Consider the following 55446-nt stretch of genomic DNA (forward strand, 5'->3'; position numbering starts at 1 on the left):
AGGTACGCTTTAATTGACCCTCTCTAACGCTCTAAGTAAAACAGAAGAAAACTAACTTGACCGTCGGAGAGCCTTTGGCCGGCACCACACCGGTGCTCTCTGAAGGATTCTTTCGATTGCTTCGTCGTGCAGGTTCGATTCGAGTCGCGAGTACGGTGTGACCCATTGGTGACAATTTTGAACGTCATCAGAGCTTGTAAACTCCTTGGGGCGAGGGTTTCCACCCGACCTGTATGACGTTGGTTTTATGGGTGAGGGCCGTGGGGGGAAGTGTGTAGAAGATCTCCTGGGAGAGAGCCTTGATCTTTTCCACAATTTTTTGGGCTATAAAGGGTTGCACTTCCATGGCAAATTTGTTGCGAGTTGTCCAAATAGTCCAGGTTGTCAGGGGAAAAGTAACCCTCCAAGGGATGTTTTGCATGCATGGGGTGTCGACAAAGGAAGTGGCCATGCATTTGAGCCGGTCAAAAGAGGTTTGGGGAAAGGAAATCATGAGAGGGCGTGGTGTTATATAGACTGCACCAAACGGGAAGTACCATTGGGCAATCTCTAAGAATGTGCAAGGTGGTTTCTTTGTCTGTAAGGCAGAGTGGGCAAGTGTCATCAGTAAGAATGTGCCGTTTGCGGAGTTGGTTTTTGGTGAGGAGCCAGTCATGGCATGAGAGCCAGAGGAAGGTTGAAACTCTAGGGATGGTGCATGGGAGCATCAATTTTTAAGGGGAGGTTAGCGGTGAGAAGATAGGCTGATCGAGGTTCAAACTAGCCGTTAGGAGAGTAGTTCCATGTGGGCAGGTTGTCTTGTAAGGAGGAGAGGGGCTTAGGGGTAGCATGGATGATATCACGGACATGTTGGGGTAGAACAAAGGATAAAGTGTGGAGGTCCCAGTTGCCGTGGGAGTCTCAGACGTCCATAACCTTAAGGGAGAGGTCGCCGGAATGGAAGGGCCCATGAATAAGATTACGGAGTGGACCATGCCCGGTCCAGTTGTCTTGCCAGAAAAGGGTAGACACATCATTTCTAATGAGTCATCTAGTGCCCTTGTCGCATATGTCCTTAGCTTTTGTAAGGCTGCTCCAGACCGAGGATTTGCTTTTTGCAATGCTAGCAGTTGATGGGTATTTTTTCCTGAGCGTGTCAGCCCAAACCTCGGTGGAGTTGTTACACATGTCCCAAACTCTTTTCGCGAGAAAGGCCTTGTTACGACAACAACTCTTTTTTATTCCTAAGCCTCCCAGATGTTTGGGTTTGGTGATAATGTTCCAGTTCAAGGAGTGGATTTTTTTGCTAGTGATCGTATCTCCACGACACTTTCACAATAAATTATAAGTGCTAAATTATTATTGGTTCTAATTTAAACCTATTACTGAAATTACTTTTTTGTCTACCAATAACAAACTATAACAATGTGCTACTTTTAATTTACTGTGAAAATGTAGTGAACATAATATTTATTTTTATATAAGTTTTAATTCTCTCACATCCACAATGAGAACTAAACCCATTTACAATGAACGAAATTTCTTTTCAAATTAGTTTGGAAAGAAATCTTTCAAACTCTTCCCATATTTTTTTTTTATCAAATTTGAAATTTTAAAATCTATCCGTTGGATTGCATGTTCTTTATGTTTTTAACACACATGTCAAATTTTATTCAAATTGAATGTTATTAACTATTAGATCAATAAACTTATTTTTTATGCATTATTTTAGGCTAAAAAAACTTGAAATTTAAATGTTTGATTGATAATATAGCTATTAATCTTTGATCTTTTTGAAAATTTACAATCATAGAGGATATGATAAGAATAGACAATTCAGTAATTAAATTTTCAAAATTCACATCTAATAAAAAATATATATAAGAGGAGTTTAAAGAATTTTTCTCCAAAATCTTGTTCATCGTTAGTTCTGTTTGTTTTAACAAAAAACATCATTCTGAAAATGACTCATTTTCCAAAAAAATGTTTTATGAAAAACTGACTCATTTGCAATATTTGACTATTTGTTGACTCTAAAAAAAGCTAGACAACATTTTCCAAATTTTGGTTTGCATAAAAATTTAAAAATTAGTAATATTTCTTGATTTTTTTTTTTTTTTTTTTTTTTTTTGGAGAATGAAATGATTCACTCATTCATTTATATGTAGACAATCATGATACAGAGTATCTATAGAAGGTGGTGGCTCGTCTTCCAACCAATACATATCATTCACAACCTTCTTAACAAATCTAGCTAAAGAATGAGCCACCATATTTCCTCCTCTTTTCACAAAGAATTTTCATTCATAAAATATAGACCAAGGACAAAATCAACCAAACCTTTATTAATGTGGTTGATTAAAGAGCAAATGGGAGTAGTGAAGCTTAAGATACAATTGGATGTGATATAGGTGCCTTCGTTCACTATATTGAGGTCAGATTGGATCGCTGCTTCGGAAGGATGCTTCCATAGGGTGGTGGCAGTCTGAAAGTGGCAGGTGGCATACGGATACGGTGGCAAGAGACTGCAGGTCTCTCTCTGGATTCATTAGTTAAACTTTTTCTTCTTTTTTCTTTCTATTTTTGTGATTAACAACAAATAAACAGCAAATAAACAGTGTTACAATAATGTGATTTTAAGATTTAATTTGTTACCTTTGAAAATATAAAATTTATTTTGGACTATCCGCAAACTATAGAATTTAAAATCAAAACTTCACAAAAAAAAAAAATTAATGAGAGGGGACTCTATCCTTTCTCTTTCAGTAAAGATGATGAAATACCCAAAGAGCCACTAAGAAAAAGGAAAGAACATTTTTTTTTAACAAAAAAATGCACTAATTTAGCCATTCAATATTTCTTTGCTTAGGAAAAAAAAAAGTTACTATTAGGTTCATTCCTCTCACATAGAGGTGGGTCTCATCCACTATAAGGTCATTCATATGTAAGAGGAAGAAAATATACTCCGAACTATTTAATAAATTTCTCGAAAAAAAGAACAGAAGAAGAGAGACAGAGAGAGGCTGTTCAGGGACCAAGGTCCCATGGTCCATGGATATGAAAATATCCAATTATTACTACCAGCTCAAGCTAAAAAAAAAAAAAAGGTGAAAAATGTCATCTAATTAATATCAATTCATTCGTACTCGTACCAACTAACATCTTCCCGCAAACAAAATCCAGCTGCCACACAATTATACAAGTGAAGTGAACTACAAAGAATAATATTCAACCATTCATTATCAACTTCTCAGTTGTAAAAGATATTTGGAGCTCTTAAGTTAAACGCAGAGATCATTCGATAAAATATTACAATTTGTTAAATAAATAAATAACTCCATTATTTGAAATTAGCTATATCAAATTATCAATTTCTTTGTTTTAGATACATTTCTCAAACAAGTATCTAACCAATAGTCAATTGCTGAAAATGGATCTAATATGACAAGTATACGTTTTTTTTTATAAATTCATGGTTACAATATGGGATGGGGAATTTCTCTTGGGTGTATGCAGTCCCAAGATAGTAGCAAGAGGTTTCGAGCCTAGAATTTCATGAATATCATAAGGTCTTAAAAACCACTAACTCAACATCTTAGAGTTACTCTTGGCTACCTTTCAAAGATGAAATAAAATTAATAGATAATTGGAATTAATAAAAAGAAGAGGAAGAAGAAGTACCAAAAGATGTATTGGAGTTGAAACCCATGATTTATTGTTGTCTTTTATTGCTTTTGCTGGACAAAACCGTTGGTAATTGGCTCATTGCCAGTAAACGAACTCAACCAACTTTTACTTTGCAAGGTTGGCCAAAGCGTGAATCTCTTTAATTAAGGCAATGAGGATATTTTGTGGCTATCATTTCTGGTTTCTTCAATAAGTAAAGTTACGAAAAGGACAAAGAGATATGAGCATGAGGCTGTCAGCATTATGTTACTTGCCTTTTGGTTTTCATTCCCCTAAACAAGACAAAGTCTTAGAATTTGTAATGTGAGATAGTGATATTTGTAATTATTTTTAAAATTTTTATTCCCACATATCACTGTTCTCCCATAACATATTCTTGACTTTTTGTCTATTTAGAATAATTAAACCAAAAGCTAATTAACATATGGGAGTTGTGAGGTGTATACAAATTTTATTAATTGAAATTTATTCGGATATTCCAGGGACCTTCCACATAGGTCATTGAAAAAATATTATAAAAATAAATAAATTTAATTAAAAATAATTTAAAAAAAAAAAAAGATAAAGTTTACTAAGAATTAAGCAACTTTTGGATAGGATGAAGTTTACTAAGGATTAAGAAAAATCTTTTAATCCTTTTGTTTATTTAAAAGTTGGAAGAACTCAACAGACCTTGGCCTCTCTTAAAGGGTAAAGACAAAATAGATGTGACAATCTGATTGCTTCAACATACATTGAAAAATATTGAATTAAATTATAATGCACACCGTATTTATTTATAAATAAATGAGTTTTTTTTTAGAGATATAAATAAATGGGTTGAGTGCATTTTACTCCTTTTTTTAAGAAACAATTTTAGCTAAAAATCTTCTATATTAATTTTTTTTTCATATAAATTTTCCATTTCATGCGCCTATTAAACAAACTTAAATAGTTTATGTCTTCCAAGAGTCATTGTGAGAAACCTAAAAAATTAACTTTAGACATTTGTTGAAAATCACCCTAACCTTATCATTAGATTCATTACTAACACAATAAAATATCAAATATAAAATTTTTAATTTTGTTGGTGTTAATTAATTTGGGAAGATTTTCAAAAGAACAAAGAATGATACCTTCAATTATACAAGAATTTTACAAGTTAGAGTACTACCTTTCTAACTAATAGTCTAATACAAGTAAACCATTATGTATTATAGTTAGCAATTGATAAAAATAGCTTATTTTTATTGATGAGAGGACCTAATGGTCATCCTTGTATTATAGTATTGAATAATTTCTCAAATCATACAAGATTAGCTTAATAAATTTCCAATATTTTGATTTAAAACCAAAAAACAAAAGCTTCTAATAATAGATTTTTAAGTAAATTACTTTTTAAATACTATCATATTTTAGAGATGGTTTCGAATTAAATCACACATTTACAAAATTTTCAAATCAAACATTACATTTGCAAAAAATATTTTAATTGAAACCATAAACCCATTATACACAAAGCTATTAATTCTATTAATGAAATATAGGGTGAAAAAATAATCATGTATCATATGCACATGATTTTATTTGAAATAAATCAATAATCACATAAAGTTCTTTCGTATAAACATTTTTTCATTAACGATACAACATAAATGTATTAATGATTTGATTTATAATTTTTTTTTAAAAGGTTTAAACTGCGTTTGTTTTGGCTGAAAAGGATTTCAAAAAATCATTTTACACCATCCTATGCGTTTGGTAAGCATAGAAAATTGGGTCAAACAGAAATCAATTTCCGCGTTGATTGTAAAATAACCCTCCCAAGCCAAAAATGAATTTCAGTTTCTATTTTACCTTCAAATGATTTCCACCCCAGGAAAATAGAAGAGAGAGAGAAACAGCAAGAAGAGATCGCACCAAAAGCAACCCTAGATCGCACCACTGCCCCCAACCCTAGATCACACTGGTCTCGTCGCACCCCAACACCGACAAGATCGCACCGCCGAGATCGCGCCACCTGTAACACCACCGAGATCACACCCTCGCACTGGCGAGATTGCACCCATAGTCGTCGCTGGAAGCTCATTGGCGCTGCCATCTAAATCGTCACCACCCAAGACTGTTCCATCCAAAACCGAACTCGTTCTCGACCCACCCAAGACCAAGCTCGTTCTTGACACACCGATCTTGTTCTCCCTCTTGCTCAACGTCGTCGATCTAGCCGCCATCGACCACCAGCCCACTCCACTCCACCCCCAAACCCACTCGATCTGGCCGCCGCTGTCCTCCATCCACTCTAATCTCTCTCTTTCCCGATCTATCTCTCTTTCCCTCAATTTGTCACTCTTTCTCCCTCCGATCTCACTCTTTCTTCCTCTTACTCAATGTTTTTATTTTGATTTTTGATTGTGTTAAGTGTATATTTTGAAATTTTCTATAATAAAATTTGTTTGGATGTTAAGAAAATGTGAAAAATTTATAGAAAAATAGCATTTTTAGAATGTTACCAAATACCGAAAATCGTTTCCCAAGCTATTTTCCATTGCACAACCAAACACTCGGATTTCATTTTTTTACGAGAATTCATTTTCCCCTGTATTCATTTTATACTGAGAATTCGATTTATATTGAACCAAACACAGCCTTAATTTCAAATTTATGAGACTTGGGGTTCCACTTGTAAAGTCTTCTATCATTGGTTAAGAAATCTTAAATTTGAATTTGTCTTACACTAAAAACTAATTGATGTTCTAATTTGATGGTAAAAAGTAATCATCATAAAACAAGCATTATAGAATAAAAATATTATTGTCTCTATTAATAAAATTATGAGATTTAATTTGAAAATTTTCTCATAATATGTAAATTAAAATATATTTCAATCTAATTTTTTGGAAGAAAAAAAAAAGTGGAAAAGTGAAAATAATTATGTGGCAGAAAAAGTCAAAAAGTGAATAGTGGAGGGACATTTCTGTCAAGCAATCAAAAAAGCAAACGCCCTTAAATCTCGGGACCGTTGGGGCTTTTGGCATTATCTGGTTTTTAATCCCTTACCCCTAAACAACTGTATATGTTTTTTTTATTGTTTTGCATATTCTTATTGAACAGAGGCTAAAGTCACAGCTCCTTATCCAAACTTCCAATCACAGCCCCAAAAATTAATTGATCAGCCACCGTAACCGTACAATCAAATAACTCAGTGGACCCTTTGCTCAGATCAGTCCTTCACTGCATTGATTGCTTGAAAGCGACTGTTCAAATTGAGGGCTGTCACCAATGTTATTACACATAGCTGTCACTTTAGCATGTATGTTTTTTTTTTTTTTAAAGAAACTTTTATAAAGGAGATATTGGGTTTTAACGGAAAGTTTCTCATACGAATGTTTGGAAGTGAGGAAAAAAAAAAAAAAAAAAGCCAGGGGGATATTTCAAGCCTCTGCCCCCATTGGCAATATTGTGAGGTAAAATTCATTTAATCTGAATTGAGTTTTCATATTAATATTTGATAATTTGTTTATTTATTTCTTATTAATACATAATTCTTTGGGTTTTTGGCATTTTCAGGCTTGCCCAGATCTTGATCTTAGCAGCTTGGTCTTGCCCAAAAGTTTAATTCCTGTAATTTGAATTGGTGGGTATGTCTTTAAATTTGAAAATTTTTTATTGATTCTGGTGAATTTAATTGTTTTGTCTCATTTTTTTTTTAGAGTCTATGGACCTTAAAATCTGCTAATTCAATCTGGGTTGTAGGAATTTTTATTGTTTATGATGCTTGGAAACATTGGCAACACAGTTATGCTGTTGGGAAAACCTAAGAATTTGCTAAAATTCAACTGGGGTTTTTGAACTTGTACTGTACCCTTTTAATGAAAGCATTATAAGAACACAATTCTAGGATAGTTTTGTGAGTTTAAGTTGTTTTGGTCAAGTGGGTCAGTCAGTTTATGCCGAATTGTTAATCTGAGGTTATGATGTTGACTTTCAGAGCCTGGGGTTTTGTGTTGCCTTAGGAAATGGGGGTTATGTCAAGGCGGGTTGTGCCCGTCTGCGGTAGCCTCTGTTTCTTCTGTCCCTCGTTGCGTGCGAGGTCCAGACAGCCCGTGAAACGGTACAAGAAGTTGGTCTCAGAGATATTAAAGGTGAATTTTCAGCTAATTTAATGCCATTTTACTTCAATTCATATCCTTTCAAGGCTTGTTGTTGATATTTGCTCATGTGGAAAACTTTTGAGTTAGCTTAGCAATTCAAGGACTGTTATGTATATGACTATTCTCATCAAATATGATTTTATTTGTTCTTCTGGAAGCAGAGTTGACTATGCAAATCTATGATTTTATTCAGTTTAGGTGCTATCAACGTCAAGTATGTGGTACTTTAGTAGTGGTACCTTAGTTATAATAAGTTCGATCTAGGCCAAGAGACTTGTGGCTCAATTGGCACTTCCTAATGTTTCCAATAGAGATGTTTAGGGCTTCAATACAGTAGGGAAGTAGAGGATGCTTCTCCCAAAAGGTCTCAGATGCTTATGATTCCCAGTGCCGCAACACCCCCCCCCCCCCCCCCCCCAAAAAAAACACCCAAATTAAATGAATGAAAGAAAGAAATGAGCCATCTGATATGCTTATACCTTTTCCAATTATATATGGCAGGATGCTGAACCAAATGATAGGAAAATTGGGAAACTTTGTGAATATGCTTCGAAGAATCCATTGCGTATCCCCAAGGTACATTCTCTTAGAAGCTATTATATTGCAGATGATTCAGTCATGTATATGTATATATTTTTATAATTGGTAAGTTATGGATCCAATGGTCTTGAATCCAATACCTCACCCTCTGCTTTTCTCTTACAAGGCGAGGAAGGGTCATTTTTTCATTTATATTCTCTTTTCAATTCATTAGTTTTGATGGAAAGGAAAAAAAATTTAGCCAACGCATGTTTATTAATATTTGTACTCATCTTCATCAACCCATCCATATTTACAAAGACTTAGGTTTGCTTCCCATATGCTGGTTATATGGTGGTGCTATCATTACTTACACTTCCATATTGTTTTTCAATTATTGGGTTAGTTTTGAACCAAGAATTTAAAATTATTGCTCTCTTTTTTCATTTCTGGCCCTACTTGCTATTAAGATGAATTATGATATTATGTCAAAAAAAGCTACAAAATCTTTCCAAAAACCATTGAAAGTAGTTAATAAGCTAAATTGGTGAAAACAAATGTCTAACTCAAAAAATTGGAAAAAAAAATTTCTAGAGCTTTCGACTTTTGAAATTTCCATGATAATGCCATGTTTTAGATTTTTGGTTTAAATGCCTACCTACAAGGAAAAGAAGAATGTCTATGCTCTTATCACAAAAAAATAAATAAATAAAAAGATTGTCTATTTGCTTCACTCTCACGACACTCAATGTTTTGCCTCCACAGATTACCGATCAATTAGAGCAGAGATGTTACAAGGATTTGCGGAATGAGAACTTTAGATCCGTAAAAGTTGTGTTGTGCATTTATAGGAAGTTGCTATCATCATGCAAGGAGCAGATGTAAGTTTGATGGATTTTAATTGAGATATCAATGGATTGTCATTGTGTTTTCATCTTTTTTTTTTTTTTTTTCACCACTGAGAGAGAAAGGCGGCGAGAGGGGGGTTGGAAGAGTTTGGAAATTTGAAATGCAATGAAGAAAAGTCTGCATTAGGCAGATCATTGTCTAGCTGACTATTGGGCAGCAGTGCTGGAAGATGTTTATGCCAGGGATCCAACCCTCCCTGTGGTCCCTCACCTGGATTTACATAAGAGAAAACTGAATCAAATAGCAGATAATTTTTGCATGTTGATTATAATTTTGTTTTTCTTAGTGATGATGTTACATAATTTATAAATTATAACAGACATGTGAGTTGTGACAGACACCTTATAAGTTGGTAGTGATTAATACAGATCACACTGAAGAAGTCATCAATGGAATAGATAATAACATGTTCATCTTTAACCTATCAAAAAAAAAAAAATGTTGCTCTTTCAACGTTTAACTTCTCATTTTTAAGTATTTCATTATTATGAAGTCAATAAATATATCTCTGCATCAAGTTTTATTTATGACTAGATAAAAAAGAAAAGAGAAAATATGTACTTCTCTGCTGGTAAAAAAAAAAGACTGGAAAAAGAGAATGTGCCAAATCTTGACAGTGTCTATATGTCTACTTATGCTGCTTTATAACACTCATTGATTTTAGCTGATTATCCCATTAGGGGTGAATGCCCCTGGATTACTTGACAATTGGTTCTAGCAGGAGGGGTCAATTACCAATAGGTTTTACTGGCTAGACATAAGTCCAAAGGGCTCTTCTTTAGAGGGTTCTGCATTATCCAAAAAAAAAAAACATTGATTTTTAGAGAACCTATTTTTATGTAATTTTTAGAAAGTATTATTAGATGCTGTAGAAAGAATACATATTTTCCCTGGTTAAATGGGGTTCTTTAGCTGATACTTGAAATGTTGTTTGGCTGGCAGATTTCTGTTTTCAGAACTTAAAAACTGAGACTTGAAATGTACTCTGGAAAAAAGAATTCCGGAAACTAAAGAATACTATTTCAGCCAGTTTTTTTTTTTCAGAACTTTTTTTATTAATGGCAAAACCATAATAAACTGAAGCAATCTAAAGTTATCAAAAAAAAAAAAAAAGATTGAGTTTGAGGGGGAAAAAAAAGATAGAGAAGGGGAAAGTCTTGAGAATGTAGGACTGTCCCTGCTACTTCACAGGAAACTACTCTTAGTAAATGTATGCATAAGCCTTGTAGCAAGAAAATTTATTTATTGAATCTTTTGTTTGATTATTTATTTATTATTGGTAAGTTACACACATGTAGACCTCACCCTCCATCTCATTCTCATGGAGTAGAGCTCATTGACAATATTTTGTTTGCTTGATTGCTTCTGTTTGGTTGCTTATTTGCTTCTTTCTGAAATTTCACTTTTCCATTTAAAAATGAAAGTATTTAAAATTTGTGATATTCACTGGAAGCTTTCAATTCTTGCAGGCCACTATTTGCTAGTAGTTTATTAGGGGTTGTTCGAACTCTTTTAGAACAAACTCGGCAGGATGAAATGCAGATTTCAGGATGCAATATTCTTGTTGAATTTGTAAATAGCCAGGTATGTAATGGATAGAAAGATGAAGTTTTGATCTGTTTAGTCAATATTTAATGAAAAATCTGTTTGTAATATGGCCATGCACATGGTAGAAGTGCATATGGAGGAATTCATTCAGTGAACCCCTAACAAAATTCACTACCCCATCAATAAACCTTTTAGTAAATTTAAAGCAGACAGTCCATTTAATCTTCTGGACATCAACAGGAAAGAAATGGGAATGGTTGAAGTGAATGCCTAAACCTCGGATAATGTGATTTTGAATTTACAGATGCTGTAGAGGGACCTGTTGAATCCTCCCCATATTGCTTGAGACCATACATATATCAAGTTAATTCTGTATATAAGTTAGGCCATTGATCATAAATGCTTTAATTACCTATTTTGTCATTAATTAATACTGACATCCTGAAATAAAAGTAGATTGATGGTACATACATGTTCAACTTAGAGGGTCTCATTCCGAAACTTTGTCAATTGGCTCAAGAATTTGGAGACAATGAAAGAGCATTATGTTTACGTTCAGCAGGACTCCAAGCTTTGGCTTTTATGGTACAATTTTTTTCCTAGATCAAATCTCACTTCTTGCTCAAACATATCTATCTTACATTTATTCATACATGTATATACTGCTCTTTCTTTTTCTTATGCTTGACTTCTTTACCCGAAATACCCCCAATGTAATTATATTTGTATGTGTGGATTATTCTATTTCATGACCTAGTTTTGTAGTATGTGTGACATGTCTTTTTCTCTTATGTATGGACTATTCTATTGCTATATTTTCAATTTGTTCTTGCTTTGACATTCATGTTAGGAGAATTTAACATAGCAATGATAATCAAGTTTTTTTTGGCTTGATATGCGTGAGGTCCACTGCATTAGTTAGCTGCAATTGATCCAAATTTGGTAGGTATGGAAATAATATGATTAGATTATATCAGCCTTATATTAGACCAGATTGGATACTCTTTGTAGTTATGTTTCACCTTTACTCTTTGTAGTTATGTTTCACCTTTGTATTCAATTCAAGGTTTTGTCAAATTGTGTTTACAGAATTTGATCTCTCTAATCGCATGGTGTGTGCAACTTGTATATAGTTTTTGTCTTACTTCAATAACTGCTTCTTTTTAAATTTTTAATTTATTAAATTGTTTCATCAATGCTACTCTTTGTGCTTGAAATAGTATTTTTGCCTTTTCATATCACCTCATTTTTTTTACATAATTTTCTCTACCCATGCCATTTGGCTAGTGCTTCGTAATGTATGCTTTTTCCACACTGTTTGATGTCCTTTGTTTTTTTGTCTCCACTATATTGTGCCTAGGTACGGTTCATGGGTGAGCACTCCCATATCTCAATGGACTTTGATAATGTGAGTGGTCCTTTCCTTTTGTCACATTTATTATTAATGCTTTTCAGATTTTGACATAAGCAATGACCTTAAAAGCTAAAAATTGTTTATCTTTTGGGTTAAAATTTTAGGTTTTATTTTGAAGTACACTAGCAAGAGTGGATCTCCATGGATCAATTTGAAATCTTTTTGTTTTTTTTACCTGTTCTGTAATAGATCATATCAGTGACCTTGGAGAACTACAAGGATCTCCAAATTAGCTCCAAGAATGGAAAGGAAGATGACTTACACTCTCAATCCCAGGACCAGTGGGTTCAAGGAGTGGTTAAAGCAGAGGAACATGACTCATCTTTCCCTGATATCAGCAAGAAGGTTCCTTCGTTGCCAAGTGCCCTGACTAACCCTCATTTGGACCCCACCATGTAAAGCTTTTCAATTTTTTTTTCCAAATCATCACCTTTTTTATCAAAAACTATACATTTTATATACAAAAAGTATATAAACTTATAGCATCCTTGCATTTATTTGCCAATTTCACAGGGATGCTTCCCAAAGTCCTGCTTACTGGTCAAGGGTTTGCTTGCGTAATATGGCCAGATTGGCAAAGGAAGCCACAACAGTGCGGCGTGTGCTTGAACCCCTTTTTCATAATTTTGATGCTGAAAACCACTGGTCTCCAGAAAAAGGAATTGCCTCTTCTGTTTTGATGTATTTGCAGTCACTTTTGGAGGAATCAGGTTACAATTGATCTTTAATGCTCTATCATTGCCTAAAATAATTATTTTTTAATAAATCATTGGTGCATAATTGATATTTGTTATATTTATTGTACAACACCAGGAGATAACTCCCATCTCTTATTGTCTATCCTGGTCAAGCACTTGGATCATAAGAATGTCATCAAAAAACCTCTCGTACAGATAAATATTGTTAATGTCACCACAAAACTTGCAAAAAATGCAAAGCCGCAGGCCTCAGTTGCAATCATTGCTGCAATAACTGACCTGATCAAAAATTTACGGAAGTGCCTGCAAAATTTAGCCGAAGTACCCAGCCCTAGAGATCTTACAGATAAGTGGAATACTCTTCACTCGGCTCTTGAAAAATGCATTTCACAGATGTCAATTAAGGTTTGTAATTTTTCTATTTTTGTGTTTTAAATGAATTTTGAGCAATTTGTGAAATATCCAGAATACTGAAGTGAAAACATCAAGAAAGGCATGACATTTTTTTTTTTTTTCAAATCCAGGTTGTTTTCTAATTTTACTTAATTTGTGGAAGTTTGTGTAGATTTTGGACCTTGTTCTATTTAAATAACCTTTAATTAATTGTGCCTGTCAATTGCATGACATGCCTTTCTGGAGTATCTGTTTTTGTCTTTAATCAGTTAGCCAATTTGTTATTGGAAAGAAATCCATATTAAAAGTGGTCCTCATTGCACATGATAAACATTTTTTCCTATTACGGATGCTCTTGTTAGGGAGGAAAAGTGAGAGGATGGAAGAGGGTGGAGAGAAAATGGAAGATGGGTTGATTTTTTCTTTTGTTTGGTAGGGTAGAAATGTGGAAAGCAAAAGGAGCTGCATTTATTTTCTATTCAGGCCCACCATTTTGAAGCCTCACAAAATGGGAGGAAAAGAGGAGAAAAATGTATTATATAGGTGATTTGACAATTTTATCCCTCAAATTTATTAAAAATAATTTAATATAAAATCATATTTCCACCTCTCTATCCCTCCTACCATACACTTATAAATAGAATATATTCATCTCTCTTTCCTTCTTTAAAAAAAAAAAAAACATTCTTCTTATATTTTCTTTCCTCATACTTTTTTATCATTCCTACCAAACAAAGCCTTAAACTTGTGTCCCAATATTCTCATTTTCACTCCACCTTTTCTAAGGTAGTGTTTTTTGTGCTATGAAGCATTGTTGGCCTTATAGTTGTAAACTCCTGAGAATGATAAGTATGTGGTGATTCTGGAACATATAGTAGTTTCTCACACATTTTACTCCTCTTCAACCAAATGAGCAACATCCCAGTATCAACAAATTATATGTGCTTATCAAGCTTTACTATTCAGTTCTGCTTCAGATTTGATTTACTTTTCAAGATTTTCAATGTTTTTTTCCCACACAAGCAAGTCCAAGTAAATTAAATAGATTTTATGGGATACAGTTCAGAAACTAGCTTCTCCTTGTTATTTATTATTATTATTTTTCGTGTGGTTTTTTTTTTAGAAGGGAGGGAGGGGGCGGAGTTCTCAGCTGTGAAAATCATTCTAGTTGCATCATAGTTACTTCACAAAGCCTATTTTTTATTAACAGGTGGGAGATGTGGGACCTATTCTTGATTTGATGGCAGTGGTGCTCGAGAATATCCCAACAACTGCTGTTGTGGCTAGAACAACACTCTTTGCTGTATTCCAAACTGCAAAGATTATCTCTCCCATCCCTAATATATCTTACCACAAGAAGGCAAGTGCATTTACGTAGATTGTACCATGCTGGTACATTTTGAGATATTGTAAAACCATCCAAGTTTCTGAGATAATATTTATGGCCTCTTTCAGGCTTTTCCTGATGCTCTGTTTCACCAACTGCTCGTAGCAATGGCCCATCCAGACCCTGAAACACGAGTTAGGGCACACAGTGTTTTCTCCATGGTGCTTATGCCATCCCTTTTTTGTTCTTGGTTAGACCAGAACTTCAAACCTTCATCAGAAGTCTCTAGGTTTTCATCAGTTGGTACATTGCAAACAGTAAGGAATGGAAGCTTCTCCATTCAGGACGAAGATAAAGACACCACAGAACCCATGAATGTTGATCAGAGAAGTCAAAACTCAGTTGTGGATTTGGAACAATCTGGAATTAATCCATCACCTGATCACAATTACAGTTTCAAGCGTGCTTTGGCTGGTGGAAAACTGGTATGAAACTGCAACTCATATATTTTGAAGTTCTTTGGTTAACAATTCAGAATTTAGAATTCTAGTTAACTTATCATGGGAATCACTTATTTTAAATATTAATTGAAATTTCTCATCTATTTGAAAATGTCCAGGAGCTAACTTCACTTCGGTTGAGCAGTCACCAAGTCAGTCTCTTGCTTTCATCTATTTGGGTTCAGGCAACATCTGCAGAAAACACTCCTGCAAATTTCGCAGCAATGGCCCACACTTACAACATTGCTTTACTTTTTACCAGATCTAAGGTGGGGTGTTGCACATTGTTCATGCTATCACTGGTTCTGTCCAATCTTATTTTTCTTGCACTTTGCTTTCATTTTAAGTGTTATACCTCTAGATTTTTCATATCCCCTTCCCACCCCTACATACTTTAATCAACGTGGTGGTTAGACAGCATATAATCAACCATGAAATATCCTGCATCAGAAATTAATCTGACAAGAATCTCTACCTGTCAATGTCATTGACTTTTTTTCTGTCTAGACCTCATGATAAAGGCCATCAAAACTTCAGTGAATGGGGATTCCATGTTCAGTTGGTAGGGAGCAATGGTCTGACATGGTAGATTGGTTCTTTACTTGGATGAAGGAGAGGAATTTCCATAGATACAGAAAATGACAAGTGTTTTCCACCTTTTAACACTAATTTTGATTTTATGTTAAAATTGACGATGAAATTTTTGAAGTTTCATACTCAAAAAGCTTTCACTCAACTTAATGAGAAAAGCTCTCTCAACTCTGATGATTTATTTTGTCTTGACAGACCTCCAGTCATGTGGCACTTGTAAGATGTTTCCAGCTGGCATTCTCCCTTCGAAGCGTCTCTCTAGATCAAGAAGGTAAGCTGAATGTATGATTGAATTATGCTTTTCTCTACTTCTTTTAAAAAGGGATAGTCAAATATGTATTGACTATAGAGTAGAATGTGGTCCCCAGCAGGCCAGCACAAAGGTAGACCACGTAGAAACAGCAGGCTTGTCAAGAAACTCTAAAATCCTTGAATGATCTTTTATATTCATTCTCTCTCTCTCTCTTTTCATCAATCTAAGAAGAAAATGATATGTTTCTTGCGCACTTATTGCAGGAGGTTTACAACTATCTCGCAGAAGGTCTCTCTTTACCTTGGCATCATCAATGCTAATATTTTCAGCCAGGGCAGGCAGTCTCCCAGAGCTAATTCCTGTTGTCAAAGCATCCTTGACAGATAAAATGGTTAATACCAGCACCTACCCTACAGATTAAGGCTCATTATACCTACCCCATTGAGAAGGAATTTATTTCGTCTAGCTTCTTTTTATTGTCCTAGATCCTTTTATTGAAATTGCATGTTACAGGTTGATCCTTATCTTGAATTGGTCGACGATATCCGGCTACAGGCAGTCTCTATAGAGTCTAATAAAAAGAAGATATTATATGGAACACAGGAAGATGAAGTTGCTGCATCAAAATCTCTCTCAGCAATAGAGTCTGATGACCAACAGTTGAAACAAACTGTGATATCACACTTCATGTCTAAATTTGCAACATTGTCAGAGGTGATATACCAGTTCATTATAATTCAGTCTCTTAAGAATATGTCTTTTAAGTGGACATTTTTTTAATCAAAATATGAAAATATGTTCATTAAGTATATAACAGCTATCAAAGACTAAGCCTTTGATCGGTTTAGCAACTGTCAATAGTTGTCTTTGGGGATTTAGGAAGTTGTAAATATAACTAAAAGGATCACTATGTAGAAAGTGTTGTTCCCTACTAGTCAACTAGAGAGGAAAAAAAGTTATTTCAAAAACTGAGTCGCATAAGAAGATTATGATGAAGAAAGGAGTGGCCGATAAACATTGATGATTATGTCATTGAGTTCGTATGATAGAGCACTTAACATTGAATTCATAGTTCGTTCAAATAAAAAAATAAAAAAAAACATTTAATTCATAGTCTTTGGCAAGCCAGCTTCTGGCTGCTTCTTGGTTTCACTTACTTTGTGAGGTGGTTTTCTGAAATGTATCAATGGATTGCCTGATTGAATGGTCTACAATTGAATTCCCGGTGTACAATTGTTGTGTTTTTAATCAAAGTTCCATCAAATGTGCTATTGCTTTCTAGCTCTCTGAGCTGTTTATGTTTGTCTGTATGAATATTTCATCTGGTATTAATTGTGTATTAAAATTTTTCTCTTCCCCAGGATGAGTTGTCAAGCATAAAGAACCAACTCTCACAGGGATTTTCTCCTGATGATGCATATACCATAGGACCTCCGTTGTTTATGGAGACGCCACACCCTTGTTCCCCTCTTGCCCGCATGGAGATTCCAGATTTTGATGAGGTAAAACATGCAGTGGTTGTATCTCCATCTTCACCACTCTAGCAACCATCTTATATGACACAGTTCTTCTGACATGATGGCCTTTCTTTCAGGCATCAGGAGCATTGACGGATGAAGAAGCCTTCCCTGAACCAAGTGGAAGTCAGTCGGGTCGCAGAACATCACTTTCCATTAATACCACCCTTGACATTATAAGTGTTAATCAGCTTTTGGAATCAGTAAGAAAAACTAGTTTTTGGAATCAGCCGATCCCTTTACTACAATCAAATTGAAGTTTCCTGTGCTTCTGGATTTAAAAATAAAATTTTTAAAAATATATATATGTATTAGCTTTTACCTGATTGGCCTTGGTGGTTTGTGCAATCACAGCCATTCATCTTTTCATACTTCTGTAGCCACCACTCTCTCCTTCCTAAGGGGAAGGTCTTAATTTCAACACATGGGAAGGAGAGGACTAACCCCTACCGTGAATATTTTATCAAATATTATATGAGGAGTATAAATTCCTTATTGCCTTGTGTCTAACTTGTGTCTAAATTATTGTCAGGTTTTGGAGACAGCTAGACAAGTTGCTAGCTTCCCAGTTTCTTCTATGCCAATACCTTATGACCAAATGAAGAGCCAGTGTGAAGCCCTTGTGACAGGGAAACAGCAGAAGATGTCAGTGCTTCAAAGTTTCAAGCATAAACAAGAGTCAAAGGCAATAATTCTCTCTGATCAAAATGAAAAGAAATTATGCCTTTTTCCATCCAAGGTGAGTAAATTCATCTAGATTTTCCCTCATTATGGTAATTAAGTCTGGCCTGTGTAGGAATTAGATGAAGAGAGAAATAAGGTTTAAAAAAAGAGTTGGGGGAGGGGGGTGTTCATGGTGGCCTCTATCACCCCATGTAGATTTGAAACATTATCTAATGTCCTTGAAGGATATGAAAGCATGAGAGAACACTCTTACATGAAAAGCTTGATCACTTTTGGTACACCAACTTGAATGTTTTGCCCCAATCACATCTGAATGTCAATTGAACTCTGCAGCGAAAACAAAAGGGGGGGGGGGGGGGGGGGGGTTCTCATACAAAGGTTTGGAATGGAAAAGAGGGGGGCAGTTCATAATATCAGTCAAAGCAATGTGTTTATCCCACTTTGGAAGTTCCCTATCCATCATATGATCTGGAGAGACAGTCAGACCTATGTTATGCGCTATATTTAAGAAAACGTTATGGCTCAGTAACATTAATCTAATATTTTGGCTATGAAAGTCAATGTATTAATAATATGGTAGTTGGTAGACATAGTTTAGGATTGCAGACATTTTAACATCTTGAATGCTGGGTGATTGTGTTATTAATATACATTTTGAAGAAAACACCACTGAATTGTTCTTTCTTGGCTATTGTTTCAGGCAACAGAGTTTTCAGAAGGAGATCTAAAGCTGATAAATGTGGAGCCAATTCGGGGGCATGATCAGCTTCAGCTCTGTTCACTTGAGTATGGACAGAATTCTTTCAGATTACCTCCTTCAAGCCCTTTTGACAAATTCTTGAAAGCAGCTGGATGCTAATAGAATTGGTTGTCATGCATTAATGTAACTATCTATTGTTCATTTTCTTTGTTCTCTTTTTTCTTCTCCAACGAGTCGGGTATTTTTTCATTCTTTAGCTTTAGTACAGATCAGTTTCTAGTTTTAAATGTATGAAATGAGCAGGGACGAGAGTGCGTGTTGGAGAAAATTGGTTGTCTTTTGCAAGAACATATTTGAATATTTGGCAATAGTTGTTAATATTTAAATAGATGCATACCTCCTTCATACAGGACATTATACTTTGTAATTATAAGTAAGACCCTTCTTTAAACATTTTTTTAAAATAAATTATTTATGTTATATACAAGCTATTCGATTTCTTTTTTCATTTTTTTGCCTTCTGGGACTCTTTTTTTTATTATTATTATTGTTGTGATCACTGTCATTGTCATCATCATCATCTTTGATCTTTCACCACAAGTGTGTACAAACAGAAACACGAGGGAGCATGGAATTGATATATGGATAAATGGATCTAACGAATCTTATGAGACATTCCTTTCACAATGTGTGTAAATTTCACATGTTGTGGGAGGATAGGAAAAAAAAAGCATCTTATAAGACAATCTTGCGAGAACTCTCTCACAACAACTGAGAGTCTTGTAAGACTATCTCATGATATAACCTCTCAATAGAATGGTATTATGCGATTATCTGATGTCATCTTCATAAGAGTAAAGGGATGAGACAACTAGTAAAAAAGACTTCAATCAACTATGGAAAATATGATTAATATTCTCCCTTCCACTTTACGCAATAAACAGTGATCAACAGGTTAGTCAAGGAAAAAGCTCCCAAGAACCAACGCAGAAGGCCCTTATATCAAACTCATGATTATTGGATAAAGACCAGCACCGTTCTCCACTCTGACACGAACGTATCAAAGAAGTTTTGAATTGCTTCATGCTCCTAGTCATCCATGCAATGCCCAATAAAAAGATACACCCGCATGATTGGCATCATTATGTCTATGCGGAAAATCAAAGTACGTTTGTTGACTGCAATTTCATACAAGTCTTGGGGGAAAAAAAATCTTTTTAGGATAAAACTTGAACCTATAACATTTGCTCTATAACAATTGCTATTTATCATTAAGTTAAGACACTGTAATTGATTTTTGATGTAAGCGAGGTTTAAATTCCAAATTTCTTATTTGACTATAAAAGGCTATCGGTTGAGCTAATTAGAGAAAAAAAAATTGAATATTGTGAAAATTGCTCAATATTTTGTTTTTAAGCAACTACATAAGCAATTTGCATATTTCAGAGAGAGAATGAGAAAAATGTCAATAATCAATAATATTATAAAAAGGTTCCGGTTAATGTGAACTCTTAGAAAAGTTTTTATGAGGAATTAAAAAAACTGTTAAAACAGTTAATCGTTTTTTTCATTTTTCCATAAAAAAAATTTCTTAGAATGGTTTAATAATGTATGTCCTAAGGGCATACGTTAGTAAAACCCTTATTAAAAAAAGGGTTTGGGGGTGGGGAAAAGAGATGGCCTCCTTTTGTGTTATCTTTTGAATGTCTATAATAATGAATACAAAAACCATATAAAAATTATGCATTTAAGATTTAAAAAAAAAAAAAAAATCTTCAAATAAGGCTAAGTGGTTAAAAAAAATTAATTTTATACATGATTTTAAATAAAATTTCAACTCATTCTAATTGTCCTTCCCACTTCCTTTGTTAGTTACTCTCTCTCTCTCTCTGAACGTATTATTGTAAAATTTGAAACTTTTCTTATTTTCTTAAGAGTTTTTGAGTACATGTGAAGTGGCTAATATAATTTAAAGACTCAACTCAACCTCTCAAGGCTTCAAATCTTTTAATGCATGTCAATTATGAGTAGTTCGCATACAAGGTACATGTACATCACATTGAGACAAGAGTCGTATAATGTTATCATGACACAAACTCTATGCCTCTACCACAGGGGCGTCATATATTATTGTCGAAACTTAAAACTCAAAACTTGCTTGTAGTGTAAAATTGACTCTCTCTCTCTCTCTCTTGGCTAATGGTGTTAAATTGACTGATTATAAAATAAAAAAATATATAGTGTAAAATTGACTCTCTCTCTCTCTCTCTCTCTCTTTTGGCTAATAGTGTTAAGTTGACTGATTATAAAATAAAAAAATATATAGTGTAAAATTGACTCTCTCTCGGCTAATAGTGTAAAATTGACTGATTATAAAAATAAATTAATGATAAAAAGTGTAAAATTGGCATTATGTCTTGCAATATCAAACTAACTTTAATATATATCACTGTTTGAATAATTGTCTTAACCTATATCCTACATATTACAATTCCAATAATTACTGAAACTTCAAAAAAAAAATTGAGAGAATACTGAAACTTCAGTTTTTTTAATATTTAACATAGGGAAACTTTCTAAAGAAAAGCCATTTGGCCTCGCCTCAATTCGTTTTTTATTCTTAAGCTCACGCCACAGCCTTTGATTTGTTTTAGTTGTCAACGTTATGTTTTGTTTATTGTTACGTCTTTACCATTTTATAGTCATGAGACTTACATGTTACTTTTAACATGGTTGGATGGTCATGATTTTACTTTTACATAAATAACATAATAGATGAAGGATCAGGATTCCAAAGGTTACTAAATGCTATTAAAAATAACCTCTTTTGGGGGTAATTGTAGGCAACCTAAACAAAGAAATTGATCTACTAATATTTTAACATTAACCCAAATTATATCTAGCCAAAAAATTTAAATTAAACAAATAAAAAGCACTACTTCAACATCAAAGGCTTATTTACAAACAAAAGATGATTTAACGATGCTTTAGAACAACAAAAGAAGAGCCATGGTTCTTAATTCCATCCACAGAATGAGGGCAAGGTTTGTAACTTTGAATTAATTTGAGAATACGTTTGATAATACGTTTGTATTGGTTTTGTAAAAAGATAAACTTAAAATATTAGTATAAGTTCTCCAATAAAATTTAAAATGCTAGCAACCCCAGAAATTGTATATAAATTTTGTATTTCATGACATAGTTCTAGACTTCTAGCTAGGCAGCTGCAAATAAAAGACTCTTTTTAATAGCATAGATTAAAAAAGGGTTTTATTAACGGATAATAGATATTTAGTTTTGAAATATAATACAACATTCTTCATTATAAATAAATAAAAATTATATTTACCAATAATTCATCAGTTTACACACATAAATTCATTAAGATTGTGTACACTTTAAAAAAAAAAAATTTATGTGGAGTGTGATTTTATTTTTTTTCAAGATAACAAATGCTACGATGATATAAATTAAGGAATAAGAAATGTTTAATTATAAGTTGTACCACATATTCTTTCAAAATGAATATTAAAGTTTCAGAATTTGAGAGTATTTAGATTTTACACCTTAAAGTTTCAGAATTTGAATTTTACCTTCTGAAATTTGGGAGTATTTGGATTTTACACCCTAACATTTTAGAATTTAGATTTTACCCCATAAATTTTAAAAGTGTTTGGATTTTACTTCCTAAAGTTTGGGAGTGTTTGAATTTTACACCCTAAAATTTTAGAATTTATGGGTGTAAAATCCAAACACTTACAAAAATCTTGTGGTAAAATTCAAATTCTAAAACGTCAGAATGTAAAATCTAAACACCCCAAATTTTAAAAGGTAAAATCTAAAATTTGAAATTTAGAGTGTAAAATCCACATACTCTTAAATTTTAAGGGTGTAATTTGTAATTTATCCTAGATATTGTGTACAATTTGACTTTATCTTTTCAAAAAAAAAGTATAAAAATATTATTAGGGAGTAGGTACCTTACAACAATATCAACAAAAATAAAAAGTTTGGTTTAACTTTAGTACTTTTTTAATTTGAGGTGTTCTTTTATTTTAAATACACAATTGTAAGGACTCGATTTGTAACGACCCAAAATGATATTGGGTTCGCACGTAAAAAGGCTCAAACAATATAATTTGTAGAGCGTGGGTGTTAAGAACTAGATTAACCTCCATAGAATAAAAAGATTCAACCTCACGTTTATTGATGGATCAGAGCTGCTACAACAATCGGTTTTTCTTTGAAATAGATACAGTTCTTTTGTTTTTCACCTTTTCTTCTTGAGTCTTCTATTTTTTCCTCTATATCTTCCGATCCCTTTCCTGCATGCCCTCTTTTCATGTTATATACCGCCCTCTTTATTCCATCTTCACCACACACGTGTAGGTTGGGTTCAGGGGATCTCTTTTTGTCTCATCTAACACCTTCTAGAACCTCCTTCTAGTAGCTGTAAGGCTGCTTCATCACTGTTCAAGCATCACTTCCACATTAATGCGGCCAGAGAGTTGGTTGAGAGGCAATTAATGCGGGGGCAGCTGTTACCGTAGATATTTGTTTGCCCTCTCTCTCTCCCACCTTTGGCCCCTTATCCCACCTTGAGTGGTAATGTAGCTCTGAGATGTGTTTGTTACCTGATGGCGTCCTGGTCGTCCTCGGACTCGTATTGCCGAGAAGGGTTTTGTCCTCGGACGAATACTGAACTCCCCTTTCATGATATTCCCTCTTCCCTTCATTTGGTTACCCCTTTAATCTGATATGGGTCTCCTCGGGCAGGTTTGCCTCTTCGAATGGGCCACAGGCCCAATCAACTTGACTTTAATAGTTTTAGTGACTGATCGGCCCCCACAACAATAGTAAGTGATAGTGGGTTTTAATTTCCACAAAATTATAGTAGATTTAGTACAAAATTAGCTTATTTTTAACCAACACTATACTCCCATCTACTCTCCCTCCTTCCCTATCTATCCAAACAAGTCATTTGTTAGTGGTGATGCAGCAGTTTCTCATTAAAATAAAATGAGATTTCAGTTAAAAATAAAGTATTGGAAGTAAGCCAAACCCAACAAATAAAACCCCAAAATATTTATATTAATAATAAAAAAAAAAAACTATGTATTGGACGGAGCAAAATAAGCCCAATGATAATCTGCCACATCAGCATAAATAAAACTCATCCAACTAACACAACCATCTTCATCCTACGTGGCAAGCATTCATTCGCTGGCTTCCGTAACGTAATGTCACTGCCAAACACACAAACACGGTAAAAAAATATTATCACACACACGTGGCGCTCAAAACAAGGCAGCAAAGGCAGAAGAGAGACTTCAAGCAAGCATAGCAATTAGCAAAGCAAAAAACAACAAAGGCCTGCCTGGGTCCCATTTTTCCTTAGCCTCGATCTTCGAACTCGGAACTCGTGACTCACCCCCGAGTCACAACTGAGTCACCCAACCCAAAACCCAATCACCCAAACCCAAACCTTCGACTTTCTCTCTCTCTTTAGGTTTTTTATATACCTCCACTCCACACCTCTCTCTCTCTCTCACTCCCAAAGGGTTTTAGCTCTCTCTCTCTCTCTTTCTTTCTCTCTCTGCAAATTTCAACCGTTAGATCTCTCTGTGTGTCTCTGATCAGGTAAATCTCCACCCTCCATCGCCTTCCTCTCACGATCATCAAATTTTTTTCTGCAAATGATTTTTCAAAAAAGCAAAAAATTTCATCAACTCAGCTAGCTTGAAATTCATTCGCGTTTTCACCCAAAAAAAAAATCACATTTCCATTTATACCCCTCCCCCTTCACGAGTTTTACACTGCATGCACTTTTTTCCTGTTAATTTCTGCAATTGACCGTTAATTTTACAGTTATATACAGTTGCTCTGTGTGTGTGTGGAGTGCAGAGTGGAGATAGAATTTTTTTGGTTTTTTTTTTGGTGGTTTTTGGGTTTGGGGGTTGGAAAATTGGAATTGGTATGCACTCAAAGAAATCAGGAGGAGGAGGAAGGGATGGAGAGGGTGGCGGTGCGGCGGGGGAGGGGATGGCGATGCCGGTGCGAACGAGCGATAGGCTGCGGAGAAGGCCGAAGATGTACGGGAGAGCGTATTTGTACTATACAGGGAACATCAGGAAGCAGAAGACCAAGAGCAAGACCAGGACTGCCGCTTCTCAGATTGCCAAAATGCTCTGTGTTCGCACTCCCAGTAAAGATGTCAGTGCTTCCTTCCTTCCTTCCTTCCTTCTATTTTCCAAGCCTTTTGTATTTGTTTGTTTTTAATTTAAGTGTGTATTGAAGAACAGCCTTATATGTAGCTCAATGATTCTTTATTATAAGCCTTTGTATTTGTTTGTTTTTAATTTAAGTGTGTATTGAAGAACAGCCTTATGTAGCTCAAATTGGCACCACTCCTAGTGTTTCCAACAAACACGTCTAGAGTTCAAATTTCAAACTCCCCATGACCCAACTATAGAATTATTTAAAATGCATGCACATAATGAGTCTTGAAGCCCTCTGTCCTGTTGTTTCGACATTAGCATCTCATTTTCTCGTGTTTGGTAGCAACCTTAAAAATTAGTTGGAAAACTAACTTTTGACTTCCCTTATTTAGGATGGGGTGAGATTAAGTTGTTTTCCAGATATAAGGGAAGTCAAGAGATGGTTTTCCTTTGACCCTTTTTTTTTTTTTTTTTTTTTTTTTTTTTTTTTTTTTGATACCACGAAACCCATGAAAACGTAGAAAAGTATCTTCACATAAAGTTTTACATCAAAACAAACAAAGCGTTATAGCTTGAGTTCATTTGCGAAATGCTAGTGTGTCTTGAACTCATGACGACATTCTCCATTTCTTATTGTGGAAGGAGGAAGTTCGTTAGAGCATTTTGGTAAAATATGGGAATTATTGTGTACAAAGTATATTGTGAAGCTTTTTTTTTAGGGTACGTTTGGTCCATGAAGTTGGGGCAAAAATTCAACTTTGGTCATTGAAATTTCAAAAGGCAACAATTTTGTCCCTCTATGGGGTTGGTTTGATTTTGGTACCTTATTAAGTCCTAAAAAATAGAGTGCCTTAGCAGCCTGTTAATCACATAAACCAACAAAAAAAAATAGATGGAGGGACAAAATCCTAACTTTTTAGGTACCAAATGCTAACTTTTTAAATTTGACGGACTAAAAACACCAATTTTCAGGGATGAAAAGTATAATTTATCTTCTTCTGCTTTAGTGTTCTTTAGTTTTTGGTTATGCATCATTCATTTTTAAGAGACAACTTGATGAATTGTAATGTGATAGTCTTAGCCAGTAGTGTCATTAGAAACTGTTAATATCTTAATATTAAAAATAAATAAATAAAAGAAAATAAGAAGAAGAAGAAAAAGAAGAAGAGAAAACTGCACTGGAAATTCTGTGAATTCTTGTGTGGTGTAAATTTGCGATTTTTTGTGTTGGAGTTTCATGTTCGTACTTTCAAATTATGTGCTGTAATTCCTGTTGATAACACATGAAGTTGGAAAACACAGGCATTGTTAATGCACCAAAAGTCAAAAGTTATATTATTAATTTTCTTGCTTCTATTATAGCTAAAATCCTTTCACGGAGGTTCAACACATCGATAGCATGAGTTTATGTGATATTCAGAATTTTCCTTGTATGGTGGTGAAGATAGAATTGCTTTTGCTTATATAACTATTTGATAGCAGATTGTAATTTGTAGTGAAAGAGACATAAATTTAATGGTTAGCAGTCATTGGTTTTGTGATGTATCATCTTTTACGCTTTTGCCAGAAATATGTCCTCTTTTGTTGAAGCAAATAAGATCAAGACAGTGGTCCCTTTCCATAGATTTTTCAAGCATTTTCATATTCTCATATATGTTTTTGGTGCTTATATTTGCAGTCAGTTGCAACCAACCTTAGGCGTTCCACAAGAAAGAGAAGGGTTTCTGTAAATCTCGAGGATTACACAGATAGTTCTGGAACAGAGGATGAAGACTTAATGGTGAGATCTATTACTCTACCAGCATGCAATTTTTGTGGAAGTTAGTTATTAGCTTGGCTATGCTAGGGTTTTTATCTTCAACAATACCATACAAAATTTTCTTTTTGGGACTAAAGTTGCACTGTTTTGTTTCAGAGACCCACATTTCGACGTTTGAGGAACCGGGTTGACAATAGTATGAGTCATGATGACTTATCATCTCCCAAGCGTAGGAAGATTGTGGATACTAAACCAGCACCTAGGCGTGAAGGACTGCGCCCTCGTCGTTCTAAATCAATGGCAAGAGAACGGTTGGAGTTAGAGTCTGATGATGAGCAAGGTACTTCATTAGAGAAGGCAGGTCAAGATGACATGGAAAATGGGAATGATGTTGACGATAATGATGCAGATGATGGTCAAAATGAAGGTGAGGGTGAAGATGAGGATGACGGTGAGGATGAAGGAGATGACGATGGTGATGGTGATGATGAAGAGGGTGAAGAAGAACAAGAGGGAAGGAGGAGATATGATCTCCGAAATCGTGCAGAAGTAAGACGGCTGTCTATGGAAGAAGGTAAGCCAAGACCTAGATCTCCTCGAAGAGTATTACACCAGGGAATGGGGACTAAGGTTGGTAGGGATGTAAGGAAGGGTGGATCAAGAGTTCATAAGCGTCATCGTATGACAAGAGCTGAAGATTCTGATGATTCTCTTCTTGTGGATGAGCTGGACCAAGGCCCTGCAATTCCCTGGGGGAGAGGTGGGAGCAGATCTGGGCCTCCTTGGCTTCTTGGGGGACTAGAGATGCATGGGACAACAGCATGGGGATTGAATATTGCTGCATCAGGTTGGGGTCATCAGGGTGATGCTTTTACTACGTTGACTTCTGGGATTCAAACTGCTGGGCCAAGCTCAAAGGGAGGGGCTGACATTCAACCTTTACAGGTTGATGAGAGTGTTAGTTTTAATGATATTGGTGGGCTTTCTGAATATATTGATGCTTTGAAGGAAATGGTTTTCTTTCCATTATTATATCCAGATTTCTTTGATAGTTATCACATCACCCCACCAAGAGGAGTATTGTTATGTGGTCCTCCTGGCACTGGGAAAACGTTAATTGCCAGAGCATTAGCCTGTGCTGCGTCAAAGGCTGGCCAGAAAGTGAGTTTTTACATGCGTAAGGGAGCCGATGTTCTAAGCAAATGGGTTGGTGAGGCTGAAAGACAATTGAAACTACTTTTTGAGGAAGCACAAAGGAATCAGCCTTCCATCATCTTTTTTGATGAAATAGATGGACTCGCTCCTGTGAGATCTAGCAAACAAGAGCAAATTCATAATTCTATTGTATCTACATTGCTTGCTTTAATGGATGGTCTTGATTCTCGTGGACAAGTTGTTTTAATCGGAGCTACCAACAGGATTGATGCCATTGATGGAGCCTTGCGACGCCCTGGTCGATTTGATCGTGAATTTAATTTTCCTTTGCCTGGATGTGAGGCACGTGCTGAAATTTTGGACATTCACACTCGCAAATGGAAACATCCTCCTTCAAAGGAACTAAAATTGGAACTTGCAGCTAGTTGTGTAGGCTACTGTGGTGCTGATTTAAAAGCTCTGTGCACTGAAGCTGCCATTCGTGCTTTTCGTGAAAAATATCCTCAGGTTTACACAAGTGATGACAAATTTGTGATTGATGTTGATTCAGTAAAGGTTGAGAAGTATCACTTTGTTGAAGCCATGTCAACAATTACCCCAGCTGCTCACCGAGGAGCTGTTGTGCACTCTAGGCCACTGTCTTCAGTAGTTGCACCATGTCTACAAAGACATCTTCAGAAAGCCATGAATACTATATCAGACATATTCCCTCCAATTGCAGTTTCATCAGAGTTGACCAAGCTTTCTATGCTCTCTTATGGTTCTGCTATTCCTCTTGTCTACAGGCCTCGACTTCTACTTTATGGTGGTGAAGGTACTGGGCTGGTAAATATCATGGAACTTATTGAATATGATAAATTACCACTATGCGAACTGCAAACTAAATATACTTACTGCTTTAGTTTAACAGGATCATATTGGGCCAGCAATTTTACATGAAATGGAGAAATTTCCCGTTCATTCTCTAGGACTTCCAGCTCTTCTTTCAGATCCTAGTGCAAAGACCCCAGAGGAGGCACTGGTACATATATTTGGTGAAGCAAGGAGAACAACACCATCAATACTCTATTTACCTCAGTTCAACCTTTGGTGGGAGAATGTGAGTGATCTTTTTGCACATCTGATGTGAATTATGTGCTAAATAAGCAATTTTGCATGCTCAAAATTCATTTTTACTCTTATAATGTGCTTCACAAATCCTTGATATACCCTGTGTTGCTCTTCTGCTGTCTAATTTTAATAGACTTGATATTGCAGGCACATGAGCAGCTCAGGGCTGTCCTGCAGACTTTGCTGGAAGAATTGCCTTCTGACTTACCTATATTATTTCTTGGAACATCCTCTGTTCCACTTGCTGAAATTGAAGATGTGCCTTCTTCAATATTTTCTCTCCGTTATGTGTATGCATTCCTTTGTTTTTTGAAAGCTCTTTGCAAATACTGATATTTGTAACTCTTCTGGTACTTATTTTAAATGTTGGTGATTGTCATGGTAAAAAATCATGGATTTCAATTCTTTTAATAGTCCTCTTATATTGCAGATTCTGACTCTGTCATTTCTGATTCTTATGATGCATATTTTTAAATGCTTACTAGACATGCACGACGGTTTTTACTCAATTTAGTGTTTTTGGCTAATGTTAATATTCGCTAAACCTGATGCATTGAACTTAAAATTTGTGAAGTCAATTTTATCATATCAGAAGTGCTTTTCATGCCTGAAGTTAATTTTATACTCTTATGTTTATTATTATTATTTTTTTTTGGGGTCAGCTACCAGGTCAGTGAACCATCTGCTGAAGACAGATCTTTGTTCTTTGACCGCTTAATTGAAGCTGCTCTGTCAGTCTTGTCGGAGGGCACAGCAAAAAAATCACCCAAGTCGGCCTCCCTCACTGAACTTCCTAAGGCACCAAAAGTGGCAAGTGGTCCAAAGGTCTCTGAGTTAAAAGCCAAGGTAGAAGCTGAGCAGCATGCCCTTCGCCGATTGCGAATGTGCCTAAGAGATGTTTGCAACCGGTAAGATAGTCCTTTCCTTTCTACCCCTAGTCCACTCCATAAAGATTGGTATATTTCGTTAATTGATATCACTGCATTTCTTGGTTTTGTCATTAATTGCATTTTGTGTCAGATTATGAGGCAAGACATTTGTTTTAACACTGTCCTTATCCAATAAATATAATGATGAACAGTGCACAATTATGTTGGGTTTTAACTTTGTGTTCTTATCCAATTAATAGTATTGGATATTTCAGCCCACTTCAACACATATGAGCTCCTGTCCTATTTAAATTTGTCATAATATTTTATCAGAAATCTTCTATATAATCTTTCCCTCTCTCTTATATATTTTTTGTTCGTGTGTCTGCAGGGTTTTGTATGATAAACGGTTTAGCGCCTTCCATTTTCCAGTCTTGGACGAGGATGCTCCAAACTACCGTTCAATTATCCAGAACCCTCTGGACGTGTCTACTCTGCTTCAACGTGTTGATTCAGGGCAGTATATTACATGTTCAACATTCGCGCAAGAAGTAGATCTCATTGTTTCCAATGCGAAGGTGCGTGTTCTTTGCTATGGTTTTTGCATGTAACTAAATATTTGTTGAAATGTCTCATAGTGACCAGGACAATGTTTGGAAGTTTAGATGCTGTATATTGTTGTAATAGGAAATTGGACAGGCCAGTTGAAGCACCAAAATCTTTTAGCACTAGCTTACAGCCTGCACATAAATGATATTAGGATTCGCAGTAACATTGCTCCATATAGGAGTGTATAAGTAATTGCCATTTATGTTCCAAAAGTTACCATTTTAATTCCTTTTCTCCCTGTCATAACTCATACGCTTCCTTGATTGAGTTATAACCTAACACAGGGAAGTTCTTATGTTAGACCTCAAAACACCTTTGTGTTTATTCATATTATCATATATGGCTAAATCAAAAACAAAATTGAAAATATATATATTGCTGAGTTACACAAGCACGGATCTCAAATGACATGTTCTCTTCATAAAAATACCTACCAAAAGAACATTGATTTAGAAAGCCTAAATACATCATTAATTAAGGGATATATAAAAAAATATTATTACAAGCAATTGTGCCAAGGAATGTTATAAAAATCAAACCATTTAAAGAACCGAGAAAGGAAAGTTTAAAGGTTGAGTTGGGGTTCAACCGGAACTTGAAATGTGATGACATCATGATTAATTGTAATACAAATAAATGGATTCAATTTGAAAAAAATAATAATAATAAAGCAAAATTGATTGAAAATAATATATAAAAAAATTTAACTAATTTTCAAATGATTTTCACAAATTTTGTAAGACAAATAAAAAAATAATAAAGCATAAACTAGCATAAATAAATATTGGATTTATTAATCCTTCAAGCACAAAGCAGCTTAATCTAAAACTATCATTTTCAAAATAAATATATTAGTTGTTCATTAATTAACTAATATATATTTGTTGTCATTGGGATGGTCAAGTGTGTTAGGATAAGAAAGAATAGGGGCAATGCTGTGGCACTCATTTAGCAAGGTCTATGAAAGGGGTTGAATTGAAATAAAATTATAATTATCGTACGTGTTCATCTAGGATGCATGGGTACAGGTATGGGTACAATACAGCAACAAGCAATTTTTGAAAAATTATAACATGATATGGCAGATAGGAAATTGTTATGACATGGATACAACACTCCAAATAAAGTGTCCGTGCATCCTAGGTGTTCATTAATTTGGTTGTATAGCCTGATGTTTAGCATGTAATATCCTTAAAGAACAAGTCACAGATTCGAAACCCCATCCTGCCATTGCAATTTTTCCAACATTTAAGACCTAGTCCAAGTGTCTGGCCATGAATGGTTTAATAGTTTGCCAGTCAGACTGCCAGCTTGGACGGTTCACTAGCATAAAGTGAATGATCCCATTATCAAAGCTATAGAACTGGCTTCATTGACGGGTTGCAGTTGACCTGGTCAGACCGTCCAGTCCGGTCTAGGTTTAAAAACCATGGTACAAGTTAATTCTATGGAAAAAATTAGATATTACTTTAAGAGATTTTTGCTGGTAATAATTTGTACTAAAATATGTATGTTCTCTTGTACCACACAAAACAGTGCAAAGTAAGATATTGATTTTTAGAACTTTTTTTTATTGCTTGTGATTGACTGAACTATCATGCTGTTTGTTGCTTTAAAAGAAAAACATTCTTCCTATGAAAATTTTTTGTATTTCCAAATATCCAAATTCAGTAATAATTGTTCTCTTAATGGTTTTTTTTAAATAAATATTTTGTAGGATGCCAATAAGTGATAATGTTCTGTTTCAATTAATCCTGCTTATGAACTGATTGTGCTGACATCCCTATTACGTCACCAAGTTTTCTGTGTATTGCATGCAATGTAGAAAGTCAAAACCATATAATATTCAATAGGCTAGCTATGTTGTGAATTTATCTGTAAGAACAAAACCATTAACAGAAACCTGGTTATAACCAGTCAGGGTCTCTGCCCTTTTAAGCGGTGAGTTCAGAGAGTTTGACGAAGCTTCTGGCCCGCAGTTGGTTAAAAAAATAATAATAACAACCAGAAGTTAGGCTAAAGTGAAGTAACAACTTATGCTGATGCATGTAATTTATCAATAATATTAATTTATAATAAGTGTTACTTCACACACCGACCTTCACTTTTATAAGGGTGGAGTGTGACCTTTTTAGAGGAGATTGTGAAAGCATTTGCTGATCAACTCCCACTCATTACCCAGTGACCTGGCAGGACCCAGGAATTTAGCTTCACTGTTTGTTTGGGATGCTGGTTCTTTCATGAAGTAGGGTGTTCTATGGTGTTGCTTTTGCATTGAATCTCACTGTTGTTTCTGTTGCCAAAAAGTTTGCATTAAGCTTACTTGAGAATTGCAATTTTTTTTTATTTTTAATGTTTTATACAAATGAGTTCATGTTTAGTCATTACATGTAACTGCTTTGAATATCTGAAGTTCAACCAAATAAACAGGGTGCTATAAACTTTATTTTGTGACTTGATTACTGCATTTTTGTACTTCTGAGTTCCTTAAGAACATGTTGCACAAAGATTAACTCAAACAGTTATTGTAATTACATTTTGATGTTTGTCTTACAATTTTGATCATATGGCAATTTGATGTATTCTGCTGTCCCTGGTTCAGGCTTACAATGGAGATGATTATAACGGTGCTAGGATTGTTAGTAGAGCTTATGAACTTCGAGATGCAGTAAGTTTATTTGTTCATTGCTTTTGAGTTGTGGGTGCTCAGTCACATGTCATAAAGTTGCTCCTTTGTTTTGTTTCCCTCTCAGGTGCATGGAATGCTATCACAAATGGACCCTGCATTGGTTGCATACTGTGACAAGATTGCTGCCCAAGGTGGTCCTATGCATTTGCCAGATGATTTGGCAGGTTCTACTTTCCCATCTAACCCTGTTGTGCAGCTGGGAACTGTTACCAGAGTGAGTGCACGACTTCGTAATGTCCAACCAGAGGTTAATCTAGATCAAAGTTATGAGGCACTGAAACGGCAAAAGAAGAATGCTGATGCTGCACATGCAGGTATTAAAACCTTTGTAGTTGTTATGCTTTTAGTACTAAGCCTCAATGAAATCACTGCCAAAACAGCAGAGACCTTGCCCGGTTGTAACAAGTACCAAAGTTTCTGTTAATGGTTCTAACTTATCTGTAAGAACAAAAAACCATTAACGCAATATCTTCCTTTACTAGGTATCATTTTGTAACTGTCTTCTAAAAAGGCTCATATATATGTACTGGGGAATAGGCAAGAGAAGAAATTGGGCAGTTTAAAATTTTCAAAAATCATCCACAACTGGAACACACTTTCAAATAAAATGGGCAGTAAGCAATAAATCCCTTGTAAAAACTTGTATAAATCTTACTTATCAAAAAAAAAAAAATCGTATAAATCTTTGACCTAGATTTTGAATTAGTTTTGATTTTCAAGTAATAGAACTTTCAACTAAAACTGCATGTGACCTGATCGAGATTTTTCTTCTTATTATTGGTAAGTTTATACATGCATTTGGTGGATTTTCAACCTATGACCTTACTTTCCACTTATGTTTATAAGGGGAGGAGGTACCACTTGGCTAGAGTTCATTGGTCCATTAGAGATTTTATATTTATTAAGTTGTGATTCTCATTTCATATTTATTTTTTATACATTGGTACATTAGAGATTATTATATTTATTAGCATCACTTTTTAACATCAATTTTGTTAGTATCATGAAAGAGATGCATAGATGGAACAAGTCTAAATTGTATTTAATTCCTACCTCACCCAATTTCCCTGGAGTTAGCACAGATGCATACGGACTTCAACTCCCTCTAAATTGTTTGTGTTATAAAATCCATCTTATGTATCAATCTCTGGCACATCACTGACCTGAGAGGGGATGCATAAAAAATTAAAGGCCAACTGTAGTACTTACCATCACAGCATCACTATAGTTTCTTTTTTCTTTTTTCTTCTTTTTTTTTTTCTTTATTTATTTATTCATTTTTTCTCTCACACACACCCACCGCACACAACATGCCCATTGCCAGAGTGATCTTTTTCTAGTTTCTTATCTGAACTTCTGAATTTCTCATGTTTAAATTTCTATTAGAATCAGATAGAAAACTTAATATCTTGATATTGAACTTGGTGACAATCAGCTTCAACAGTAGAAGATAAGTCACGGCAGCAAGATTCACAACTGCCAAAGTCATCCCAGGAACCTGAGACAAATGATGAAAATCCTGAAAGACCAGAAACCTCATCTGCTGATGGTAATCAGCATGAAACTTCTGGAGAAGCTTCTGGTCATGCTGATGGGAGCGGATCTGAAGATGTCGTAATGTCTGATGGTGATATTTCAAACCAAGTGGAGTCTGTCAAGCTGCTTCTCGTGAAGCATACCGCTAGCTACAGCATTCCACAGCTTGAAAGGCTTTACACACGAATAATGAAGGGTATTTTTGAAACCAAAGCCGAAGTAAAAGATGATCTTAAGCCTTCAATTTTGAGGTATTTATTGAAATTTGCTGAGGATGAGGCAAATTTCTAATGCGTTTACATTTTTTTATAACTTTAAACCAAAAAAAAAAAAAAAAAAATCCAAAAATCAAAAAGATACCAGCAATGTAAAGTCGGGATTTTCTTTTCAATGCAAAAATCATTGAGTGAAATCAATCTCTCTCCCTCTCTTTCAATTATTTCAACGTGGGAAATGTTTCCCCACCAATCAGTTTTGTAGCAAATGGATCTGCATGGTGTTTTAGATCATTTCTTTAAGGGATTTATGTCACAATTAGGGCGGCTGTTCGGAAAGGTTAATAAGAAATTGGCGTTGTAAATGCACTGAGATTCCTCCAAGGTATGGGAATTCTCTTTGCTTTAATTGTATCCAAGCATGGGAAGCCGTGAAAACTATCATTGTGAATGCATTCATTCCTCAAAGACGTAGCCATCTTCTGTGCTTTTATTGTATCCAAGCACGAGAAGCCATTAAATAAGACCCAAGATCATCAAAAGAATGGTGTATTGTCAGCCCAAGCGTGTATCCTTTAGTGCATTAAAACAAATATGCAATTCATATATGCTAAGTTTACGGGCCACTCGGCGCATTGCCCTAGTACTTAGTGTATTACACCAGAGGCATGAATGGAATAAAAGGTAGAAGCAATCAATTGCCAGAGCCATGAGTTGATCGTAGTCATAGGCATGTGTACAAACACCCAAACAGAGACGCAATACTCAAATAATAAAAATTGGGGGCACACGTGCATAATTGCACAAGCACGCAATACGCTACTGAGAGACGAAGGCAGAAATTTCTTTTGCAGTCAATTGATCTGAGGTGGACTTCCATCTCATCCAAATCTTCCATGGCATCTATATTCACACTACAAAGATTTCCTACATATGGAACAGTTGGTATGAAGAACCACAGAGGACCCAGCATAGATGTAAGGTCCACATTACCTTCACCAATAATAACATGAAGCTAACATGAAGCATTGGTACCTCTTAACCAGTTAAATTGATAGACTATTGTAGCTTGACACAAGTTATAGACTGGGATGAAAAATTATGAACCCATCTACATTCCACAGTTAAGTAACCAACCCAGGACGTATATATCCGAACAAAACCCAAAATGCTGACTTGTGTTCAATTATATTCCTTTAATTTGTAGGTTAAAGTACCTGTACTTTGGACGGAATACACAGAATTAAGGCCACTTTCTCAGAAATTGTGTACCACATCTTACAAGGACCGATCAATGAAATCAACCTATTGGTATTGTATAAGTTGTTAGTACTTTAAGTATCTTGTTTGCACAGACATCAAAGATTTGAGCTTTTGACGTCTATAACATGGTAACATAAGAACCCTGTGCATAGGTGCTCTTTCCTCATCCCAGTGCTCAAAACGAACCTTATATATGGTATGAATCTCAAGCTAACATGCCTTACTATTACTTGTAATTGAAAAGACCTAAAAGCTATGGGGTTGAACTTGCCATTGCTCGTAACTTGGCCAGCATCTGTGCAGCAGCTGATTCTCTTGCTTCCCGAGGATTGGAACGCGTGTCACCACCTGTTGTACATTCAAAATCCACCCCATTTACAGTGACGTTGGCTCTGTATCCACCTACAAACGGCAAACAGAGTAACAATTACTTTTTTAATGCATGATATGTAGATGCATTATAAATTTCAAATGGCCATCTTCTAGATTTAAGGTACATCACTGGATGCGTTTCTCAAAATGACAGCAAAAGTAGGAGTGAAGATACTGCTACAAGAAAAGCTTTCTATCAAGAATATATTTAAAGTTCACATCCATGGCCAATTTCACATTGATACAGAAACCATCAAGAATTTCAAATCATCTCTCAAGATTAGCCTCTTCCCTCTAGGATTATGGCATACAGCATAATGAGGCAGCAAATTTCAATGCATTAGGATTTTGCAAATACCATAATAAGGCGACATAATTTAGGTTTTATTGGAATTTTGAAAATAAATACAAGACATGAGAAATCCTTGTGAGGACCATTTTTGTAAACAGCAAATGGTATAATCTGATTGGTAAACATCCCTAAATTTAGAATAGCCAGTTTTAAACTTGAAGAAAATTAACAAAAAGGAAAAGGCTGGAAACTTAGAAAACTAATGAGGAACTTGATGGATGATCAGGGACCAATCCAATGCTCTAGTAATTGGAATATAAATTACATATTTTCAATCATCAGTTTCATATGAAATACAAAAACAACTACACCAACAGTACTTCATTGACAGCATATCACAAGTATTTTAGGTCCCCGTTATTTAGAATATAAAATTAACTTAGATGATCTTACCATCTGATGTGAATACACAGTAAGTTGGCAACACCCAATTGCTCTCATTACACACCCTATCCAATTCCTGCCAAAGTAAACAAGTTGTTATAAGAGAATATCTAATACAAAAAAAAAATAATAATAATAAATATGATGCTTAGAATCTCCATCTTTATTCCAAAATTTGTATAGAAAATGAGTGATAGTTTCATAAATGAGTAAAGATCATAAGACACTCTAGCACACGGTCCCAGGGCACAAATTAGTAAGTACATTGCATCAGTCACAATATTAAATTTATGTGATGACTAAACAAATATATATAGCATAACCACCATCTTTAAATCCACATTTTCTCAATTCGGTACTGTTGGAAGTTGCAGCATGATATGACAATTTGTTAAGACTATATGTATCCACAATACTTGGGCATTTAACTACACAAGATATAAAAGTTGTGTTTGGTATTGTTGCTCTTAGTATTTAACACACATTACTGGCCAACTTTTCTGACACTTAAAGCTTTGGGATGATTGGCTTGAGACAAAGTAGAAAATTGTTTGTTGGGGTTTTTTTTGGGCGTAGGAGGTATTATGTTTGAATCTTAGGAGCCCCAAAAGTTTTTGTTTTGGCTCTACCTTTATTATTATTTCCATTTCCATTTAGTGGTTCAGAGTCTCAGACCTACATGTGGAAGGGGGCGGCTGGGAGGGTAGGGTGTTTAGTGTGTGGAACATTTTGCACATTTCCCAACAGCTTAAGCTTTTGGGACTGATGGGTTTCAACAGTTGCAACAAATTACATGTCCAGCATCTGGTAAAAAAAATACATGTCCAGCAAACACTTTGAGGTTTGCAATAGATTGCATCTGAAGTCCTAACTGGCCAATAATGGCTTGATGTTGATGGAAGGCAAGTGGGACAACACAATCACAAACCATAAAATATTTTATAGCCAAATTTATTTCTCAAATGAAACAATTGTGGCTAGTAACAAAGCATTTTCATCTTTCCGAGACAAATTAATTTGCAACCAAGAAAACATCTGTATATCATTAAAGACAAACCTCCATCAAATTTGCTTGGGTTTTCTACAAATATCACCCATGGACTCTGATTTGGTCCTTGGACTTTTGATTGACAATTAACCCCTGGACAAGAGGTCTGTGAGATATCAAACTTTCTGTTAATGTCTTCCATTAAAGCCTAAAAGATTTATTGACATGATATGCACATGATTTCTACCACATTATCAATAATTTCAAAAATGTCATTATTACAATGTGCACATCGCATAACTAAATCTGTTAGGCTTTGATGGAAAATACTAACAAAAGATTTGATTTGTTACAAATCCAATGTCCAAATTAATTGTTCAAATCAAAAGTCCAAAGACCAAATTGACACTCATGTCAAAGTCTGAGAATGATATTCGTTTGCATGATAAAAAAGATAATTGACCCTTATAAGGTGTTACAACATATATACATCAGTGCTCAGTGATAAATTTAGAAGAACCCCCAAGAGTTTAAAGCTATATAAGAATTTGATGATAAAACTTGCCTGGCATGGATATTGCATACTGAGAACAGCCTCTGACAATCGTTTCCTCTTGAAGGTTTGAGGCGAAAGCTGGTCTTCGAGTTGCTGCTTAGTCCTTTCTTGGGTAATACTTCTTAGGCATACATCATTACAACCTTCTATGACGGATTCTATCTTCAAGGCCAAATCATCTTCACCACCTATTATAATAAGAAACACGGTACATAAGAATAGGTTATGTCTCTCTATTGATTGCTATGTTGGCCCAGTCACTTATAGATGTAAGGATAGGCTCTAGAAAATACAAGCACCAGGAATCCTAAGCTCGCAGGAGTGAAATCTTATTACAAGAATTTTCCTTCTCTTTTGATGTAAAATTCAATTGTTTTGAGATCTTAACTTCATACAAGTTTATCATATGAAGGCAAGATAAGTCATATTTTTTATGATTTGACTTTGGATGCCAAAGAGATGCTCCCAAACCTGGGGACCAATCAAAAAGGGTACGAGCAGACATTGTTTTCAATTGATCCAAGGAGCTCTCCATGTCTTCAAAACTGCGTTGATTCTGCTCATTCCATACCAGCAGCCAGCCACATCAAACAAGCCTCCACCATATTCCAAATATCCATACCATGTTCCCAAACCAATTTCTCCAGCTAAATAACAAAGAAGCAACATTCCCCACCAAAACATTTGGGAGGCACTTTTTAACTTGATGCAAAATCCCAGGTCATGATTTTCTATAGTGACTCCAACTTACAACCATGAGTCCATATGGCTTACAAATTTCATCCCATAACCAGTGAACTACACCAGAACTGTCAACTTTTAGTGCTTGTTATAGTTAGGGTCTCTCTTATATTTTAAGCATTTAATTGAGAAATGTTAGATAAAATATGAAGCCCCAAATGCAAAAAACAAAACATAAATGGGAGGAAAAAAGAAGCTTAAAGGAAATCACACCATTTAAAATCTTCTGGATTTTTTTATCACACAGTGCAATCTCATCTTCTATATTCCGCTGCTGAAGTGACTGCAAACACAAGCAAAAAATCAAAACAGTGTGAATCTTCCCAGGGTTTTGAAGTAGAATGAAGCTATTGTCAAAACCAAGCAACCCCTAGAAGGCAAATATGACATGTCAGTATGGGTGACAAAAGCAAAATACCATCCAATGAGTCATTTTGGAAAACTCTACAGACGGAAAGCCAATCAATATTAATTGATAACATCCAATCTACAAAGCTTCAAATCATGTAAATTACAAAATACCATTGTAGACTCAGTAGATGTCACTGATTTTTGTCACCTAATTGGTACTAAACCACTGCATGCATACGGGCATCACACCACCAACCTTATCACATACAGAAGATATGCAATAATTCACAAAGTACTGGTCCCTCCCTCTCCTCTCTGTAAGTGTGATAGTTGAAAATGAATAATCTTAATCACTACTTTTTTTTTAGCAAGTAATAATCTTAATCGCTATTATAACAAGTTAAAGGATCAAAATAATACCAGTTGATCCCTTTTTCTAAGAAGAACTCTCAAAGCAGCACATGACAGTTCATCTTGCTTTGACACTACAGCAGTTGGCAATAAAGCAGCATGTGACAATTCATATTGCTTTGGCACTATAAAATTTTGCAACAAAGCAGCACGTGACAATTCATCTTGCCTTGGCACTGTAGAATTTTGCAATAAAGCAGCACCTGACCATTCATCTTGCTTTGATACACTAGTATTTTTCGATCTGTCAATATCTAATTCGGTGGATTGATAAGCAACCAGAGCATGATCGCCTCTCCCACCTTGAACTGACAAGATATTGTTGCAGATTTTATTTCCAGCAGCAATCTGTTTACCTCTGCATTCACTAACGCAAGGACTCGTCATCAAACCCATCATCTCATCATCCTGCCAACATGAAGGCTACAATATTACATAGATTATAAAGGAAAGCCAAAGAAAGCACAAAGAAGCTTGTTATAGTTATACAAGGTACATAAACATGATCTTGAACCTACATTTGTGCTTCTTGACACTAAAAGGAATAACATATGCATTTATCAATCTACAAAATCTATACATCGTCACCCTTGTCACGAGCTAAATCTCTTAATACTTGTACCTATTGTTATGAACACAGTTGCTTGGAAAGGCAATTTAGCATGGTTGCAGGGAAATTATACAGTATTGTTAGGCTGGTTGAACGGTAGGGAGGCCATTTCTCCTCCTAGAATGGAGAGGAAAACTTGAGAAGTGGAATTATCTGCTTAATTCCATTCACAATTTTCAACATACATAAATATTCAAGATGAAATAGCCCCATCACAATCCAATCCTGAGATTTAGGAACCAACTACTATCTGAATTTTAAAAACAAAATAAAGCTGATTGCAGTTGAAAATAATGCAGAGCTAATCATCCTAATCCACAATTACTGCCGGTTGGTTATCCAATCCGCAACTACTGCTGCTGCTTGGCTTGCTGTACTGGCTTTGTTGCATGGCTTGCTGCATCTACTGTCTCTATGGATTTTTTCAATGGTCATAACACCATCATATGACACCCTTTTATGGATGACACAAACAACTTAGTAGGAGATATATGCTTTCTGGACATCCTCTGGACATGTACCAATTACAAAAAAATTTGAAGGAAAAAAGGCAGGGATGTGTACTTCCTACTAAATATCGAACAATTATAAGGAGGTTGTGAACAAGATATAAGCAAGATTTTTTTTTTTTTTTTTTTTTTAATTTTTTGAGTTAGTAGTTGGGAGTGGAGAGATTTGAACCCTAGATATCTCCGTTGAAAACACCAGGAAGTGCCAATTGAGCTACAAGGCTCTTGGCATAAGCATGATTTATTGTGCACAAGAGCCAAGTAACAATTAGCATATGTTGAGTCTCTTCAAATTACCAGAAAGCTATGTCGTTTTTTGCAGAAGACATGACAAGAGCTGATAATTTCAAGGCTTCCAGCATCACACCACATCAATCAGCATTACACCTCCCTCTCCCACATGTTACTTAACCTCAATTCAACCAACAATATCACTAAAAGATTCATGGAAAATTTTTGGATTCCCTTTAGAAATTACAACCAATAAAACACGCTTTCTCAACCTTATTTAAACCCAAGTCCCCCACCTCCCTCTTTTCTCTCATAAGATATGCTCAACTAAGTTTGTGGCTTTGTGAGTCCTCATCAAGTAATCAAAGTACACAGATTTATTTCCTAGACTCATATTTATAAAGGATCCCTTAATATAAAGACATTGTTTCTTTCGGCATAAGACATTTTTGCTAGGGGAACACTTTTCAAGAAAATGAATTGTTTTCTATTGTTGGTTAAGATCTTAGAAATGAATTTCTATTGGTTGGTTGTGGTAATGTGGGAGAGTATCGCATCATGGGGAGGTGATGAGGACAAGGAAGAGCTCAAGGAAAAAAAAGATTAAATATTCAAAGATTCAAGAATTATGGTCTAGTTTTGATATCGGACCTTCTTTGCACCTTTGATAGGCCATTTTAGTTATTAGTATTGAGTCTTTTAGGTTGAGAAGCTGCTGGATCAGTTTTAATTAAGGTCTATTAGAATAAGGGCAATTTGGTAATTTCTAGAAATCTGGAATGGGCTGTCCTTGGCCGTACCGAAGGCCCATGAGTCTTATTTTATGTTTACATACTATTAAGTCTTTTATTTAATGACAAGGAAGCTTGCATTTCTGACGTATTATGCTTCTAAGAGGATGGAAACGATAGAATTTCGAATTTGAGATTTGAGATTTCCTTGAGTTCATTCAATCTCGGATCCCTAGGGGTGGTGGGAGTGAAACTTCTCATTGGTGTCTCAACAGGAATGGCAAGTTTGATACCTGGTCCTATTACCATAACATGAGGGGTGTAGCTGCCTCCAATTTTCCATGGAAGGGTGTTTGGAAAGCTAAGATCCCTAAGAGGGTGGCATTTTTTGTATGGACAGCAGTTCATGGACAGATCCTTACATAGGATAATCTTATGCTTAGGGGGCGCATTTTGGTGAATCGGTGTTGTATGTGCCATCGGAATGAGGAAACTGTGGATCATCTCCTCCTCCATTGTCCTGTAGCTCACTCTCTGTGGGTTTATATGTTTCAAATCTTTGGGACCCAATGGGTCATGCCAGGCTCTGTGGAAAGCTTGGTGTATTGTTGGAGCTATTGGCTGGGTAAATTTAATTCAGACATTTGGAATATGGTTCTTGGCTGTTTGATGTGGATTGTTTGGATGGAAAGAAATCGGCACTCTTTTGAGGATACTGAGAAATCCTTGGCTCAATTACAAGCTCTATGCCAGAAGACTTTATTTGATTGGTCTAGGTGTTGGGGCTTCTCGGATTGTTCTACTATCTTGGAGTTTATTTCTTCTTTTAGTATTGCACTTTAAGTTTTTACTTATTTGTTGCTGTTTGTTTGTTTGTTGCATTTCTTTGTGTTCACCATCATGAACACCTTGTATTTGCTTTCTTTTGTTTTACAATTTTGTTTAATAATACTCATATTACCTATCAAAAAAAAAAAAAAATTCCTATTCATTCTAGGAATAGGTTATTTAGAGTCCAAGTCCTACTAGGAAAAGGATAACTATAACTTCTATATAAAGGCTCTTTTGTGGTCATGTGATAGCAGAATATTTTGATTAATAAAATTCAGCAGCTTATTTTAAGCTTTTGTTTGTGTGATGCAAACTTTTCCGAGGTGTGATGCTTAGGAAGACCTAGGGGTGATTGCCTAGTGTTTTATTTATGTTATTTTCTGTTTATCCTCTGTTTCAGCCCCAAACAGCCGTCAACATTCATTCTCTTCTAACCTAAACTCTTAAACATCACTCCTTATTCAAGAATTCATCAAGAAACCTGGTATAGTGCTGAACTTCTTAATGGTCCTGCATCAAGAGGGTGGATGAGGGGGAAGGGAGGGAGTTGGTAATAGACTAAAAATTGGTTACAGTTCCTTGGGTTAGGCCTTGGATAGATTACATTAGAGTTGCTAGTTTTTGCTCCATGATAGACTATAAATTGCTAGCATTGATCAGCATGATCTCTTCTTTTCTTTTTCTTTTTTTGTAATCAGGTTGGATCAAGTTGAAGATTTTTTTTTTTTTAAATAAAAAAATAAAAAAATAATAATAATAATAAGGCTGGACTCATTTGATAGTTTAAGGCTTTTTGGTTAGTGGGTCAGGTTGAGTTTAGGATATTTAGGCTGGCTTTTAGGGTCAGATAAAAAAATAATAATAATTAATAGGTTAAGTCAAAGAAAGGCTTGGGTTTTTAAAAACTAGCTGGGTCAAGGGCGCAATTTGGCTTAAATGGGATTTTGAAAGGCCAAAAAGTGCTAGGGATCCAAAAGTTGAGGGAGGCCTCTACTATGGCTACATAACATGACAACAGCTAATTCATGAGTGATGCAATCTCCTGACAGGGCTTCAGCAACCGCACATTGCAACAAGGAGTGAGCAACTGTGAATTTTTAAGTTGCAGCACGCGAGGACCGGTCGTGAACCAGAGAGGTGCTTTGGATACTGCTAGGAGACAATCTTGCGACAATCGGTCACAATGTGAACTTCAAAGTGATGGTAATAGCTGACTTTGGGTTTTGTTTGGGTCTATTTGGCCTTAGTGATGACACATCACCTTCTTTGACACCGGCCTTGAGGCCCTTGACAAAATTCTTACATTGTCATTTTTCTGCATATTAAGGTCCATGATCTAACATGAGTTCTAGTCAACCCAACTAGTAAAATCTCTTGTCGACGAATAAGAGATATAAGGTTTAATCTCCACTTACACTAAAAATCAATTGGTGTTTTGATTTGATAATTAAAAGCAATCATCAAGAATGAACATCATAGGTTAAAAACAATCTCTCAAAAACAAAAAAGGTCCATGGTCTAACAGTTCTAGGGTTTTTTTTTTTTTTGGTGGTTGGTAGCGTAGTTGGTACGGTGGATTTTGATTTATGACCCACAAAGATGATTCAAATAGGATCGAATTTAGCTTGGATAACAAGTTTGATACAAGAAAAGACAAAAATGATGCAACAATAAAACTAAAGAAATAGATAACCTAGGCTCTAGGAGTCAACTTCTAAGGTTGGCTAAAGTCAAAACCAAACCATTAGAAAATCCGAAGGGAGATTTTATTAGTAAATCAAACTATAAAGTGTTTTTGTAGGAGTACATTAGCACACTTATAAAGACTATTAAAAGTAAACCCTAAATTAGTTTACTTAGGAAACCATAAGTCTAATTGACTTGGAAAATCCAAATTTTTTTAATTAAAAAAATAATCTTGACTATAAAAAATTAAATTAAATTAAATACAAAACTTAAAATGCAAATCCAATTGAACAATAAAAGTACAAACAACAAAATTTTCTTCACGTTTGCACATCAAAAAATAGATTCTTTAACATGTATTCTCAATTTAGTCATAACAATCTGAAGCTCTATACTAGAAATCTACTTGGGTCACAAGGAGCTTCCTTACATAATACATTTCACTTTTAACTTTAACTTTGGCATTTATAATTTCATATTTCATTCAAATAAAAAAAAGTAGTAAAATGAAATGACAAAATTTACAGTTTCACATTAGCTTACACTTTTGGAACAATAGGTTATTTATCATTGTATCAAAGCATGAAGTCTTGAGTTCAAACCCTATCTCCATCTTATTCTTACCACCAATTAAAAATTTCCCATGTATTGAGCCCCAATTAATAAGGCAGTTTAGGCCCAAAAGTGAAGGAGGAGTATCTATGTCTGATAAGCAGTTTTAAGAATCGTCAGCTAATTTTTGCAAGTCACTTGGTTTAATATTTAGGTAACTTCAGGTTACTAAACACATTCAACCTAAGGTTGACTTATGATAATCAGTGGCTATGTTTGATAAGCAGTTATGCACTTGTGGCTCCACAAACAAAAAGTCAACAGGAGTTATGGATGGTAGACAAGAATGAGAAAAACATAACATAATAAATTTTATTTAAAGAAAAAATGAAAAAGGCTGTAACTTAAGTGGATAAAGTGACTGAACCTTGACAATACTAGGTGAGCCATTCGAATCATCTTCCACACAATTAGTCCTCTTTTCTTGTTGATTGTGAACTTGCATAGTATTTGCTATATTTTCGCATTTGCCTCCATTCTGGGAGGGAACCATGAAAGAAAAATCCACATCCCTATTTTCTTCTCGAGACACAACCTGGATAGTATTTGCTATATTCTTGAACTGCTCTCCATTCTGGGAGGTAACCATGAAACGCTCATCCTCATCTCTACTTTGAGGCCCAGTAAGAGAACCAGACAACCCAATCATGCAACTTCCATTATTATTCTTCTGCCTGAGTGATTCGGTATTAACACTCCTTGTATTGTTGCCAAAACCCCCTACTAATCCATCACTTACAGGAGATCTATCTTGCGTTTTATGAATTTCTGGAGTGCAAGGTCTCTCTGTCCTCTCGTGGCTGTTCACAATTGAATTTCTCACTCCCTCCCTTAAAACTGGCAAACTATCTGAGGAAACTTCCCTGCAGAATGTTTTTCCATCTTTTTTGGTAAGTAAATGAATGAAATGAAAACAAAAATAAAAGAGCACAAGGGCATAACCCACTGACTATACAAGAAATGATGAAAGCCACACCCTTCAACCTCCCCAAGTGTTAACTGGCTGGTAATAAACCAGTACTAGAAACCTGAGAAGTAAATCTAAGAATAAAATACAGGCTGTACAAACACCAAGAAGGACCACAGCTAATCAGCTAAGGTAAAGAATTCATCAAAAAGCTTGAAAGTGTCATATTTCTTAAAGTGTCATATTTCTTAAAGAGTAATAAAAATTTTACAAAACGCTCAAAGCATCAACACACAAGATGATTATAATGCATCCTCACAGCAATTAACAATCAGTCAAAAAAAAAAAAAGAGCAATGAAATCCAGAGAAGAATCATAATGTAGACTTAGACATGCATGTTTCCAGTCAAATAAAGAATGAAAGAAAATGACTTTGAATGAAGTCCCATCAACTCTACATTGAAAATCTAAATTACAGTAGATACAAGATCCTGCATCACATCTAAATTAAATAGGAGGTAAAAAAGAAAATAACCCCCCCCCCCCCCCCACCAGGGGGAAAAAAGTACAAGGGCATATCTAGCACTCACATAAACTTTATAAAAGATGCAAGCATAGAAATAAAGTCAGGAGTGGTATTGATAGAGGATCAAGATCCTATACATTTGCCTCAAAATAGAGAGGGTCCATTTTGTGATTCAGATTTAGTTTTCATAAGTCAGAGGGTGTACATGGAGCCACGTTGAAATTTCATTCCACCAAATAAGGAATTACAACTGATTTTAAATGGCATGGCACTCTTCACCTTTAGAGTTGAACTACCAATTCTTTACCATGAGATTGACTCTCCATTCAACACAAAAAGATAGAATTATTTTCTGTTGATAGAACTAGAAAGCCATTTCCATGCAGTCCAGCTATACAAGTTCAGAAAACTAATTCGTCCTACTATTCAGGCTCCTCATGTCTGAACCATAAAGAATTCTTCTTATTGGGCAACCTCAGTCAATGATTAACTGAAATAAACTTTTGTGACTGAGCAGTCTTCTTCGTTTCAATTAAAAACAAACTAAGCACAAGGATTACTAAAAAAGTAAAAAAAATTCACAATTCGAGTTCTAAGAAATCCAAGACATTTCTCTGTGACCACTGTTTTTAATGATAAGTAGAAATGATTATGTGACTAAAATTTCAGATTGATGAACAAATGCATCTTACAGGGGAAGTATAGTGGTGTTGTATGTGCAAGAATAGTGGGGGACAACTGAGCTTCTTTTACTTCATTTTTCAGTGGCCAAAGACTATTGGTCTTTTTTATTAGAATTATTGGGAGTATCTTGGGTTATGACAAAGATATTGATTCAGATGCTGGCAAGGAAAGATTTCATCATCACAGGTGGTCAAAAATAAAGGCTATTCCATAGTCCACATTGCAGATAATTTGGCAAGAAAGTAATAGTAGAACCTTTGATGGCATTGAACATCCTCATCGTATTATTAAATAGTCTTTGTTAAGATCATTGTATGATTGGATGAATGCTTTGCACAGCATCCCTGCATTTGTCCTTTATAGAATTTCTACATCTTTTGAATTTCAGATTGTAATTAGTTAGGAATAGTTGAATAAACATCCTGAGTATTTGAACTATCCCCTTGGTTTAATAAAGTGAGTTTACTTATGAACAAAAATGCATTCATCTCATAGGGCACTCGGTGTGTCGGCAAATAAACACAGTATGCATAATGAACAGTTCTTGTTGATGTAGTCATATTAAAAATATGCCATGTGTGCTTCTGTAATAAAAAAAATTAACACACATATGACATCTGCATCAGACAGTATTTATCTTATCCAAGATTTTTCAATGAAGGGTTAAATTTTTTGAAGATCCAAAATGAAAAGTTCATAATTTTATAAATGCAACAGCACCAAATCTTGACATCAAGCGTTCAAGTGAGTCTGAACCCCTAGCAAATCCACAACCAAGAGATACAATCTTTACTAGAAACTACTTCATGCAGCTAAAACATTTCTTTTCAAATTATAAACCATAATGAAGGTAATTTGACTGAAAAAAAAGTAGGTGCACCTTGAAAGCCATGTTGACACTATCCTAGCATAAGGACGCACATGGAAGTACTCAACAGCCGGGGTAACCATCCATCTGCTGGAACTTTTTCTGACCAGAGTTCCCTGCAAGCTATTTAAATAGCAAGAAAAAAAGGCTCATTCAGAAAATATATAGTGGATTATGTTATTAAGTACCTAACAAAAAAACATTTCAGGTCAAACAACAAAATCAACAGTTGATCAAGAAAGAGCAGTTTATATAATGAGAAATTTTTAAGCATAAAGCGTATATTCTATCTTGAAGCAGAAGCATCAAATTTGGTGTTTCCTTCAATAAATGGAACCTACATAGCTGCGTCTCAATTATTCAGTAAATACAGAAAGAACAGTTTCTCTCTAAAACAACCAAACGAAATCATATAAAAAATATATATAAAATAAAATAAACCCTTAATTTACCCATCTTTGTCATTTTCTTCTCAGTATCATTTAACAGTCAAGTTAATTATCCACATTAAACTTAAAGTAACATATATCAAGAAATTTCATCAAAGAAAGTAATTCCACCCTGAGCATATGTTGCATTGCAATCCAAAAGGTGAGGAAAATCAACAGTTTATGCCATCAACTACTGTTGCAAAGATGCAAGCATAAAACTTTTGTGTTGTGATAATAAAGAAGATAGTAATAGACACAACATTTATAGTTACCCTAGTCTTGCAAGACAGATGCAAAAACATTGTAAATAGAAGAGAAATTCTTTGACAGCTAGAAAGGTGACAGTGCAACCATAGAGTACAGTTAGAGAAACAATATTCCCTTCAGAAGCAAAGGTTAAGGCAAAGCCCCAGAATATGTGTGCATGGATGTCACTTGTAAAAAAAATAAATTAAAAAAAAAAAAAAAAAAAAAGTGTGCATTGTTGTTAATTAGGTTTTTATGTTTCATCTGGTTATTCTAGAGTCAAGGGTATTTTAGTATCTCTACAATTGTTGGGTATGGGCCATGGGTTTTATATTAAAAAGTCTTAGCTAGTTTATGGGTCTTTATGTGTGGCCTTTGATTTGATTCATTTAAGGATTGGTTTACTAGTCAAAGTAGGACTCCTAGTTCTATTAAGAGACATTAAGATTAAGGGTCTATACAAGTGTGTTATTGTGCTCGCCACTAGCTTCATCGTCTCCAACAATGTCCTAAACACCTACAAGAATGCCAGCTTTGTTGTACATTTAAGGAAACACGTCACCTGGGACCATATCAAAGTCCTCATCGTGTGGAACCGTCCCATTGCTCCAATTTTGCCCACATCATCCTCGCCCTTGATTCTGTATTATATCGGCTAGTATAAGCCTGGTTCATAACCATACCGAACCAACTATGTTTGAGAATTGCAAGGTGTTGTCTGAAAACTACAAGATTCGGTGGATGACGAATGCGGATGTGGATTCCATCAATATCAGGTTGGAGGTGGCAAATCAGAGAGGATTACCTAACATTGGTTGAGTTTTCACTTTTCATCTTAATTTTACATCTTAATACAACATCAACTCAATTTTTTTAAAATAATAATAATTTATATATGTTTTGATTAAATTTAAATTTTTTAAAATTTTAAGTAATTTTCATAAAAAAAATTAAAATGAATTTTATATAATAAGCATGTGTGCACTTGAACACATGTGATCACTCAAACTGACTGAATTTTAATATACAGATCAACTTCACAAATATGAAAGTCTTAAGGAGTTATAAGGAAGAATTGAAACCCTGGAGAGATGTGTTTGCATTTTGACTGAACATTAAAGCAAAATTGCTATCATTTTAGAATACACTGTTCTCAATACCAAGATTCTCATCAACTAACCATATGGGGTATAAATTTAAGGGTACAATTCACCTCATAATTGGTTTACAAGTCCAACTTTCTCACGGAGCAGGAAAAAGAAAACTCAATCACTGTTATTTTCATCACCATTCAAGATCTAGAGCAAGTCAGGGAGTAAACTCCACTTATCTGAAATTTGAGACTCCAAGCTGTAATTCACATATAAGTAATTGGATTGACACAAAGTTACAAGTGTGTGTGGAGCTTCTTCGCTTTTTCTAACTAATTTCCTCTTTTAAGATAAAATAATTAAATGTATTTCTGTGAACAAAACTGAACAGGAAGTAAAATCAAATGGAAAATTTTTTTTTTTTTTTTTGATAGGTAAAAATCAAATGGAAAATAAAAAACAGAAATAAAGCAAAGGCACAAAATTTGAAAATGAAACACAAAAACAGAAACCTCCCACATTTATCTTCCACAAGCAAAGAAATACAATATAAGAACAAGAAACAGCTTGTCTTCCACTCTCTTTTTTTTTAAAGGTAAATAATTTATTGAAAAAACTTTCATGCAAAAAGGCACAAAATAGCCAGAAGGATTACAAAACAACTAGAAATTATGTACAAGAAAAAAGAGTCTATGAACAATGGAAAGGAATCACTAGATGTGAGCCCCCATGCAATTCTCTTCCATTGTCTTATAGGGATATTCTGAACCTAGTTTGTAACACACATTTTTTTATTAAAAATAGATACAAAAGCAAATAAATTACTGTTCACAGTTACAGGTGTCAGGTAGATTGATTGATAAACTAGTTTGAAATTTTAGAACACATGTAACCCATTTTTATCCAATAGTTTGTGTTTGGACCCAATCATACTTCCAAATGCACCCCCTACGGGAGTTAATTGAGGGGGGAAGAAGAAAATGACACAACATACATACACATGCACACATAAAAGTTTCTGCCTAGTGCCAAACCTGTCAATGGTATCTTTAATGGGAACTCGATCAACATCCTCATTGACTGATTTGATGCATTGCATTATATAAAAGCGAGCAGCTGTCTTTTCTTTGCTGAGAGAATATACAGCATGCCTTTCCGAGACCATAAGATCAGTCTGATTGATACCTGTTCCAGATACAAGAATCATATTCAATTATCTGCAAGTATCTGGAAACAAAAAAAATTAAATTCTGATGTTTTTTTAATACACTCTAACAAGTGCTAACTATGAGCCAGGTAATTCCTAAACGATTCGGCTGCCAATTGATACTGCCATTAAATGTTATATTCACGGCAGAAATTTAATTTAAGTTGGTCAAATATAGCTGCAAGGAAAATAGCCAACATTAATTTTACATTAAAAAGGCAATGGCCCGATGCCATTCCACACCTCCTATGGGGTTTGTTTCCAGGGTTCAAACACTCATTCTAACACTTGGCAAGTTTCACATTAAAACATTGATACATGAACAAAGTGCTTCATCCTTACAAAACTAAAAATGGTTCAACTTCTGCACTTCTTTTTTATTTTTTTAATTGATTGGTAACAACACACACAACCAATGGGTCTTGAACCCATAACCTCACCCTCCACCTTAGCTCATTGGCTTCAACTTCCACCCTCCTGTCACCAAATGGTTGAAAATTGATTAATATGTAACTGAGACCAATTACCATTATTTCCTTATTAGATAGGCTGCTCCCTAGGAAATTTATAGGATTTAATGCTTTTCCCCAAAAAAAAAAAAAAATTGCAATATATATTTATGAAAATATCACCAATAATCAAAGCCTAAAGTACAACAGAATCACAAATGTGAAATTCCAGCAAAGCCTCAACAATATTCAAGTAATGCCATCCAAAATGATTTAAACAAGATTTTTAATGCCACAGTAAAAATCTAAGATCAATGTTGGAGAATGATAATAGATCTTACAAGCACCAAAAATGATAATTCAAAGAGATGATTATGGCTGTGAGGTTCTAATCCCATGCCACACATAATGGAAGGAAACAAGGGTAGGCAAATCTCATACGTTCATAAATATAAAAATAATGAATAATCACATTTTCATTGACAGCAACATTTGAATTTTGGATTATAGCAATATTACCATTGCTATAAGTAAATCCTTTTCATTAATATATGAAGATATAGATGTTTCATGTCAGGCGTATACAGAATCAATTTAAAAAATAATATTGGGAAAATAACATTAAAGGCAAAATAAAATTCTGAGACATCCATGTTACTGAATCAGCATGTTTTTCCCAAGATTGGAAACAATTTTCAAACCAATCCTGCTGTCATTTTATAGTTTTACCAGAAAAGCCAGATGACATACGGGTGGCAAAGCAACAAAAAAAGAGAATCCAGTAGGGATATTATCCGATTAAAATGGTTACAAAAGATAAAAAAAAAATGTTCCACTGCAGTGTCAAAATTTTACGATTTATTCATCTACCTGTTTAAAATATGTAAGGAAGATAACATACCTGTTGCTTCCTTAACAGCTGCATATGCAAGCTGGAGCAAACCAGATTCATCAACACTCGATTCATCTTTTGAAGGTTTTCTAATGAATCTTTTCTTTTTGTTCGACTGATTTGCATCCACCGTACCTTCTACAGTGGGGTTGGAGATATCCACGTCTTTTTCAATTACTGACCAAACTCCCTGCGTGATGGAACTGAATCGCAAAAAGAAGTTCTCCTTATTGGAGTCAACCAAGAGCACTGCAACTTTGGATATTGGCCATCCTTCTATGTTTGGGACATCTTTTGATGCATCCAAACTTGCAGATATATCACATGCTTCCATGATTCTTTTCTCTGTTTCTGAAAGCTGTTTCTTCAAGTCATCAATTTCAGTATCATCAGAACTTTGCATGAGCTTCATATGTGCCAACAAAGTTGGTTTCAGAACTACAGACAACTTGCAAAAGGCCTCAAAACCCAAAACTTCCAGCTGTGGATTCTGTTTCCTGAGGTAGTAGTTGTACAGTAACACAGCAGCATGCATCTATAGGAAATCGATTTTAAAAGCAAAAAACAAGCAGTCAAGTGGATGTGCAGGGATTACATATAATTGAAAACATCAGTATGAGTGTGCAATGGTGGTGTAAGTGTGGGTGTAGGCATGTAATAAGAGCGTATAGCCTCCTGGCAATAGCAACCAGCCCACTTGCTAAATTGTCCTTTTTATTACGTCTACTAGAGTCGGAAATACTTCAATATATTAACTTCATATAGTAGGACGGAGATATCGTTTATGGGCTCCATAGAAAGAAATATACGCTGTAAGAACAATTCTTTTGCTTAAATTTTTTTTTTTTTGGACTGAAAAAATCATTCCTTGTGGATGCAACAATAATAATCCTCTCAAAAAACTAATCAGTGAAATTAAGTTGAGATCGGATTTGTTTGGATCCTGGAATAGACAACGTACAGAACTTCCACTCATTCTTGTTACAGATATTCGCTTACATCAAACCATATATCCAAGGACTGGCAAGTTCATTCTCAATATCTACACTGTAAATTTACAAAGCCCAGTCTTATTCTATTTAATCATTTGACCATCATTCTAACGCAATCCTCACATATGGGGAGAAAATTATAGAATACTCCCGGAGGACTACAAATGCGTACTCTCTCTCTCGCATGAATTGTGTGGGTCCCACCATAAATTTAATTAATGGGAACTATTACTATGTAAGAGGAGGAGTACGCATTTATAATTTGCCTCATGTATAGGTCTAAACTCAACTTAATAAGTGAGCCCCACCATGTGCGATTTTTAACTTTTCAAATTAAATGTAGAGTGGAGACTAGAGACAAGGTTCAAGATCACGACTACCTGCTTTGATACCATGAAAACTACCGTTTGTCTCAGAAGCTAAAATTGTTACAAAAATGGTGAATTTAAACACTGATTTGCTCTAATTCCCATACTTTTAACTCCAAAATTTATATCCAAATTAATTTTTGAAAGTTTAAGTTGGAGAGAACAATCATGACTTTATATTCCCTCAAAACCTTAGAATGAAATTGGGTTTAACAAAAATTTCACAAAAATTTCCAAAATACCCTTATATATATAAAAAATTATTTAAAAATATAGGTAAAATAGTAATATTGTAATAAAACGATTCCATCCGTACCTTTTACGTTACTCCCAGACAAGTTTAGTTACCTCCAAACAAGGTTTTTTAACTACATTCCATTCATTTTCATTACTTTATGATTTACTCGCTACATTTCTTTATTAAACTCCCAAAACGAAGTGTAAATGTTAATAAACATAGACATATAGAAATAGAATACATAAAAAGGGCACACCAAGTGTTTGTGTTATTGTGCGTGTGAACAAGAAAGGCGAAATAGTGAAGAAGAAGAAGAATTGGAGACCTGTTTGGCGACAGATTGTTGCTGAGGAAGTGAAGGAGTTTGGTTAATAGATTTAGCCGACGGAAGCATTGGGGAAACCAGATATTCCAACAATGCCATGACCGCATCCTCTGTTGGACACGCTTCTTCCAATTTTCCCATCTCTCTCCGCCAAATTCAAAGTTTTCTAGGGCTTGAAATTTGTTATAGTCGTAGTAGTGTGAGATAGTGAGTGAGAGAGTGAGAGAGTGATTTTTTTTTCCTCACAGTGTGTGTGTGTGTGAGACTGAGACTAGTGGCAGTCTATTTATTATGAATAGAGAAGACCATAGTAGTGTGAATTTAATTGGACTTTCGAGATTTAAATAAAAAAACCAACCCCATACAGGAATATTGTTCGCTTCCACTTTTCACTTTGCAGGCTTTCTGCGTCTTTGGCGGGGCCCCCTTTTTTAATTTTTTCAGATTTCCATTTCCCAATATTGATTTAACTACCCGTACGTTTTTTTTTTGAAGAGAGAGAGAGAGAGTGAGAAGAACGTGAACATTAATTAATTCTTCTTGCAAGTTTTTTTTTTTAATCAAAATTATTTGAAAGTTAAAATG

The 55446-nt window shown here is 35.0% G+C and overlaps 3 protein-coding genes and 1 long non-coding RNA gene across 8 annotated transcripts; 2 read left to right on the forward strand and 2 right to left on the reverse strand.

Moving 5' to 3' along the window:
- Positions 1-2306: 2306 nt before the first annotated feature.
- LOC126702277 (uncharacterized) lies at positions 2307-3895 on the reverse strand. The gene is made up of 2 exons (XR_007647702.1): positions 3661-3895; positions 2307-2556 (listed from the first exon to the last, which is right to left on the reverse strand). It is a non-coding gene; the product is annotated as an uncharacterized LOC126702277 (long non-coding RNA).
- Positions 3896-6971: 3076 nt separating this feature from the next.
- LOC126703490 (protein SEMI-ROLLED LEAF 2) lies at positions 6972-19357 on the forward strand. 2 transcript variants are annotated; one of them, XM_050402451.1, is made up of 21 exons: positions 6972-7109; positions 7213-7283; positions 7634-7787; positions 8298-8372; positions 9081-9196; positions 10694-10808; positions 11229-11357; positions 12133-12180; positions 12376-12581; positions 12700-12896; positions 13000-13289; positions 14488-14637; positions 14733-15089; positions 15224-15373; positions 15891-15966; positions 16212-16339; positions 16462-16662; positions 17310-17450; positions 17543-17668; positions 17998-18204; positions 18850-19357. In XM_050402451.1, exons 3-21 carry the CDS (start codon positions 7662-7664, stop codon positions 19006-19008), a joined length of 2997 nt encoding a protein of 998 aa, XP_050258408.1. In that variant the 5' UTR covers positions 6972-7109; positions 7213-7283; positions 7634-7661; the 3' UTR covers positions 19009-19357. The 2 variants fall into 2 exon arrangements, with proteins under 2 accessions (XP_050258408.1, XP_050258407.1); XM_050402450.1 differs by having other exon boundaries at positions 7213-7279.
- A 4845-nt stretch (positions 19358-24202) lies between these two features.
- LOC126702103 (ATPase family AAA domain-containing protein At1g05910) lies at positions 24203-35206 on the forward strand. Of its 4 annotated transcripts, none has more exons than XR_007647652.1 (11): positions 24203-24489; positions 24718-25062; positions 26746-26847; positions 26983-28806; positions 28892-29080; positions 29239-29381; positions 29754-29999; positions 30352-30538; positions 33172-33237; positions 33295-33572; positions 34694-34880. XR_007647652.1 is itself a non-coding variant. In XM_050400725.1 (11 exons), exons 2-11 carry the CDS (start codon positions 24826-24828, stop codon positions 35083-35085), a joined length of 3636 nt encoding a protein of 1211 aa, XP_050256682.1. In that variant the 5' UTR covers positions 24205-24489; positions 24718-24825; the 3' UTR covers positions 35086-35206. The 4 variants fall into 4 exon arrangements, 3 of the variants coding, with proteins under 3 accessions (XP_050256682.1, XP_050256683.1, XP_050256684.1); XM_050400725.1 differs by having other exon boundaries at positions 24205-24489; positions 33323-33572; positions 34694-35206; XM_050400726.1 differs by having other exon boundaries at positions 24205-24489; positions 24728-25062; positions 33323-33572; positions 34694-35206.
- Positions 35207-36168: 962 nt separating this feature from the next.
- Positions 36169-55216, reverse strand: LOC126702105 (uncharacterized). Its single transcript, XM_050400728.1, has 10 exons — positions 54862-55216; positions 52948-53473; positions 51425-51575; positions 48635-48745; positions 46005-46500; positions 40437-40835; positions 39879-39948; positions 38934-39112; positions 37390-37456; positions 36169-36674 (listed from the first exon to the last, which is right to left on the reverse strand). The coding sequence occupies exons 1-10, from the start codon at positions 55000-55002 to the stop codon at positions 36526-36528; spliced, it is 2289 nt and encodes a 762-aa protein (XP_050256685.1). The 5' UTR covers positions 55003-55216; the 3' UTR covers positions 36169-36525.
- Between the last annotated feature and the right edge of the window lie 230 nt (positions 55217-55446).

This window comes from Quercus robur, chromosome 10 (assembly GCF_932294415.1).
Source record: "Quercus robur chromosome 10, dhQueRobu3.1, whole genome shotgun sequence".
Taxonomy (NCBI): domain Eukaryota; kingdom Viridiplantae; phylum Streptophyta; class Magnoliopsida; order Fagales; family Fagaceae; genus Quercus; species Quercus robur.

Excerpts from the sequence above, each read along its gene's own strand:
- LOC126702105 (XM_050400728.1), bottom strand. The coding sequence starts at position 55,002 with ATGGGAAAATTGGAAGAAGCGTGTCCAACAGAGGATGCGGTCATGGCA. Across the intron at positions 40,836-46,004 it reads GCTCACCTAGTATTGTCAAG|GATGATGAGATGATGGGTTT; the intron begins GTTCAGTCACTT and ends TCATGTTGGCAG. Across the intron at positions 39,949-40,436 it reads TTAGAAAAAGGGATCAACTG|TCACTTCAGCAGCGGAATAT; the intron begins GTATTATTTTGA and ends TTGTGTTTGCAG.
- LOC126703490 (XM_050402451.1), top strand. The coding sequence starts at position 7,662 with ATGGGGGTTATGTCAAGGCGGGTTGTGCCCGTCTGCGGTAGCCTCTGT. Across the intron at positions 8,373-9,080 it reads ATCCATTGCGTATCCCCAAG|ATTACCGATCAATTAGAGCA; the intron begins GTACATTCTCTT and ends TTGCCTCCACAG. Across the intron at positions 12,582-12,699 it reads CCTCATTTGGACCCCACCAT|GGATGCTTCCCAAAGTCCTG; the intron begins GTAAAGCTTTTC and ends CCAATTTCACAG.
- LOC126702103 (XM_050400725.1), top strand. The coding sequence starts at position 24,826 with ATGCACTCAAAGAAATCAGGAGGAGGAGGAAGGGATGGAGAGGGTGGC. Across the intron at positions 30,000-30,351 it reads CTAAGAGATGTTTGCAACCG|GGTTTTGTATGATAAACGGT; the intron begins GTAAGATAGTCC and ends GTGTGTCTGCAG. Across the intron at positions 33,573-34,693 it reads TGCTGATGCTGCACATGCAG|CTTCAACAGTAGAAGATAAG; the intron begins GTATTAAAACCT and ends GGTGACAATCAG.